Here is a 72,089-nt window from a genome sequence, read left to right on the forward strand (position 1 = left end):
AAAGCAACGTGATCTACATCCTCTATAGTGGTGATGTCACGTCCCAAAATACTAGCTAGACGTGATTGACACCCAGCAAACACCACCCGCTAGGCGAACCATATATCATACCCTTAATCATTTACGAAAGCACTAAAAGAAAATAAGTGCAGGTCCAACAATGTTATTAATAATAAAATACGAAATAGTCATAAACCAAATCAATTATTGACTAATAAAAGCCAACCAACGCTAAGATAAAAGAATCACCAGCCCAAATTCCACACTAAGACCATGGAGCATCTAACAGAGTTACATGAGTTTGAATATCGGGCATATAAATCCAAAATAAAGGAAGTAACTAGAAATAAACTAGGTAAAACTGAAATGGCTGCCTCCACAAACAATACGGTGGCTCACCTCAGCAACAGAATCCACTCACGAAATCTTGAACCACCAGCCTCGTTCTCAATGACAGTATCTGCATGAACATGAAGGTAAGGAGTGAGTTATACATAAATATAACCCAGTAAGATCCTTGACCCGCCACTTTAAATACCCCTGGAAGAAGTGTTAAAAAATACAAACAACATAACAAGCATAAAAATATTATGCACATGAATATATCATTATATAATAGCAACCAAGGTCCAAACCACAGTTTATCAAGTATTTTATATATCTCAACACAATTTACACTAAGGACCTCTCGTAACAACAGTTAAAGAATTAATCAAAACCATAAATCCACGACAACATACAAAATGTGCCAAATATGTCAGAAAGCATACACAATGCTAAGAGAAGCATACACAATGCTCCAATATCATCAAGAAGCATACATAATGCCCCAATATCATGGCTCACAGCTGTATCACATCACAAAACAATTTATAAAGAGAGTTGCAGATTATTTGAAAATAAATTATATGCGGCTGCCCTCAACGACCACCGATTCTGCCAAGCACACGCTCGCCCCAACACATGGACCAGTCACACAAAACATATTTTTAAAACGGGTTTTGAAAAGCAAGTACCCAAAGCTAAAATCTCACTTACCTTGCTAACGATAAGTTTCCCAACCTTGCAACGTCTAGAACACCAACCAAACGACCTCCAATGACCTCAATCTAAGCAAAATATTGATTAACGATGTCAATTATGCTGGTCGGATCAACTTGCAAGCTTAGAACTACACCTTAATATCTAACACTCGAGACCATGAATTAAAGATACAATATCTCAACATCATCATTCCAACCTAATTAGTGAGTACTCTGTACAATATATTAATACTTATATTCCAAAATAATAATCAAACGTGTATGAACAATTTAAGACCAAATCCAAAATAGAAATAAAATAATATGCCATTCAGTAGCTTCGAATAGCCACCAGTGGCTTAAACTTAAGCATTCTCTAAAAGTTAATCTCACAACTTCAATATAATTATTCCATCTCCAATCTTTATTGCCTTATCACTACTACCAATAATGGCATAATCATCGATTCCTACTATTCCATCTTGCCATCATTACTAATTGACCAAAATTAATGAAAAGAACATACAAATCTTTACAATACATACCTAAAGCTTATCACCCAAAATAGTGGCTAATGAATTCCTTATTATCGTTGCCAACCCCGTTCAACCTTATTATAATTGTTTGTTGTTTCTCTGTTTACGTTCCAAAACAAGAATATTCTAATGCCCTACTATTCTATTAAACATGAGCAGCAACTGAAAATAAGAGAATGGGCTTGACCCATCCCTTTTTAATTTCGTTTTTGATTTATTTATTAATCTTTTTAGGCTAAATTACCAAATAAATCCTTATTTTAAAATTGGGTTATTACGTTCTCCACCACTTAATATAACGTTCGTCCTCCAACGGATCTAGATTATACCGGTTGCATCAAATAAATGAGGATATTTATCTCGTATATCCGCCTCGGACTACCAAGTAGCCTCCTCGGTTGGGTGATTACGCCATAACACTTTGTCTGAAGCTACCTTTTTCGACCTCAATTGTCGCACTTGCCTATCAAGAATAGATATTAGACCCTCTTCATAAGTCAAATTCTCATCGAGCTCCACATTCTCTGGCTGAATGTTATGTCTATCATCACCAACATATCGTCTTAGCATAGACTAGTGAAATACAGGATGAACAACAGACAATCTCAGAGGTAAAGCAAGTCTATATGCCACCAACCCAATTCGGTCCAAAATCTCATAAGGACCGATATACCTAGGGCTTAGCTTACCCTTCCGACCAAATATCATAACTCCTTTCAGAGGTGAAGCTTTTAAGAAGAATTTTTCACCCTTCATGAACTCCACATCACGAACTTTCTTATTTGCATAAGACTTCTATCTGCTTTGAGCTGTCTTAAGTCGTTCTCGTATCATCGCAACTTTCCCCAAGGCTTGCTGAACCAAATATGGACCTAATAGTTGTGCTTCGCCCGGTTTGAACCATCCAACTGGTGAATGACACCTGCAGCCGTATAGAGCCTCAAACGGCGACATCTGTATACTCGATTGGTAGCTGTTATTATAAGCAAACTCTGCCAAAGGCAACTGATCGTCCCAATGACCACCAAAAGCGATCGCGCAAGCTCTAAGCATGTCCTCCAAAATCTAAATAACCCGCTCAGACTGTCCATCAATTTGTGGATGAAAAGTTGTACTCAACTCGACCTGTGAACCCAACGACTTCTAAAAATATTTCCAAAACTCAGCAGTAAATTGTGCACCTCGATCAGATATTATAGAAATGGGCACACTATTAAGTCGGACTATCTCACAGAGGCAAATATTCGCTAACTGCTCTGCAGTATGAGTAAACCGAACTCGTATAAAATGGGCTGATTTTGTGAGTCTATCCACAATCACCCAGACTAAGTCGTGTTTCTTGAAAGTATTCGGCAACCCAACTACGAAATCCATCGTAATTCTTTCCCACTTCCACTTTGGGATGTCAAGTTTTGCATTACTCCGTTGGGTTTTTGATGTTCATATTTAACCTGCTGGCAATTTAAGCAACTAGTCCCATGTTTCAAAATATCAGCCTTCATAACTTTCCACTAATACAATCCATGTAAGTCCTGGTACATCTTCATAGCACATGGGTTGATGGACTATCGCGAGCTATGAGCCTCTTCAAGAATTAGTTGCTTCACATCACCCACCATAGGAATACACAATCTACCATAACAACGTAACACGCCTTCGCTATCAATAGAGAATGACTTAACGCCCCCATTTTCCACTCGATCTAGTAGTTTAGCAAGATGGGGATCTTCATATTGGCAAGCCTTGACTTGTCCCACTAAGGACGATTATGCCACCATACCTGCAAGTAACTTGCCCTGCACTGTATGATCAATCCGAACTCTGCCGTTGACTTATACCTGAATATCCTTAGCCATAGGTCGTTCTTCAGCAGTAAATCGGGCCACGCTGCACATAGACTTTCTACTCAAGGCGTCTGCCACCACATTCGCCTTACCAGGATGAAACAAAATAGTAAGATCATAATCTTTAAGTAACTCTAACCACCGTCGCTGTCTCAAATTTAAATCACCTGAAAATAACTCTACACTCCACAAGGAGTGTAGCAAGAGTAGTATGAGCACAACACAAGGCTCGTAGGTATCATAGGACGACAATGGTTAGTTCACGCATATAAACAAGAAGCAACTAACAAGTAAGCAGATAAGTAATCAAACACAGTCACAACTCTAGCACATATGAAAGTCTTGCAGTAACCATAGTCACAAGGGATTTCAATATCTCAGGTTATAAGCCTAGGGGGAAATCTCTAAACCTTGAGTCTATCAAGCCTCTAAAATAAATACTTACAAACAACAACTCAGTAATTCACAAATCAAGAATCAATCAGAGAATGTGCCATGCAATGACATGAATAGCAATTCAAATGGAGCGCTATGCAATGCAATGCAGTAGTCATCTCTCACGCTCCATTCTCGTACACACATGCTATGGCAATGCCTCATAGTCATGACCCATGGGGGACCCGCGAAGTTCATGTACCACTCGTGCTCTCCGGCAGAAACCTCGGAGGCTATCAATTACTCTCAATCTCCGGCAAAGACCTCGGAGTCTCTCAATCACACTCAATCTCCGGCAAAGACCTCGGAGTCACTGAATCACTCTCCTCACCATCAGGACAACATAAGATTAATATGGAAGCATGTCATGCATGGTATCAGTCTCAACTATATCACCAATATGCAATAAATAAGTATAAGTCATATTATTGTCCATGGTTCAATCATCATTATTACCCTTCCCTTTCATAAGATGAGTGAGCTAGTATGTGACAGACATATAACTAGGTGATAATTACATAAAATAATACATAGAATATAGGATGCATGCCTCGCATGAAATCAACCTCAATAATCACCGCAATCATAGGTTCCACAGATTCATACTATGAAATGCAATTCAATATTCAATTTCTCAGTAATAGCCTTCCTCTTCTATATGACAAGTGAGATAATGAGAGAGAGAGAGAGATAGAGAATTATATCAAGTACATGAAATCACAACCATGGTGACAAGCCCACATAACAATATCGCAATAATGGCGACAAGCCCACATAACAGCTGACAATACCAACCTAGATGGAATTGACCTCCACACCATGCCTGAAGACCTATCATGCTTTCCCCGTCAATCACTACTATCTACATAGGTTTCGCTAACCGGAGTCTAGACATAAAGTTAGCCGTAACCTACCTCAATGCCGACCAGGCGCCACTAATCCACTTGAGCCTTTCCCCTCCGAATAGCTTCCAAACGATCAAAGTCTATTAATTAATTAATCTACATTTGATTAGGAAGCTAATGATACCCATATTTCCACAATACGATTTGAATCGGAAAAAAAACCTTTAAAAGAGAACCCGGGCCCACAAGGGCTAAATTGGAATTTTATTGAAAAATCATTTCACCCATAACCTAAGGGTAATATAACCAGAAAATTAGTTAATTGCATCCATAAATGGACTCTCAAGTCATTAATTCACATTTCGTAATACTAGGGCTCGAAACCTTCAATTATCCCAAAATCTTAACCTAGGATTAACATCTCACCTTCTGACACTCAAATACCTTGAGTTTAAAGGTGTTCATATAATCCAGTACACCTAACATCCAATTACATATGCCCATTATATATTAAAATTGAAATTTGCATCATGATTAACATAAGAAAATTCTCATAACCAAAAGCCAAATATGAACAGTGAAATTCTATCTAACACTCAAACAATGAACTTCTATCTAGCACTCAACCTACGATAGCCAAATATGAATAGTGGACTTCTATCTAGCATTCAACCTACAGTAGCCAAATATGAATAGTGGATTTCTATCTAGCACCCAACGTACAGTGGTCATTAACCTAGCATCCATGCCATCATTATTTCCCAATGATTAACCCACCATTACGTTGACATTAGCCTCAAATCATTTAGTTATTACCATGATTGATCCACTAAGTTTGTATCCTAGCTTCATATGCTAAACACCAACAGAAAGTGGAAAAGAAGTTAGGACTTAAATGCCTTTCCACCAAATAATACTACAATAAATAATGCCAAGGGATATGTTTCCTAGAAATTAATTAATCAAAAAAAAAACATAGCAAGCTCTTACCTGAGTCAAGTTAGTCGCCCCCTTCACTTTGCCGAAAATGCAAAGTAGGATTTTTCTATTGTTACGATTAAAAAGTGCAAACCCTATTAACGTTAATCCATCCTTGTACATGACCATATAACATCGGGTATTAAATTAATTATGGGCTTGGCCCATTAACCACAAATTAAAATAATTGTGCAAAATAATCTTTTTACTCAACCAATATGTACAAGGTAAAATTGACCCTCTTAGTAACTTACATTATTCACCAACTTATACCTTATATAATTGCAAATAAAATTCCTATGAATAAACTATTCACACGCATTAAATAGATAAATTCTAAAATTTACCCGTCAATTATATAACCATCCCACCTATCCCCGCAAGTCAAGAATATCATTTCCAAGTTACGAGAAGGATAATTTGGGGAAAAGACTCCAAAATGCCAAAACAACCAAACGAGTCGTTACATCAGATACCAATTAAACAATCGTTCATCCTCGAACGACGAAAGAGAGTACGGAAGATGACGGTTACCTCAAAATCTTCATTATAACCACAAGGAAGCCTTCACAGGCAAGAAATGCGCCAATAGCACTGTTCGTTCACCTTATCAGTCAAAACTTTCTTTAACTTAGCTCAAAGACCCAATTTTTTTCTATTCTTCATACTCGAAATTTCTTTCACGACTGATCCCCGAATATAAGAACTGTCTCTACTCTAATTCTCTGATTTGATATAACCCCACCTCTGTACACAATTAATTGATTCCCCAATTATCACTCTAATCGCCACAATCCTTTAGATATAACCACAACCATAGTCTACACTGAACTAGTAAAATATTCTGATCTCATTAACCTTTCTTTCACACCTTCTAAAGCCGTTTTCGCACCAATATAGACATAGACACACGCCACAAGTCCGATCATGATTTCCTTTTGCCTGAAAAGCCCTTGCTTTATCTGAGAAAACTCTAAGCAATTCCATCAAAACTGATCTTATCCGTAGCCGTTTGCACTAGTTCCAAGTCTGTTAGTTTCGTAACCCGGTGTTGAAACCACTTAGCTAAAACTCATTGACCAGCCTTTTCAAATCCTCAATTCACCATACAGAAGCATACCCACTGATTACCTCGCCGAGCCAAATCCGTAGGAACCTATCCAATCACTCTAAAGACTTCCTATAACCATTTGTACCTCCTCAAATCATTATTAAGTACCGACGTAGCCCATTATAACTGTCCCAAATAGCTGTCCTCGGTAAAATATCATCAAGTCCACTTGCAAACCCCGATAAAGATCAATAAACCTGTCATACCTCAATTCCGAACTGAAACCATTTGATCCTTGAAGGTGATTTACTAGAAAATCCTTAAGTCCTTCTGGAAATATAAACATAGTCCACCGGGCTCTAATCGAATAATTTTGACCCGGAATGAATGCACAAACCCCAGAATATCACCAATAGTCACCCGAACTGACTTCAACTTTTCGAAACTAATTACAGTCCTATCACACATCTGTGGAGACCAATTCTAATCCTTTTCTCATGCATAGTCAATCACGTCTGTTACCCTCGACTCCAAAAGCTAAATTATATCCAAGTCGTCAACTTAATAGCAAAAAACTATACCTTAAGATTGCAATCTTCATGTTTTTTAACCTTCACCCAATACGCAAATCTGACCGAATCCCATGAACTCTAAAAATACCAAATTCTCCTCGTGCTCCCTCTTGACTCGCTCACAACTTTGATCACTTCAACGCAAAACATGCGGTCTCATTTAATACACTTTTAACCATCGAATCTCCCATTATAACATCTTCACATGCCCTTAATAATTTTGAAACTGTCAAATCTTGCAATCACTGCACTAATCCTCGTACAACTTCTTCCCAGTCCTTAATACCCAAAATGCTCACCCAAGCTATTTAGTCTGTAATACCTACAACATAATCCACTACCACGAATACGGTCTAATCTCAAAAATATAACTCTATCCTTCAAATTATAGAGATTCCCAAAAGTTCCTTCCTGTTAGACCACTCTAGCTTACCCATTGAAGAGTGCTATGAAATTACCCATCTTGGTACAAAACAAGCCACTTCCCATAAATCTTAACACATCGGTCACCTAAAATTTGTTTCTCATAAGTCACTAATCGCGAAACCTTACGGAACTTTGTCACAACACTTAGTCCATTATTGTGGACTTCCTTCTTTAAGTGTACTTAACAATCACAGCTCCTCTGGAAGATGCAAGACAACAACAGCACATTCCATACCTGACCTATGTAATACCTTTACTTTGAATCCGAATCCTTTCTTTTTCCCAAACTGTACTTCGTTCCTTCCGATTCTCGATCAACTATACCTTTATCTTAATTCTTCAATTTCTCTAGTTCCATTCATATCACATTCACCGCCACCGACCGACCATCACTCGAACCCACTCAAAAATATATCGTAAAATCACAAGTCCTGCCAAATAGCCGATTCAACCTTGGAGATAGTATTCACTCAACAACCAAGAGTTTCCTTTGCCTCACTCGAACTTCAAACTGAGAACCACTCTAAATCCGACGTAGCACATAAGCCATTCTTCAAGAAGTCTTCCCACTAGGAATTACCGACCAACTGTGGTTATCCCAACAATAACAATCATTGTCAAAGCAATATGCCAAACCACCATTGAACCAATGCATAATCCGTAGGGTGATCCTTAATTTCCGAACTAGAACTCCTCTAATCAAATCATGCGATTATTCCTGTCCTTCAGTCAACTCAAAAAATTCATTATACCAATAATTGTAGAACTTCTCAAGTATTGACCTTTATATACCATGGACACAAATCTTATCCAAGAACTAGAGGCAACACCCAGTAATTCCTTAGAATTCCACACTTTTCCAGAGCTCGAGTCATTCCTATAAATTAATCACTAGCCCTATTAGACTATGACATAGTTGAATATACTGACTCATTCATGATTCCTTACATCCACTCTACATTAAACAACTGCAAAATACTCACAAGTCAACAAGCTTTTGGTCAGAAAACGATAATCTTACCAATCCTCTAAACACAATGACCCTGCGAACACACCCCTCACTGTAGGACTAGGAGCACAGCTGCCCAATACCTTAAGTTCCCCCTAGTTACATGCAACCTTTCCTTCTGATCTAGAACCGATAGCCATTTTCCTAAAGAAACCCACAAACCACCAGTTCTTAATCCACCACTACCATTTTGTCATGTCGAAGCCCAACTTAACTTTTCACAACCAAATATGAAATCCACTCTCGTGCATCTTGCAACCTTATCCTGACGAGCATGTCAGATACCAGTTGTTCCCTTCCTATAGCGGAGATTGATCTATCCAGGTCCTCTTCCTTACGCCTTTGTCCCATAAGACAAAAAGTACTCTTATCAATATATCCTAAGAAATCTTACATCATTACATTTTACCACAAAACTCGCCTTTCCTATCCTTATCCTCAACTCCTTTCTCAATACCTTAACACGGTCATTATCCTCTTGTCGAATCCGACGATCCTCCCTAAGCTACACTTGTTTCCTGCTGTTGACATCAATACTTTACCGTTACTGAATTGTTAACTTGCCACTGATACACTTGTGCCACAAATCATCACAATAAACTTACCGACACTAAAACTTACCAATACAAATCACATCTCGTGCAAAACATTCTTGTGAAACAATAATATTACTCCCTCGACTTTTGAACAACTCACCGCGGAAGACATGGAGGTCATGAACTCCTCTGAATCATCATACCACCTCCTCATACCGAACCTAAGAGTCTAACTCATAGCTGAAAGCTAAAGTTGGTCACGTGTACATATCAGAATAACACATCTCGCACAGTACTGCGCCACGTCATATCGACCGCTTACGTAAGAATTTAACGACGAGTTCCCACCATCTGTGTGAGAATAAGAAAGGGAAATTCAGGTACCAATTTGGATCGAATAGATACCAATTTGGATCGACTAGATACCAATTTGAATGAACTAGCACGAAAGGAATGAAAGAATAGAAGTTTCCTAAATGTCCTATAGCCTCTCGAGGACGGATACGAACGTCTACGTACCATTCCTCAAGACTCTACTAGACATTGTTCTTGTACTCGTGAGGCCGTTGAACCTAGAGCTCTGATACCAACTTGTCACGACCCAAATCATGTATCATGCGGGCACCCACACAAACCTTCCCTGGTGGGCGAACCCTTCAGATAACTACCTTAATTTGATACTACATGCGGAATAACAACATGTAAACACACTATAGCAGTTTAAATATTACACCAATGCGGAAGAAATACTTTTATTATAAGAAATTCCCAAAACCTGGTCTAGACTCGTACAAGAGCTTCTAAGAAATTTACAATTTGAAGTAGATAACAGACTCAAACTGGATACGACTTCTGTTTATGGATAGAGAACAACAGAAATCTAAGGAGAGACTCTGGGTTGCAAGATCTCAAATAGCTCACCCAAACGCCTTTGACGAATGCCTCGAAACGGTCGTGAGACTCCGAACATCACCTGAAAATAACTCTACACTCCACAACGAGTGTATCAAGAGTAGTATGAGCACAACACAAGGCTCGTAGGTATCATAGGACGACAATGGTTAGTTCACGCATATAAACAAGAATCAACTAACAAGTAAGCAGATAAGTAATCAAACACAGTCACAACTCTAGCACATATGAAAGTCTTGCAGTAACCATAGTCACAAGGGATTTCAATATCTCAGGTTATAAGCCTAGGGGGAAATCTCTAAACCTCGAGTCCATCAAGCCTCTAAAATAAATACTTACAAACAACAACTCAGTAATTCACAAATCAAGAGTCAATCAGAGAATGTGCCATGCAATGACATGAATAGCAATTCAAATGGAGCGCTATGCAATGCAATGTCGTGCTATGTAAATGTTATGCAATGCAGTAGTCACCTCTCACGCTCCATTCTCGTACACACATGCTATGGCAATGCCTCATAGTCATGACCCATGGGGGACCCGCGAAGTTCATGTACCACTCGTGCTCTCCGACAGAAACCTCGGAGGCTATCAATTACTCTCAATCTCCGACAAAGACCTCGGAGTCTCTCAATCACACTCAATATCCGGCAAAGACCTCGGAGTCTCTGAATCACTCTCCTCACCATCAGGACAACATAAGATTAATATGGAAGCATGTCATGCATGATATCAGTCTCAACTATATCACTAATATGCAATAAACAAGTACAAGTCATAGTATTGTCCGTGGTTCAATCATCATTATTACCCTTCCCTTTCATAAGATGAGTAAGCTAGTATGTGACAGACATACAACTAGGTGATAATTACATCAAATAATACATAGAATATAGGATGCATGCCTCGCATGAAATCAACCTCAATAATCACCGCAATCATAGGTTCCACAGATTTATACTATGAAATGCAATTCAATATTCAATTTCTCAGTAATAGCCTTCCTCTTCTATATGACAAGTGAGATAACGAGAGAGAGAGACAGAGACAGAGAATTATATCAAGTACATGAAATCACAACCATGGTGACAAGCCCACATAACAATATTGCAATAATGGCGACAAGCCCACATAACAGCTGACAATACAAACCTAGATGGATTTCACCTCCACACCATGCCTGAAGACCTATCATGCTGTCCCCGTCAATCACTACTATCTACATAGGTTTCGCTAACCGGAGTCTAGACATAAAGTTAGCCGTAACCTACCTCAATGCCGACCAGGCGCCACTGATCCACTTGAGCCTTTCCCCTCCGAATAGCTTCCAAACGATCAAAGTCTATTAATTAATTAATCTACATTTGATTAGGAAGCTAATGATACCCATATTTCCACAATACGATTCGAATCGGAAAAAAAAAAAACCTTTAAAAGAGAACCCGGGCCCACAAGGGCTAAATTGGAATTTTATTGAAAAATCATTTCACCCATAACCTAAGGGTAATATAACCAGAAAATTAGTTAATTGCATCCATAAATGGACTCTCAAGTCATTAATTCTCATTTTGTAAGACTAGGGCTCGAAACCTTCAATTATCCCAAAATCTTAACCTAGGATTAACATCTCACCTTCTGACACTCAAATACCATGAATTTAAAGGTGTTCATATAATCCAGTACACCTAACATCCAACAATTACATATGCCTATTATATATTAAAATTGAAATTTGCACCATGATTAACATAAGAAAATTCTCATAACCAAAAGCCAAATATGAACAGTGGACTTCTATCTAGCATTCAACCTAGAGTAGCCAAATATGAATAGTGGAATTCTATCTAGCACTCAACGTACAGTAGCCAAATATGAATAGTGGACTTCTATCTAGCACCCAACGTACAATGGTCATTAACCTAGCATCCATGCCATCATTATTTCCCAATGATTAACCTACCATTACGTTGGCAATAGCCTCAAATCATTTAGTTATTACCATGATTGATTCACTAAGTTTGTATCCTAGCTTCATATGCTAAACACCAACAGAAAGTGGAAAAGAAGTTAGGACTTAAATGCCTTTCCACCAAATAATACTACAATAAATAGTGCCAAGGGTTATGTTTCCTAGAAATTAATGAATCAAAAAAAAAAAACAAGCTCTTACCTGAGTCAAGTTAGTCGCCCCCTTCACTTTGCCGAAAATGCAAAGTAGGATTTTTCTATTGTTACGATTAAAAAGTGCAAACCCTATTAACGTTAATCCATCCTTGTACATGACCATATAACATCGGGTATTAAATTAATTATGGGCTTGGCCCATTAACCACCAATTAAAATAATTGTGCAAAATAATCTTTTTACTCAACCAATATGTACAAGGTAAAATTGACCCACTTAGTAACTTACATTATTCACCAACTTATACCTTATATAATTGCTAATAAAATTCCTATGAATAAACTATTCACACGCATTAAATAGATAAATTCTAAAATTTACCCGTCAATTATATAACCATCCCACCTATCCCCGCAAGTCAAGAATATCATTTCCAAGTTACGAGAAGGTAATTTGGGGAAAAGACTCCAAAACACCAAAACGACCGAACGGGCCATTACACATGCCTTTCCACACTAAAGGTTCTCTAGGAAAGTTAAAACGTATGAGCTTAGCATAGAAATCAACCGATGTATAACATGATGTCAACCAGTCCATGCCTATAATCACATCAAAAGGGGACATCGGTAACACACATAGATCAACTACGATGTCCCTGCCCTTAACAGATATCACACAATCTCTATATACTCTATCCACTAATATACTCTCCCCCATCGGGGTTTCTACCACATATGGCACATTAATAGACTCAACCCCCCGTTTTAAGAATATAGCAAAAGAAGGAGATACATACGAATACGTAGAACCGGGATCAATAAGAGCATATGCACCATGGGAACCGATAGTAATAATACTTGTGACAACTGCATTAGATTCCTCGACATACTGTCTGGTCATAGCAAAGAATCTCGGCGGTCCACCCGCTCCCTAAGCAACCTTTGCACCTTGTCAACCCTGTCCACGAGCACCCTGTTGAGCGGTCCTAGCTAGCTGAATCTAACCCTGTGTAGCTGTAGTAGTTCTCTGCGGCTGTGTAGTAGCTCGACTTGCACCAGAATTTCCTTTAGGACAATATTTAGCAATATGCCCCTTTTCACCACAACTAAAACAAGCCCCATCTGCCCCAAAGCAATGACCACTGTGATTTCTACCACAGTTAGAACACCTCGGATGATAACCTGACTGATATGAGCTACTACCCTTCCTCTCTATCTGCTACTAGCCCTGCCTAGCTGAATAACCACTAGAGGACTGCACCACTGATTCTGATTGAGTAGGTCTGTACTGCCCACAACAAAAACCACTCTTGCCCCCAGATGGAGCACCACTAAACCCACCTGTGTTACGTGGCTTTTTTCTTTCACACTCAACTTTGTCCATTTCTAGATAAGACTCGTAACGGAGAGCAGTGTCAATTACTGAATAGGTACCATATCGCACATCTCATACCACAGGACCGCGATAGTGATGCTCAAGTCCATCCATAAATTGTCGAACCTTCTCTCTCGGATCCTCAACCAAAGAGGGTACATACCTTGATAAATCTGTAAACTTGGCCTCAAACTCTATAACGGTCATAGTTCCTTTCCGCAGATTATTGAACTAACGTCTCATGTCATCTTTCTTGCTTAGTGGAATAAACCTGTCCTTAAACATTGCTAAAAACTTTGACCAAGTAATAGGTGGTAACCGTGCTTTGTCTCTCTCTGAATCGAAATCCAGCAAGACTCTGCAGACCCTGAGAATAAGAAAGTGGCAAATTTCACACTAGGGGTCTCTTTCAGCCCCAACATAGACAATATCTTTTCACAACGATCAATTAACTTCTGAGGCTCAATAGAAGTTGGTGAAGCATCAAACTCTAGTGGCTTAAGATCCCTGAAATTCTTAAACTCCTTGGATTGCCCTATAGAGGGGCCAACTGAGGTGTCTGATTAGCTGCAACATTCAACTGAACTTGAGCTTGTGCTTGTGAAGTATCCTGAGGACCTGGAAGTCCACCATGATTAGGCGCCAATGCCTCCAACACATTCAACAATATGGTCACCACATCTTCGGGCAAAGCAATAGTAGGTGCAGTAGCTGGTGCCGGTGGAGTGTTTGGATCCACTTGTTCCTGTACTTGTTCTGACGCAACTCGGGGCTGACCCCCATTCACAACTTCAGGTTGAGGAGTGGCTAGTCTGAGCTCTAGCCTGATGAGCACTAGCTTGTCTACCACCGCGGGTAGCACTCTGTCCAGCACCACGTTTAGCAGATGAAGATACGTTTCTTAGCCATCTGCGAAATAAATATTACTAGGTTAGACTTGATTCAACTCACGCATGAACAAGGAATTAAAGAAGGGAAAACTTCCTAGATGTCCAGTAGCCTCAAGGTCATAAGTATAGGCACCTACATACCCATGAACAAGACTTTACTAAACACTGATCCATGACCCGGGACTTGAAGCCTAAGCTCTGATACCTACTTTGTCACGTCCCAAAATACTCGCTAGACGTGATTGACAACCAGCAAACACCACCCGCCAGGCGAACCATATATCATACCCTTAATCATTTATGAAAGCACTAAAAGAAAATAAGTGCAGGTCTAACAACATTATTAATAATAAAATATGAAACAGTCATCAACCAAATCCATTATTGACTAATGAAAGCCAACCAACACTAAGATAAAGGAATCACTAGCCCAAATTCCACACTAAGAACATGGAGCATCTGACAGAGTTACATGAGTTTGAATATCGAGCAAGTAAACCCAAAATAAATGAAGTAACTAGAAATAAACTAGGTAAAACTGGAATGGCTGCCTCCACGAACAATACGGTGGCTCACCTCAGCAACATAATCCACTCACGAAATCTTCAACCACCAGCCTCGTTCTCAATGACAGCATCTGCATGAAGATGCAGGTAAGGAGTGAGTTATACATAAATATAACCCAGTAAGATCCTCGACCCGCCACTTTAAATACCCCTAAAACAAGTGTTAGAAAATACAAACAACATAACAAGCATAAAAATATTATGCACATGAATATATCAATATATAATAGCAACCAAGGTCCAAACCACTGTTTATCAAGTATTTTATATATCTCAACACAATTAACACTAAGGACCTCTCGTAATAGCAATTAAAGAATTAATCCACAGCAACATACACAATGTGCCAAATATGTCAGGAAGCATACACAATACTAAGGGAAGCATACACAATGCCCCAATATCATCAAAAAGCATACACAATGCTAAGGGAAGCATACACAATGCCCCAATATCATGGCTCACAGCTATATCACATCACAAAATAATTTATAAAGAGAGTTTCAGTATTTGAAAATAAAATATATGTGGCTGGTCTCAAGGACCACCGATTCTGCCAAGCACACGCTCGCCCCAACACACGGACCAGGCACACAAAACATATTTTTAAAACGGGTTTTGAAAAGCAAGTACCCAAAGCTTAAAGTCTCAGTTACCTTGCTAACGATAAGTTTCCCAACCTTGCAATGTCTAGAACACCAACCAAACGACCTCCAATGACCTCAATCTAAGTAAAATATTGATTAACGATGTCAATTATGCTGGTTGGATCAACTTCCAAGCTTAGAACTACACCTTAATATCTAACACTCGAGACCATGAATTAAAGATGCAATATCTCAACATCATCTTTCCAACCTAACTAGTGAGTACTCTGTACAATATATTAATACTTATATTCCAAAAAAATAATCAAACGTGTATGAACAATTTAAGACCAAATCCAAAATAGAAATAAAATAATATGCCATATCAGTAGCTTCGGATAGCCACTAGTGGCTTAAACTTAAACATTCTTTAAAACTTAATCTCACAACTTCAATATAATTATTCCATCTCCAATCTTTATTGTCTTATCACTACTACCAATAATGGCATAATCATTTATTCCTACTATTCCATCTTGCCATCATTACTAATTGACCAAAATTAATGAAAAGAACATACAAATCTTTACAATACATACCTGAAGATTATCACCCAAAATAGTGGCTAATGAATTCCTTATTATCGTTGCCAACCTCGTTCAACCCTTATTATAATTGTTTGTTGTTTCTCTGTTTACGTTCCAAAACAAGAATATTCTAATGCCCTACTATTCTATTAAACGTGAGCAGCAACTGAAAATAAGAGAATGGGCTTGGCCCATCCCTTTTTAATTTCATTTTTGATTTATTTATTAATCTCTTTAGGATAAATTATCAAATAACCCTTATTTTAAAATTGGATTATTACAGGTGATTCTAGAGAATTCAGGTTCAATGAACAACATGACTGACTTCCACAAAATCAGAAGTTTGAAGAAGAAACAAATGAAGATGGCTAAGAAGGAAAACACATGATCTTGAAGGTGGCGAATATCAGTTAAAGAATTCAGAATGATATCAGTACTCAGCTTGACAAGACTATGAGAACTCATTCAAGCCATTTGAGCAGACACAGAGAACCTAGTCCCTATCCTTTCCTATCCAAAAATCAAAACATAATCCTTATACATACCAATATTATTTTCATATACTATCCTTGGTAGTATTAGGAGGTTATGTAGCTATATATTTAGTTTGGGCATTATGACAAAGTATGATTCATACAATATCCTTTTAAGGTTTTAATTTGTTGAGTTCATTTGAGCACATGTGGTATGTTCATGACAGTGTAGCCCCAGTGGTCATGAAATTGATATTGATAAATATATATACTTAATATGGGACACACTTGCTTAATATGGTTAACACACTTGCTTTTCTAAGATGCCTAAAGGGTAGATCAATTCATAAGTTCACGTACCATTACAAGAAGTTAAATTTGAAAAGAAGAAGATTAGATAAGTAGACACATATATTGAATAAGATCAAGAACATTAAAAGGAAGAAGATGATCACACTGAAAAGAAGAAGGTGATCATATAACACATTGTGAGGAAGAATGTAATAATGGAGAGCTATGCAGAAGACAAAACAAAGTTGCACAAATTGTCTTGAAGATAGAACCTGGTCGTTGCACAGACATTGATGAAATGTTTTTTAAGGATCCATATGATTATGATCAGGTTCCTACACCTATCCATCTAGAGTATTGAAATGAATGGAAGGTAAGGCCCCACACAGGCTGAAGTAAGCTTAACATCTTGCTAATGTCTATATAGACTGAGGTGAGCTCAACATCCTAGTAAAGTCTAAAGAGATTGGAGTATGCTTAACATCTTACAATAGTCAGAAGCTAGATCAATATTTGCTGGTTCCTGGGGGGGAGATTGTCAACATAGGAATTGTTTGTAGAATGGAAGATGCACGTGAAGAGCATATGAAGATTGATGAAGCTAACGAGTGCACATAAAGAAGTATGAAGTTGTTATGTGTTTACCATCATCAAAAAGGAGAATTTGTTGAGCTACTTGGATCTCAATATAAATTTATGATCTCATGGAAGTTCGATAATTGAGAACCATTATACAAGTAAAAGTCTATGTACAACGAAGATGGATAAAGAGATAAAGAAGATGGACAAAAAAATAAAGAAATCAAGTTCTTAACAAATCTCCAAAAAAAACTGGTAAAGCAGGCAACACTGATGCAGAATTGCTCAGAGAATCATATCCTTTAGATAAGAACTAGAGACTGTTAAGTCTACGAAGAAAAGTTGTTCCACGCACATAAAAGAAGAGGATGAAGCTGATTGTGAAGATACATAAGAAGCGTTTGTGACAATTGTAGCTAATCTTGATAAGGAAATTGTTTCCTTAATTGCTAATGACTCAAGAGATTGATAAAAAAGAAGTGCTTAATCAAGAATGTGAGAGCATGAAATTGATATTATACTAGTATGATCCACATCTTGCAAGTGGTTGTCACGACCCAGCCCCGTGGGCCGCGACTGGTGTCCTTCTGGGACACCCCAAACGAACTCACACCCAGACCATCGTAATCAGACTCGTCCAAACTCAACGTACGTTATTCGAACTCAACATCGCAATCAAACAACTACCGAACACTTATCCTAAGCAGTCGCCCGTACAGATCAGACAAATCACAAATCAGAAGGAAGGCGGAATGTACATCGCCAAATTTCACACACACACATCAGAGGGGTGGCGGAATGTACATCGCCCCCAAATGCATACACATACATACAAACTCAGAGGCCGACTTGGCCATAGTAGCGTACGGGCCACTTAAGATCGTAAAACAGACTCACATGCAAACACACCGGACCCACGACCCACAAATCTGACTACAGGCCTCTAAACAAAATAGAACATAAGAACATAGGACGGGACAGGGCCCCGCCGTACCCACTCATCCAAATATACAGAATACAGACACAACAAAAGATATGTACCAAAGTAGGCTCCGGATCAAAGGGGAGCTTTCCAACACAGCAGAATGAGTAGCCTAAACTGGAGGACCACCCAAACGAGCTTCTGTACCTGCGGGCATGAAACACAGCCCCCAAAGAAACGGGGGTCAGTATGGGAGAAGTACTGAGTATGTAAAGCAGAAGGTACAGAAATCACAAACACAGCTGGAGTCAGAAAGAACCAACACACCAACATCGCAAACAAAGCAAACCTGTGCGGGAGGCGAACGTACAAATGCAAATCAAATCATGTATAGGGTTTAGGAACGTGGTCACCCCCCGACGCTGGTGCCACAACACATCATAACTCCAGAAGGTTTCAAATCTCCGTACAATCTCCAGACACATCATATCACACACACATCATATCATCAGAACGTATCAAATGCCATATCACATCATAACTCCATAAATGGTAACCGGCCCTATGGCGAGGCCTCGGAAACCGTAACACATCATAACTCCCGAATATATTATAGTGCGCACGATCACAAAGTCGGCCCGGGTACCGACGAACGAAATCATAGCAGACAGCACGAACAGAGTAGTGCAGAAATCATATGCATATCAAAAATAATTTGTCGGACTTAACATATAGTTTACGTAGAGGTATATACTGACGCCCGAAGGATCGGAGTAGGAATCAGACTGATCAAAGTATGCGTATAAAAGTTACGAAGTTCCAAACTGCCAAATTCGCAAGAAAACTGTTCATAAGTCATTTTCCGAAAATCTCACATCATTCAAAGTATAGAACGTACATTAATGGCATAGGAAGTTTCAAACACATCCTTGGGTCCTAAACAGACGGTTGCGGATCATAACGGACACAAACGAATCAAACAAACCGAATAAGGGGAGCCTCGGGGCTCGCGGGCCCACCTCGAGTCAAATTGAGGTGGCGGACACAAATCACAGACTTTCGGCTCCATAGAGCCATCTACAAAAGTTTCGAAGAGTTTCGGACACAACAGCACAAGTTATGGAGGTACGAACATTCTTTTAACCAAATGTGACAAAGAGGGTTCAATCGCGCTGAGTGAATAGTGCTCGAACTTGAACCTCGATTTCCAAGAGTAGGATTATTCCCGAGGGGCCGATCTTAACCTAGTATGTCTAGGACATGCCAAAAGAATGATAGGTAGGCTTTACATACCTGGTTGGCGCCTTACGCTCCTCAAATCGCAATTCCCGTTTCGTCCAGAAACTGCAAATGGTCACTTTTACCAGTTACTATTCATGAGAATTAACATTTTAGTCTTTGGGTTATATTTGGCTACCGAAATTTCGGCAGCACTTCCCCTATAAATCTAACACCCCCGAGACTTAGCTCGGCTCAAAACACAACAACAACAACGGCCCAAACATCATTAAACCATACAAACCACAATCATATTACATTAACTTCAAAATTTCACTTTAATACATAAGTTGGCAAATTCTTGATTCAACTTCAAAATTCCAAATCTATTTCCACATTAGTCCATTCATTCACTCATTCCCAATTATTCAAACACACTACATACAAGTTCCAAATCACATACAAACATCCCCAAAGTTCACTACTTTCCAATTTTCATTCAAAACACCAAAAGTTACGACGAACGTTCTAACTTGCGTCGTTTCATTCCAAATTCGTTATCATCAACCATAAATCTTATTTAAGGTCTTTAGTGTCATAAATATACTATGATATACACAAATATACCAAATGTATACGCTTTCCGATAACATCCGAAATTATTTTCTAACACCAACTCAATTCTTTAATCAATCCTTCACAACATAAAGATCACCACAACACATTATTCAAACTAAACAAGATAAAATTCTTATGGCTTGCACCCCATGGAACTCACGGCCAAACACTCCCCTTTTACACACACACACCATGCACAAACACAACCTCATCCCACAATCTTCACACTAATTCAATCACCAACACATATACATCCATTTCATATCATTAAAACATAAAAATCTTACCTTGTTCTTAAGATTCCGATTCGCCGCAAACGTCGCCCTTTCGTCAAACTAATTGTACCACCACGAAGAGCACCTCGAACTCATCAATCATTCCAAAAGAGACTAGGTGATTGGATTAGAAACAAGCCACGAATTTTTTTTTCTTTCTCTTTCTTTTTTCGGCCGAGAGCACCTTCAATGGTGTTCTTGAGATTTTTTTTCTTTTTGTTTGATCTTGATAAAGCTAACATATATCATATATATCCACTCCTAGGTCATGTGCATAGCACATGACCTTAATAAATGGACTTGGACTTGCTCCCTTGGGCCGGCCAATTCACTTCCTTTGGGCCTCAATTTTTGTATTCCATTTTCTTAGCCCAATTCACTAAACGTCCCGTTTTGTAATTCCCGAAACTAATTTCTAAAATTCCAAATTTACCCTCGGCCTTCCCCGAGGTCTTGACATTAATGATTCCATAACCAACATAGCCATATTCACCAAAATCAAAATATTTCCTCAACACACACAAGTCTTCTTTATTTCTCAGTTTCCCGTTATACGAAAATACGGGACATAACATTCTCCCCCCCTTAAGAACATTCGTCCTCGAATGTTGAATCGACCTCATGGATGTCATACTACTCCGGGAGGGTTCTCTTGATAGTTGTCCTTTATTGATTTTTCCGACATGGCTCCTTTACCAACATTAGGGGGCAAATTTTCACGTCACTGACTCAAATGCCTTCATAATACACTTTCTCATACCCCACGTGATTACCGGACCACACGCTATATTCTTGTAAGGGACGGACGCTTTCCAGACATCATCGTCAATATCATCTTCTTTTCACACTCCTGAGTTTCCTTACCACATCATCGTAATCTCACTTTACTTCATATCAGACACTTCATGCCAAACAGATTCAGAACTAAAACCGAACGGATTCATAATCGGAGGCAGACATACTCAACTATGGCGGATGGATTCGTAGTCGAAGTCAGAGGTACAAAAGTGGGTCAAACAAATCTGAGATCAGGGTCAGACATACAAAGGCGTATCAGACGAATTCGTAAGCAGAATCAAACACACGAAAGTATACCAAACAGATTCACCATCGAAATCAGACGTATGGGATCATATCGAACAGATCCGAAATCAGAAGCGAATATACAAAATTGTTTCATACCGAATCGTGATCAGACAAACCGAAGGGTATCAAACACACACGCGGTCAAAATCAAACGCACAGAAGCATATCAGACGGATTTATATCCAGAGTCAGACATACAGAGGTGTGCCAGACAGAAACAGATTCAGAATCAAACGCACAAAAGGTTCATCGGACGGGAACATAGTCGAACTCAGAAATATAGAGGCGTACTAGGCAGAGCCTTATCAGACTCGGAAATGCAAAAGCGCCACAGATAGGATGTCAATTTAGGATCAAATCATTCCTATTAAGGCTTCAATAATTCATGATAATTCCCTTTATTTGCAAACTCACTCACCAAGTCGTCACACAATTTACTTTGCGTCTTACGTACCAACTCCTTCAAGGATTCCAATTACTCACACTGCTGATCTTTTATTTATCACAACATTAGTCGCCGGGCTCAGCTCTTAGCCCTCCTAGGCACCAAATGAGAATCATACACACACATACACATACATATACACCTACACACGTTTACTCATACCTTACCGGCGAACATCTCTGGCTGTTATTCAAATTCGTTCAATTTCCCAAGAGGTGTTGTATCCTTTTCTTTTCGCCCATTTAGTCCGCCTCGTTTCGCGCGACTCTCGAAAGGGCACTAATTATTCTCCACACATTCTATTCACCTTTGGTTACCCCAAATTCCCATTTACGTTAATCATACTTACACTTGTGCAAAATTTTGCGTTACTTCCCAGGGGGTCACCCATCCCAGAATTGCTCTGGCTTGAGCACGCTTAACCCTGAAACTTTCACGCATTCTGATGCGTTAGGGCTGATATAATCCCATCAATTGCCCTGCACGACCTTTGTTACGCAATTTTAGGCCAAACGAGGTCTTAGCAAATCTTTCGGAAATTTTTCGTAGCGGGTCCCACTCTCGGCTAAGCCGTACCATTACCTTGTCGCCTTTCTGAATTTCCAACATTCACTTTCATACACATATACATATGATCACAACTAACCCACGAATTTAAGCCTCCAAATAGTCGATGTGATCCGATAGAAATGCCACCGTAAGGTGTTCTCTGGCCACCGACAGAAGAAAACTAAAGCCCGATAAGTATCGCGGGGCCTTTTGTACTTAGTCTACATATTTACTTCTATATTTCTGGAAAAAATTTGGGCAGAGTTTCCTCTGTATTTCTTACTATCCGAAACCTGTACACCAGAAATACCAACCACGCCTCACAGGGCCAACACATATGTACACACATACACATCATATCACGTCGTAACGCAGCCACACAGGGCTGATGACTTCAAATAGGAATTATAACATCGTCGACACTTACCACACGTGCCCAACTCAAACGGCATCGGGGGCGTTTTCCTGTTTACCTTCATCCAGGATTTCCAAAATCACTCGGACGGTGGGGATATTTAGTCGCCCTTGCCTTGGGTCACCCGGTCTCTAATTCCTTTAAATTTCCGTCGTCTTCATAGGACAACGTTTTGCGAATATCATACACATATAGAAAATTCTAAAAACTCATACACTTATAAATAATCAATATCGGGTCTGACCTGGGGAGCTGCCGTGAGAGGTATGTCCACTATCATCCACGTTTGTCTGCTCCCTGCCTATCCGGTCTCCATTATCACCCGCATCTGAATCGGAGGGATACGGACGATCAGACAAATCCCGGCTCACTGACGACCCAGGCCAAGAACCGGAGAAATCCATAGCACTCTCCGAGGTGGCTGGGCTATCAGGGTTCTCCCTAACGATAAGAGCTGGCACATATTTGAAAATATCCTCCTGAGTCATCCCAGAAGAATGCTCCGATGGGCCTGCCTCATCACTATCCTCCTCCGCGGAGCTAAGAAGCTCCGGAGGGGTCATCGCCAGATCCTCCGAGATATCTGTGTCGTAGCCATCCTCCACGGGATCCTCCGCCCAAGGAATCGGGGACTCTGGAGGAGTCGTAGAGGGGTCCTCCGACGGATCCGTATCGTAGCTATCCTCCGGGGAATCCTCCGAAGTATCCGTCTCGATCGAGTAACTGGGGCCCTGCCTACTCGGCCCCGGTGACAGCCTGGGGGCCTTCTTGGCACCCCCATCCTCATCGTCGGACGCCGTCCTCTTCATTTTTCATCAACCTACAATCACCTGCACGGAGAGGGTCAGAAATAATTTCCCAAAATACTGACGCTAACACTCTTTTCGGAGCCTTGCTGTGAACACAGCAATTCGTTGGGAGGAACCATCCTAACAGTATAGCTTTATCGCACGATCTAAGATCCCAAGAAAGGGTAACACAACATCCTAGATGTCCTGTAGCTCCTTGTTTATAGATGTGGTGCACAACACATCGATAAACAAGACTCTACTAGACACGGCCTGTAGACATTCCGAGGACAAACCGCTCTGATACCACTTTTGTCACGACCCAGCCCCGTGGGCCGCGACTGGTGTCCTTCTGGGACACCCCAAACGAACTCACACCCAGACCATCGTAATCAGACTCGTCCAAACTCAACGTACGTTATTCGAACTCAACATCGCAATCAAACAACTACCGAACACTTATCCTAAGCAGTCGCCCGTACAGATCAGACAAATCACAAATCAGAAGGAAGGCGGAATGTACATCGCCAAATTTCACACACACACATCAGAGGGGTGGCGGAATGTACATCGCCCCCAAATGCATACACATACATACAAACTCAGAGGCCGACTTGGCCATAGTAGCGTACGGGCCACTTAAGATCGTAAAACAGACTCACATGCAAACACACCGGACCCACGACCCACAAATCTGACTACAGGCCTCTAGACAAAACAGAACATAAGAACATAGGACGGGACAGGGCCCCGCCGTACCCACTCATCCAAATATACAGAATACAGACACAACAAAAGATATGTACCAAAGTAGGCTACGGATCAAAGGGGAGCTCTCCAACACAGCAGAATGAGTAGCCTAAACTGGAGGACCACCCAAACGAGCTTCTGTACCTGCGGGCATGAAACACAGCCCCCGAAGAAACGGGGGTCAGTACGGGAGAAGTACTGAGTATGTAAAGCAGAAGGTACAGAAATCACAAACACAGCTGGAGTCAGAAAGAACCAACACACCAACATCGCAAACAAAGCAAACCTGTGCGGGAGGCGAACGTACAAATGCAAATCAAATCATGTATAGGGTTTAGGAACGTGGTCACCCCCCGACGCTGGTGCCACAACACATCATAACTCCAGAAGGTTTCAAATCTCCGTACAATCTCCAGACACATCATATCACACACACATCATATCATCAGAACGTATCAAATGCCATATCACATCATAACTCCATAAATGGTAACCGGCCCTATGGCGAGGCCTCGGAAACCGTAACACATCATAACTCCCGAATATATTATAGTGCGCACGATCACAAAGTCGGCCCGGGTACCGACGAACGAAATCATAGCAGACAGCACGAACAGAGTAGTGCAGAAATCATATGCATATCAAAAATAATTTGTCGGACTTAACATATAGTTTACGTAGAGGTATATACTGACGCCCGAAGGATCGGAGTAGGAATCAGACTGATCAAAGTATGCGTATAAAAGTTACGAAGTTCCAAACTGCCAAATTCGCAAGAAAACTGTTCATAAGTCATTTTCCGAAAATCTCACATCATTCAAAGTATAGAACGTACATTAATGGCATAGGAAGTTTCAAACACATCCTTGGGTCCTAAACAGACGGTTGCGGATCATAACGGACACAAACGAATCAAACAAACCGAATAAGGGGAGCCTCGGGGCTCGCGGGCCCACCTCGAGTCAAATTGAGGTGGCGGACACAAATCACAGACTTTCGGCTCCATAGAGCCATCTACAAAAGTTTCGAAGAGTTTCGGACACAACAGCACAAGTTATGGAGGTACGAACATTCTTTTAACCAAATGTGACAAAGAGGGTTCAATCGCGCTGAGTGAATAGTGCTCGAACTTGAACCTCGATTTCCAAGAGTAGGATTATTCCCGAGGGGCCGATCTTAACCTAGTATGTCTAGGACATGCCAAAAGAATGATAGGTAGGCTTTACATACCTGGTTGGCGCCTTACGCTCCTCAAATCGCAATTCCCGTTTCGTCCAGAAACTGCAAATGGTCACTTTTACCAGTTACTATTCATGAGAATTAACATTTTAGTCTTTGGGTTATATTTGGCTACCGAAATTTCGGCAGCACTTCCCCTATAAATCTAACACCCCCGAGACTTAGCTCGGCTCAAAACACAACAACAACAACGGCCCAAACATCATTAAACCATACAAACCACAATCATATTACATTAACTTCAAAATTTCACTTTAATACATAAGTTGGCAAATTCTTGATTCAACTTCAAAATTCCAAATCTATTTCCACATTAGTCCATTCATTCACTCATTCCCAATTATTCAAACACACTACATACAAGTTCCAAATCACATACAAACATCCCCAAAGTTCACTACTTTCCAATTTTCATTCAAAACACCAAAAGTTACGACGAACGTTCTAACTTGCGTCGTTTCATTCCAAATTCGTTATCATCAACCATAAATCTTATTTAAGGTCTTTAGTGTCATAAATATACTATGATATACACAAATATACCAAATGTATACGCTTTCCGATAACGTCCGAAATTATTTTCTAACACCAACTCAATTCTTTAATCAATCCTTCACAACATAAAGATCACCACAACACATTATTCAAACTAAACAAGATAAAATTCTTATGGCTTGCACCCCATGGAACTCACGGCCAAACACTCCCCTTTTACACACACACACCATGCACAAACACAACCTCATCCCACAATCTTCACACTAATTCAATCACCAACACATATACATCCATTTCATATCATTAAAACATAAAAATCTTACCTTGTTCTTAAGATTCCGATTCGCCGCAAACGTCGCCCTTTCGTCAAACTAATTGTACCACCACGAAGAGCACCTCGAACTCATCAATCATTCCAAAAGAGACTAGGTGATTGGATTAGAAACAAGCCACGAATTTTTTTTTTTTCTTTCTCTTTCTTTTTTCGGCCGAGAGCACCTTCAATGGTGTTCTTGAGATTTTTTTTCTTTTTGTTTGATCTTGATAAAGCTAACATATATCATATATATCCACTCCTAGGTCATGTGCATAGCACATGACCTTAATAAATGGACTTGGACTTGCTCCCTTGGGCCGGCCAATTCACTTCCTTTAGGCCTCAATTTTTGTATTCCATTTTCTTAGCCCAATTCACTAAACGTCCCGTTTTGTAATTCCCGAAACCAATTTCTAAAATTCCAAATTTACCCTCGGCCTTCCCCGAGGTCTTGACATTAATGATTCCATAACCAACATAGCCATATTCACCAAAATCAAAATATTTCCTCAACACACACAAGTCTTCTTTATTTCTCAGTTTCCCGTTATACGAAAAAACGGGACATAACAGTGGTGATGTTAGAAAATTTAGGCCAGTGAAGAACAAGACTGACTTCAAAAAGAGTCATTAGGTTTGAAGAAAGAAATATACGAGGACGACTCAGAAGGAAAAGACATGATCTTGAAGGATGAGAATATGCAGATGAAGAATTCAGATTGATACCAATAATCACCTTCACACCACCATAGGGACTCATTTAAACCAACTGAGCAAAAATATAGAACCTAATCCTTATCCCTTCTTAGCCAAAACCAAAAACTTAATCCTTCTGCAAATCAATCTAATTTTTATATATTATCCCTAGCATTATTAGAATATTATGTAGCAATCTTTTGATTTGGGCCTTATGAATTAATATGGTGCATGCAAAATTCTCCTATGATTTTGACTTGACAAGTTTATTTGAGCATGTGTATTATGTCATGTGAATTATTAGATATCATGCACAAACATTGAAAAGGAGAAGATTATCACATTGAAAGAAAGTGATCAATGTACAGAAGAAAGAAGAAAGCTGCACAAGTATAGTAAGAAAGAAGACTGCACAAATATCTAGTTTGCCAAACTTAGCATGCATTATAAAGGAACTAGTTCATACTTCTAAAGAAACCAGTCCTGACCTAGACCACTGGAGAGAGGGGGTTGAAAATAAATTGTCCTGATAAGAAAAAAGAAAGAACCTGAACCTTATACTGATCACTGAAAAAATGTTTTTGAAAAATACATACAAGGGAACGTTTTTTTGAGAAGGCATATGGACATGATCAGGTTTAAAAAATCTAGCCATCTATAGGGTTGCAAAGAGGGGAAGGTAAGTCCCTAGCTTGATTGTTACGATTCGCTTTTACGCGGGTTGAGGCATAAAAGTTACTACGAGGTTATTGGTGCTCTAATTGGATTTAGTGTTTTTAGAGTCACCACCTAATTTGTTATGGAAAACTAGAAAAACCGAGTAAAAGATTTTTCAAGAAAAAGAGAAATCTTTTGGTACCAAAGTTTGAGGTAAGGGTTCTGGTGATCCCTTAGAAAAGGTTTTACGTACCCTAGTATTAAAGATTCATAGAATACGGTTGACCTATGAGCTTCAATGTGTGATTAATGTACTTATTTGTTCAAAAGTGTTTAATTTTCCACAAAATGTCATTTCACTTCATATCATAATTTCAAGAAAATAGTTGGCAAAAAACATCCCTTAGAAATGGAGATTTTGGGTTTGAAAATTCACGTTAGTGTTCAGCTCACTTTATTGCCGGACTAAGACACACCCGGGGTTTCTCCCGAGTAGAGTCGCTACTATTCTAGTCCTAAGAAGATGAGTTTAGTTCTTACGGGTTTTTATTTTTTTAAGAAAATATGGAGTATTCTCCTATATTTATACATATATAGTTAGGTATATGTAAAGAAAATCTCTTTTAAGTCCAAAATTTATTCTTTTGAAGCCCATAAAGTCTATCCGTTCCCACAATCTAAAATCCGTCATACCTCCGTTTGGGTCCAAGTATAGATCGCTTTTTTTTTTTTTTAATATATTCTCTTTTGGGCTTCCAGGACCTAATCATCTCTTTTCTTTTCTTATAAATTTCTTAAAAATAACTCAACAGCCCAATTTTCAATCTTTAAAACATATCCAATTTTCATACCTCAAACGTCCAAACAAAAATAAAACAACTCCTCGAGTTTTGTCAAGACTGTTCAAACACGGTTTAACTCCTGAAAAACGCCAGGTAGCTTCTTCTTTTTTCCTTTTAGAATCAAAAATGATTTACCATTTTTTTTTGAAGAAAAGCTTTAGTCATAGACTCTTTTCCCTTTAACTTGATAGAAAAATTCCCCTTTTACACTGCTTGGCCACAAACAGTATTACTTAAAGCCATTTGAAGAAATATCTAAGGTTTGATTTACCACATGAAAATGGTTTGTTATCCCAGCTTTAGGGAAAAAAATGTTTTGACGACTTTCCTAAGGCACTAAACGTTGATTTCCTAAGTTCTACACATGCACAGGGTTCCATTATTTTTAGAGTTTTTACAAATACACATACATGAACAGCTAAATAAAAAATGTAAAGGAAGGAAGTCAGGCTGGTGGGCCTACCAAGCCCACCAATAGACTATTTTCACTCATAGCTGGGCCTTCAAATAATTTAGCTTCCCTTCCTATTTTATTTTTGCAGACACAATCAAGAATGAGTCATTTGGCCCTCATCCCAATGGGTTTATGCAAATGGAAGTCGCCCAAGCCCAAGTATTTCCTACAAGCAAGAATAAAAAGGGATAAGGATTAGGACTTATGCAAGTTTAAGATGGAAAATAGAAAGCAGACTTATGTTAATACATATATGTACAAGGCAGGCCATTTATCATTTAATAGGACAAGAAATCGACTAAATATATATAGACTGGAGACAATAAACGGAGTAGGCCCAAAACTTGCGAGTAAACCCAAGGCCCATATAGATCAAAATAACATAGAAACAGACCCAAATATTTAAACAAATACAAGATCAATCCTTTTAAGATAAGCAGTGGGCAGTGCTATACAAATATATGCGACTTCAAACTAATATACCATGGGTATACACACCCATGGAGATACATAAATAACCCAAAAAGGAAAGCTTTTATCTTCCTGATGCCGCACAAGATCCAAGGGGTTTCTAGGAACCCCAGGCATGGCAGACACCAAGGAAGACTTAAGCTTAATCCTTGAGTCCTACTACACATCTCCCTTTGTGTGCTAACCTTGTGGTATACAAGAGAGAAAGCATCAATATTGGTATGCACAACTCACCATAAAAACAAGCTATAGCATACACATAATATACAACCAGCCAAGTGTATTGCAAAATTTAATAATGAACGCCCTTTAAAAACAATCAAGCCCATGCAGAAATAATAGTGAGAAAAGAACCTTAAGCCCAAATAATATCACTTATCAGAAGTACAACAAGCTGGGCTCACCCATGCATTACACTTAGTCATTTAAAGAAGGCCAAAAAAACTGGCCCTAACCCCCCCCCCCCCCCCCCTACCCCTCCAAAAAAAAAACTAATCCAACGTCAATTAATGCCAACACACTTAATGTCACGACCCGTCTAGGGGCCGTGACGAGTACCCGATACTTGTACCGAGCACCCCTTGTCTATCGTTTTACCTTTACCTCTTAGCAAGCCATGTAAACAGAGCCATTTTTTTTTTAACATTAACATTAGCGACGTCATTCTGAACATAGACTAATAAACGTCGTTATCACTTATACATCAACATTAACATGCCAAAACACCATATATCTAACTGTACTTAACTGACTGTACATAACTGTCTACGAGCCTCTAGACGTAGTACACTTATACATAGAAAGGGCTGAGTACTGCCGTGCCCGAATATATATACACAAAATAGTACCAAGGAAGTGAGGCTCCGGAATAACTGGAGCACTGTCAACACTGCTGGTAGAGCTTCTAAGTATCAAATCCGCCTGTCTGCTGACCTGCGCGGCATGAAACGCAGCGTCCACAAGAAGGGACGTCAGTACGAATAGTGTACCGAGTATGTAAGGCATGAATAGTAGCATACGGAAAGTATAAAACGGAAATAACGACATAAGAGAATAATAGCACATGTCCTGAGGTAGAAACATAAACTGTATATATATATATATACCCTTGGCAGGTGCTATGCGTACTTAGCTTTCCTTTAATAATCTTTCCTTGTTCATATACATATACATATAAATTAGGACATCTCATATTGCCGAGGCGTCGGCAGCCGATCCATTTAACCATAAATATACACATCCCGCGTCCGGGACGATATCATATCATGTAATGCCAACTGATCAGGTGGATATGCGTTCATAACGCTCTGCCCTTAACTCCATTTTCCCCGTATACACATGCATATATCATGTACATATATCAGCGTCTATAGCGCTCTAGCTCTTTTATCATATACATATACGTGTGTCATGTAGGTACATCAGCGTCTATAGCGCTCTAGCTCTTTCGTCATGTGCATGTTTTAAAAAAAATATATACACATATCTTACATACATTTACATGTCTTATATGCATTTACGTATCCTATATACATATGTCTCATAGGCACGCAGGAAAGCCCAAAGAAGAATCATGTACTCATCGGAGTGACATAAGGTCGGTGACCTCCAATTATATTATAGAATACTCGTGATCGCTTTGTCTCACCTTGAAGGAATGAGTATTTTAAGGTGAGACTACCAACGGGGAATAATGTTAAAGTAAACGTAGAATTAAATCGGGGCATCATAGATGACGGTCCATAGGCTTTGAAATCTTTTAGAAAATAAAGTCATAGCTAGGAAATATAAATAAGATTCAAAAATTAGTTTATCATTTTCATGTTTACATAAGATACTTAGCTTAGTCATCTTAGTCATAGAGTCGTTCCGGTAGTACGTATCATAGGCATATTCTCTTATCTAACATCATTGTTATCATTATCGTCATGGAAGTGCCCTCGTTAGAGGAGTCATAGTATTTATCATTTGGTATTGAAATCGGGATCAAAGGTTCCCTTTGGATTCACTTCAAGTAAGTCAAGCAAGACTGTAAGGAAAAATCCGAGAGTAGCGGGCCCACCTCGGGCCGGATGAGGTAGCGTATATGATTTACGTATGTTACGTGTCATAGCGTTACTTGTGAGGGTCTTAGGGTAATCGGGTCCCATTTATACAAGTTCTAAGGGTGTAGGAGGTTTTTCCAACAATTGGCACACTTTCTAGTTCAATTCTATTGAACAAAAAGTGGAAAACTTTAGGTGCGGATTCCGGGGAACCGAGTTGTCCCCGAGGCTCGTACCCAACTTATTTCAACTAAGACATGCCATAGAAAGAAGGGTGAAGCCTTACATACCTCTTTCCGCTTCTTTTGCTATTCCGAATTCACGTTGCAATCTCGTCAAAATCTGCAAATTGGTCACATTTACCCAAACTTTCATTAGGGTACTTAGAGTTAGAATCTTAAGGAACCACTTAGCTACCGAAATTTCGGCAGCACTTCCTCTGTAAATATACCATCCTCAACATTGAACATAGCCAAATTCTCATCAATCACAATCCGGGAATTCAAACCCGACCAAACTATTAACATAATTCAACAACAACAATACTAACAACTTCCATATTCAATCAACATACTACTTCTTCCAAAAACTTTCTAACTTTAATGAAAACAATAACAACCTCATAATCTATATTCCAACAACATCATACTAAATAAAATTAACTCATTCTCTTCCATTTTTTCACCATAACCACACGGCCAACACCAACATACACACTACAACTTCTCAAAATTCATTCAACTTGCAGTTTCCACATATCATTCACAACAATAACAACCAAACACTAATTAAAATAATTGAAGCATGACTCCTACACATATATACATACACACGGCCATGTACTATATTTCTCTCCTTCATGAATTTCATCCATTTTAGCATACTACAACACATATAAACCATATATAACACATAAAACAAGATCAAAACGCACCTTTCTTCTTCAACTTCTCACTTGACTACAACTTGACAATTTGTATGATTTTGAATTTTTCTTGCTCCAACAACAACTCCACCTTGTTAATCACCCTTTACTTGGTAGAAAATGATTTTTGGAGAATTTTTGCAAATTTTTCTTGTGAAAATTGCTCTTGGCCGAAATGGCCTTAAGTTTTTCTCCTCTCTCTCTTGTTCTTGCTTTTCTTGAAATTTCTAGAACATTATGTGGAATAAGATGACTTAGTCATCTTATTTATTGACCAAATTTTATTTAATATGGGCTTGGGCCATAACTATGGCCGGTTGGGCCTCACAAATTTGGGCCTTATTATTTGTTTTGATTTTTTTGGGCCAACTCGGTTTGGTCCCGAGTTGGGCCTAGCCCACTGACCTTTCGACCTTAAAACGTTCATATCTCCTTGTACCGACGTCACCTGGGCACCCACGACCTATGGTTGGAAAGCTAATTCAATGATCTACAACTTCTAGTTCTTGGTACTTTTCCAAATTCCAAACTTATAATACCGTTTTTGCCCCTTGAAGTCAGATCACCCGAAAACGTTTTCTTAAAATATTCGTTTGGAGGACTTCCACTTTGATTTGGCCCAAGGGTCCTTCTTGAGTTGTGTTTAACTTCTCATATGTGATTCATATGAGTTTTCAGATGTCCCAAAAAAAAATCTCGATGTGTGGGTCCCATCTCAGCAAATAATCTGACGTTCAAAAATACGGGATACAACACTTAAGCAGTGATATACACCATATATGCTAGATATACCAACCTTTATACACTTGTGAGGTATATAGAGTTTTGAGTATATCTTATATACTTAAGTATATCCTTCATTCATTTTTTTTTTTGGAGAAAAAGCCAAACAACTCTACAAAGCAAATGATAAAAAAGATGATAGACCCTCACATATAGAGGTTAAACAAAACCAAGCAGAATCAAGAAAAGGAAAAGATTTATAAGTCAAATGTCAAGAAAATAGGTGATTACAAATATTCCTACTCTCTTCTTACTTAGCATCAAATGATAGCCTCTTGCCAACTTAGCCTTTGAGTCCATGATCACACACTTATTATATACTAACTCTAAATCCCAATTTTGCCAATAAATCTTTTAACCAGACACAGATGAAGGGAAGCAAGTGTACAGATTTGCAAGACAAAGGTAGAAACAAATAAGGCAAACAAGCTTTGAAATCATTTTTCTTTTCAGACTAAGCAACAATGATTAATACTATGGCCATTGTAAATTGAGACATGTCCTACACAAGACTGTTTCATAAGACAATTTGTAAACAGGTTCAACATCTCATTCTTTCATCACATCTCACCAAACACAAGATCCCTCACTACTATCATGAATCCCACACACCATGATTGCAAATTTTTAAGAAAAACTCTTGAACATGGATCCTAACACTTAGAAAGTAATTCTGGGACTTATAAATTGGAACCATTTAATCAAATTGATCGCATAAGCCTCATAGTTATCCAAAGAGCATATGAAGACCTTAGTTATCATAGACAAATCACTTTAGTATTTAAAGGTACAATCCCAGTTTAAGCAAAACCACAAAAGATTCATGTGCCATTTTTTTTTTTTTTTGAAATTTCACTAAAAGTGGTGTACAGGTGGTTTCAATGCAAAGCAAAGTAATAAACAAACATCACTTATCAACTAAGCAAAATACTCCAAATATCAGACAAAGTGCCAAAGTTAAACAAGTTATTCTTCACAGTGATTTAGCCCAAATCAAATCTACATGACATCTCAAGGTACCAGATTCAGCAGAGGTTGACATAAGATAGGAGTAATGGGTTTAGACATGGTCTAATTCAATAGGATCAAACAGACATATTTCCCACACTTAGCATTATTGCAGTACTGCCCATCAAATATGAGACAATTAGCCCATACAGACCAAAAATTAACTTAGGCAAGTTATAGCAAACACAGCCAAGCTGAAACTTAACCTTACTAACCATATTCAAACTAACAATATCTAATAATCATCTATCTCCCAAATAGGTAACAATACACACATTACTTAAGCAACACAGTACATGTTTGGACATGAATAAATTTAGACGTTGAAATAACTAGAAAAAAAGGCATATTTGACCGCACAGATCAGACATGAAGAGTCTATACTTAACTAAGCCAAGACAAATAACTCATGATATGGCTAGTTTTAACAGTGCATAAGCACCTTTTTCTTCATCATATTAAGACTTAAACTATAGAATCCTGCTTCCATTATGAATAGATTAGATTAACAAGCAAATGAAACCCGTTTGATTAGGAAAGATCAAGTTATTAAGGCCAAAGTTAATATGGTGCATATTTTAGTTAAACCAGATTATCTAAGTGTGTTAAGTAAACTCAGCTATTGAAGGCAGCAGTAATGTTCATCTAATCAACATACTTTTAACTCACTTAATCTTACCTACTTCAACTAAAATCAGATTAAGTAGATATACAAATCTAATTAACTGGACTAATCCCACACATATATGTATTAAACTACATTATATTAAACAAAACAACACAACTTAATTAAACAACTAAATAGACTAGCACAGAGAAAAAACTAAGGAAAACAGAAATAGAAAGAAAATTCAAAGAGAAATTACCTCCTTTTTGTGCAGCCCTATAGTCGAGATTCGAACTTGGAGACCTCAAATATTCCCCAAATGCTCAGAATCATACAGAAAGCACAAAACCACAACAAATAGACTTTTAAAATTTTTAAACTAGGTTGAAAATTAAAGTTCTCAAGCAAATAAAGCTAAAACCCTATGTATTCAACCTTTATCTCTGCAAATGAAAGTGTTCAAATGCCCAGATCTGCCAAAGTCCCTTTAAAACATAGTTTGGAGGTTACTTACAAACAAAACCGCAACTCCCCGATGTGGGACAAACTTGCGTTCTTTGAGCAAGCCTTGTTCCTCCACAAAATCAAGGGTCACGATTCGCTTAAAAACACATCAAATGCCAATGTTGACCCAAAATAAATCAAATCGGCTCAAATCCTTTAGGACCAATGAAAAATGCTAGATTCTAATCAAATACGAACAAAATCCATTAAGGATTTCAGTCATGCCCGTTGAAAGAATGTAGAAAAAGTAAAAAGGATGCGTGATAATACCGCGTTTGGACAAGGATCGATGAAAATGGCTGAGAGATGGCAGAGCAATAAATGCTCTTGCCATTCTCAGCCTTGCAAAGGCAGTACCACCAACAAGGACCCATAAAATTACCAGATCTGTCAACGTGACGAGGACAGAGAAGGAAAGGGAGTAGAGGCGACTAGGGTTGCCCCTCTTTCATTTTCATTTTATCAAATAAGACCCCTAGGGTCTGTATGTGTATGTATTGCACGTGTGAGGGACTGGTGGGCCAGGTCTGGCCCTTTGTTGGGCTGGACTCGGCTGATTTTAAAAGAAATTAAAAGGGCCCAACTTCAATATGCATATATACATGATATATATGCATATACATGTATATTATGTATATATCATATATATATGGGTGGGTGGGTGCGCAAAATAGCCCATTTTTGAAAATGCCCATTAATGGATATAAAATATATAAAAAATAATAAGACCCTAGTTAAAGCTAATTGGTCAGATTTAAAAAGATAATAAAAAGTAACTCAGGTTTTTAAAGAGGTAATAAAAGTTGTTAAGATTTTTAAAAAGAGACAATAATGATAAAATAAATAATAATAATAAAAAGTGACTCAGATTTTAAGGGACATAATGATAATAAAGGTAACTAGATTTAAAAAGCGACAAAAAAAAAAAAAGAGGCGACTAAGTTTTTTTTTCTTTTTTATCAAAATACCTTAATTAAATTTGGCTTGTTGCATAATTGGCTAATAATTACAACAACAACAACAACAACAACCCAGTGAAATCCCACATCGTAGGGTCTGGGGAGGGTAGAGTGTACGCAGACCTGACTCCTACCAAGGTAGGACAGCTGTTTCCGAAAGACCCCCGGCTCAATAAAAGCATAAAAAGAAGTCAGATACGGTTAGATAAGGTTAAGAGATTCGGATAAGAGATTTAAAGCGATATGGAAATGAAATGAAATAATGCAAGCGACACAGATAATACAGGATAATCAGAGCACAGAAAATTACCGATAATAGCAGAAATCAGAGCAGATGACACAGGATAACCAAAGCACAGGAAATAACACATAATAACAGATAATAACAGAAATCGGAGCACAATAAATTATATTGCAATAATGCGACTACTAATAAGAACGGATAATGAGACTATCTACTAGCCTTCTACCCTAATTTGGGTCCTCCAAACCCTCCTATCTAAGGTCATGTCCTCGGTAAGCTGTAATTGTGCCATGTCGTGTCTAATTACCTCTCCCCAATACTTCTTCGGCCTACCCCTACCTCGTCTGAAACCATCCATGGCCAACCTCTCACACCTCCGCACTGGGGCATCTGTATCTCTCCTCTTCACATGCCCAAACCATCTCAATCTCGCTTCTCGCATCTTGTCTTCCACCGAGGCCACCCCCACCTTATCCCGAATATCCTCATTCCTAATCCTGTCACTCCTGGTGTGGCCACACATCCATCTCAACATTCTCATCTAGGCAACTTTCATCTTTTGAACGTGAGAGATCTTAACTGGCCAACACTCCGCCCCATACAGCATAGTCGGTCTAACCACCACTTTGTAGAACTTGCCCTTAAGTTTTGGTGGCACCTTTTTGTCACATAGCACTCCGGAAGCAAGCCTCCATTTCATCCACCCTGCCCCAATACGATGTGGGACATCATCGTCAATCTCCCCGCTGCCTTGCACAATAGACCCAAGGTACTTGAAACTACGTTTCTTCTGGATGGCCTGGGTACCAAGCCTTACTTCCAAGTCAGCCTCCTGAGTTGCTTCACTGAACTTACACTCCAAGTACTCTGTCTTGGTCCTACTCAGCGTAAACCCTTTAGACTCCAGAGTATGTCTCCAACACTCCAGCTTAGTGTTAACTTCGCTACGAGTCTCGTCAATCAGGACTATGTCGTCCGCGAAAAGCATACACCATGGCACCTCACCTTGAATTTGCCGTGTCAATCCATCCATCACCAAGGCAAATAAAAACGGACTAAGAGCTGATCCTTGATGCAACCCCATCATAATTGGCTAATAATTAATTACTTTAATTATAGCCGCTTAATGGAAATTTCAAAATTAATTACACTTAAAACTCAATTAATTTTGATAAAAGGCCAAATTTGATTAAATGAGAAATAAGGGGTAAAATGGTCAATTTATTTGATTAATCAATTTTTCTTGAATTTAAACAGAGTAAAATACTTTGCAAATTTCCGTCTTGGCAATTTAGACAAGTAAAATACTTTGAAAATTGCTATCTTGGCACTTTAGTCAATTAAGTGAAATAATCATGGAAAATTATCACTTTCTTCTTGGTTAATTTAAACAAAAGTGTAATAATTGTAAAAATACTTAAATATTATAGAAATTATTTTATCAAACAAAATTGGCAAATTATACCCTTAACAAATTTTAGAAACTTATTTTGACTTTCTAAAAACATATTCCCCCCTGTTTAATATCTCAAGGACTCCGGATCATGAAATTAAATTATGAGAGATAAAAAATTAGGTGTCAATATTGATTAAGTGAGCTTACAAACCAGTCTTAGTCAAGCAACCTAGCTATCAACAGATTGAAAAGAATGGAGGCAAGTGCCTAGCCTGATAACCTGGCTATCTATATAGTTGCAAATGCAAAGAGTGGAAGGTATGTCCATAGCCTGATTAAGTTAGCTTATAAACCTTACATAGTCAATCAACCTAGCTATCTACCAGGCTTCAATGAATGGAAGGTAAGTCATAGAAAGGTTGAAGTAAGCTTAACATCTTGATGAATTTGTGGGTAAACTGAAGTAAGCTTAACATATTACTGATGTTTATCTAGATTGGAGTTGGATCAATATGAAGTTATAGTGCTGAGAAACATAAAGCTGGTTCTTAGTGGGATGATTGTCAACCTAAGAGTTATGCCTATGGAAGAAGATGCAGATTAGGAGCTTACGAATATTGATGAAGCTGATCAAGTGCACGTGACGATATCTGGAGCTTCTATAGGTTTGTCATCATAAAAAGAGGGAATTATTGATATTTTGTGGTCTCAATAATAGTTCAACAGCTTCAATAAAGTTTTGATGATTGACAAACCATGTACAAGTGACAATAAATGTACAAGAAAGAATGAATGAAGATGTACAAGAACGAGATCCTTAACATATCTGCAAAAGAACTGATAGTGCAGGAATTACTGAAGTGGAGGAACTGCGAAGAGGAACTGCTAAGAGGAACTGGTCGTTCGATGAATAGTTGAACACTATTTGAAGAAGTTGTTCGTGCAAACTTGGAGAATTAGAATTTTGGCTCATTCCAATTCTACAAGGAACTAGAGTTCAAGATATGAAATGATTGCTATAAATTGAACACATGGAACTAGCTTTGAAATAGGAGAGGTTTGGCGAATACGCATGAAGAAGGAAATCCGAGTCAAATGATGCTTGGTTTCGTACAACTAATGGAACCAAGTCTTGGTTGAATTTTGAGAATTGAAGGTAGTTATGTACTCTTATAAATACAACACGTCATAAAGTTTTGGATCTTAACCACAACCAAAGAGATACAGATGTCAGAGTGAGAGCGTAGTCAACATAATGAGTCTCGAGGAAGCCAACTACAACAGGGTCAAAGAACTTATTCCTATCAAGATCTATTTATATTGTTCTTGAGTTGTAATAGTTAGGCACTTGTGGCTTTAAGATAATATCTTATTTAAATTCCTAATGATTGTAGTAGGTGATTTTTGGATTGTATGGGACTTTATTGACTAGGTAGAGTCGTTGAAGAGAGAGTAGAGAGTAGAGATAGAGAGTAGAGAGAGAGAGAGAGAGAGACCCAACTTATGGGAATTGTTGAGGAAGAGAGAGTTGGGTAGGGGTTTTTCGGAATAGTTCCCTAGGTATATAAGTCGTTATATCCTTAAAGGTTGCTCATGTTTAGTGAAGAGTTTGAAATATCCTACAATAGGCAGGTCGTGATTTTTCCTCCCTTGAGCAAGGAGCTTTTCACGTGAAATTGTTTGTGTTGATTTACTTATTCCACTAGTTACCTTCTTGCATTGTGCTCAAAGAACCTAGTTCTTTGAGTGCATAGCTAGTAGCTGAAGTAACAAATGTTGTCTATGTGGCATGACCAAGTAAACAAGTAGCCTGCTTATTTGAAAGCTATTATACTAATTGGAAATAAAATTATGCAGAAGAAGAAAGCAAAGGAAGTAATTGAATGGATGTACATACTTACCTGGCATCAAATAAAGTAAGCGAATGGAGCAGCAAAGAGCTTGGATGTCGTATAAGGCGCGAGACGCTTATTGTGGCGCGCGGACTAACCGCGATATCGAGTGTGCTCACACTCAGCAAATATTCTAAGCAAAACTTTTCCAAACTTATTTTGGACTTGGTTATTTTTGTCTAGGACTTTTTCTACACCTATAAATAATCTTTAAACATTTTTCTAAAGATAACTTTTGATATGTAGAGAGCTAGAAGCCGTTGTGAAGGTCGAAGTTTATTGAGTTTTACTTTCTTCTCCATACTATGAGTTTTAATGTTTCTTTGGATGATTTGTTACATTTTTTTTCATGTCTATGCAAGATTTCAATTAATCACCTTACCCTAGTGATTTCATTGTGTAATCCTAAGCTTAATTATTTGATTGTTTGACCAACTATTAAATATTCTCTACGAATCTTGAATTAAACTCAAAAGAAAGAATTCAATATTGCAATAGGATTAAATAGAGAAAGTTTTCAACCCTGAGCATCGGAGAGCAGATTCGCACTTAGGATATACATATCCTAATTTCCTTGATTATTATACAGAAATTTTGAATGTGTTCTTGTTAATCCAGATTCTATAGACATATAATCTTAGGTAAAAGGCGAGCAAATATTCGATGAAATGTTGTGAGCAATATTGACCCTGTTAACTAATAATTCAGAATTGCAGAATACAACATTATTGTTAGATATTCTATAGCCCTTGATTGATTTCATCTCATTGATAACATAAACTATGTGCTTTCTTGGTTAAAGTTCATTATTTTTTTCTTTTATTTTTAGTTAGTTTACAATTATAACTTTGGATTTTATTTGTTGTCTAGATAATTAGCTTTAGTTCAATTAGTTGATGGCTAATTATAAGTCTCTGTGGGTTCGACACTCGATTCTTAATCACTTTACGACCGCGTATACTTGCGTGTGTGTTTGGGAGAAACAATCACACTATAGAGTTACTGCAGTTGTGTCTCCTCTGACTTTCAAAATTGACAATCATGGCAGTGGTTTTATTTATGTTAGGAAAAGGGATAGTCATTAAGACCCGACTCTTAAGATTATCATAGGACTCATTTAACCCCATTAAAATCTGCCAGAGTTTCTACAAATTGAAGTGATCCTTGTAGTATTTAGACTCGGACAAGGGCAAGAAAGAGGTGAAATCAATGCCTAAAATTCATCCCACAATTTCCTTAGCCTCGAAAAGTACACAAAAACATATGATGTTCCCTGAGTTAGGATCGCAATCTCCTTGTGCAAATAAAGTGTCATGGAAGCATTTGCTTTATCAAGCCTTTTCTTAAAATCTTCTCAGTGTTTGTGAGCATCAGATGCATAGATTACAGTACTGATTAAGTCTTTGGATAATGTATTCATTATCCAGAATAAGAGTATAGGATTGCCTCTATCCCACATTTCATGAATATTAGGTTCATACATCTCTCTTTTATAGGTGCCTAACACAAAACGTAGCTTATTTTTATCATGCAACACAATCATCAAGGATTTACTCCAGAGAGGTAGTTTTCATCCCTTGAAGCTGAACAAAAATGAGTGTCGAATCTTGAGAGTCTGAAAGATGGATGCAAAGATGATGACTATGATGATCAACCCCTTCAATTTGTGTGAACTTTCATTTTCATGTCAGTAGCTACAATAATCTCACCATTGAGAGACAATTACATCCGGCATTATTGCGATGAATCTAAGCTTCTTGAAGTACCATTTGAGTGAGATCGGTTGATTTGTCCCACTTGTAAAAATTATCTCTCTGAAATTATGCTCCTCCAAGATTCTCAACCTTGACACTGACTGAACCACCGTTGGGCACCTTATCCAACTACTTTCAATGACGGCTCTGGCCAGTTCCACAGGGCAACCGCCCGGTGTAAAACCACCCATTACCACCATTCCAACAACAACTAACACCAACTCTGTAATTGCGACATCGGAAAACGCTCAAATCAAAGTAACATATGCCGAAGCCATGCAGATTGCAAAACACACAGATATAATTCACAAACATATTAAACTTGACTACCACCCTTATGAAATCGACCACGAAATTTTGATTGTCTCCTTTACCACTGAAGAAGAAACCCTTCTTGCTCGTTGATTCCCTAGTTGAAAAATTCTTAAGCAATAAGCCCCAAATTGATACGATTCTTAAATAAACCAAAAGACGCTTCCCTATAAAGGGTGAATTGAAAATTGGATTGTTTGATTCAAAATACTTATTTCTTGATATCACTGATGAGGAAGATTGCAAAAATATTTACTACAGAAGATTTATCCCCTTCAGTATGGATCCAGTTAAGCGACTTCAAAGATGGACAAAAGATTTCAAACCCACTAAAGAAACAATGTTTGCACCAATATGGTTGATATTCCCGCGACTCAAATGGAGTTATTTCCATGGGGAAGATATTTACCAGCTGGTTGCTCCGATTGGGTATCCATTAGCATCGGATAAGGTGACTAGCTCAAAAACCGGACCCAGCGTAGTGAAGGTGCAAGTTGAAATTGACCTGGAAAAACCAATATTGACACAAATCAAAATTATTACCATCAATCAGTCAAGTGACAAAACGGAGGAAATTGAAATTGAAGGAGTACCGAAATGTTGTTCCAAATGTATGATGCAAGGCATGGTAACTGGAATAATAGAGGAAATCAAACAGATTGTGGGAAATCTAGCACTTCTGTACCCCAAAAATCTAACACACAAGGTGTTCGAAAAAAGGCAAGAAGATAGGGGACACAACACAGAAAATTGGCTCATTAATCATCCCACAGAGAGTACAAATCCCAAAGGATAAAGACTTACTTGATTCTGATAAGATGGACATCATAGAAGACAATGAAGAGGAGAGTGAAAAGTATGAATGCAGAGGAAGTGTTTGCCTTTGATCAACAGGAAAGGATCCAAAAGAATTTGACAATTGTAAACCCTGGTCAAGTAGGATTCACAGAAGAGGGTATTGAAAGTCTTAGAAACAATAGTTAAGAAATGGAAAAGGGGAAAGAAGGATCAAGGTAAACCAAATCTAGAATATACAAGTATACATCACCAGCTCCTACTAGAATGAGAGCCCCTTACCTAAAAAAAAAGCATAAAAATGTTCGTTTCAATCTGAATAATAAACTTGAAGCTTGGCTTCAAACACAAGAAGAGATTCATCAATTGAATAAGATCAACTTAGCGGCTAGTTCACCAACTATACAAGGCAAAAAGGCTAAAGAGAAACCTATAGTTACTAACAACAATTTTTCTATTCTTGCTAACTCTTTTCCTTTAGATACAGGTAAAAGGGACAGTGATCAGATAATAGAGAATGACCCTCCTGTGGAAGACATTAATAAGGAATTGGTTGAGGATAACTCAGCTATGGAAAGCCAGGATTACAACACCAATCATCATAATAGTCCCATAGTGACAATGAGATTGCCCCTGATAAAAATGGAAATCCATTTGTGAGAAGTGATAGGTTGCACGACCTACTTCCTATCCTATACTGTATTCGATTTTCGCTTACAGGACAGAACACGTTACTCTACCTGTTTTATGCTAACGTCTTGAGGAATTTAATCAACAGGTAAGTAAAGGACATACGATACGTGGAAACCACCTAGCTCACAAGGGAGATAAAAACCACAACCTACAAACCTGCAAGATTTATATCAAACTCCACTATGACTGTGAGCCAACTATAAATTAATTTACAAACTATGCAACCTAATTCCTACCTCAGCCTTATTGCCTAAATTATAACTAGCAAGCTATCTTCAAGTAGTAAACTCCTACTTGAAGTTATAATGTTTGTATTTACTTTTATGTTTCTATGAAAACGAATAAAGATACAACTCAATAGAACAACCTAATACACAAATTTAGACTTCAGAACTGGGAAATATTATTCAGTAAAATAGCTCTATTGATCCTTCTTTGTGTGCTAGGGACGCAACCCTGGATTCTTGAATTGTCACACCTCGAATATTTTTGCATTGTTTGCATCGTAAGTAAAGTAACGTAAGCTGGGGAGGGAATGGAAATCTTATAAGGTTAAGCAAGACCTTTAACAAATGTTAAGAAAGTATTTAAAGTTTTCGGGATCAAGCGAATCGAAGGAATTAAGTTTGTTGAAATTTTGGGAAAACTTGGCAGAATTTCGGATATAATTTTTGGTCCAACTTTAGAGAAGCATATCTCCTAAAATATAAGGAGTTATGGAACACACAACCTATGTAAATTGAAGTTCAGAGAGCCTTCTTTCCAATGAAACTGCCAGATTGCAAATCCGAGACGTACAGTGGAAGATATGGCCTGAACAAAATTGTACGATTTCTCTGTGTAATTCTACGATTGCAGATCGATAGCCCGTCAATTAACAATGGTACCGTCGAACCTGTAGATGAACTGAGGCGGTGGAACCGACTTTGGGGGTTATCAAAACCCCACTCCACCCCTTATCCACCATTCTACAACCTTTCACCACCCTTGCATATCTCGATATATTCCCTGTAAGACATTTTACTCACATGGTTATTAGTCCCTCCAAATTTATATGCCAACAATTAGCTTGGGAAGCTTATGGCAACATCATAGTGTTGTAGTTGTTGTTGGAACTGAACGAGGGAAGGAGGGATCACAAGTTCGAGGCTAACAAGGATAAACCCAAGCTTAGTAAGGTTATGACTAAGGGCATATCTTTCAATATAGGCTTGGGGAAGGAGCGAGCATCAGAATAAGGGTTTGTTCAAGGTGACGGCTCAACAAGTAAGGTATGTAAGGTGTTCGTTTCCCTTTTTCCTTTGGTATGAATCCAACTAGAACTTGACTATGAACATTCCATAACAAATTTACTCTATTCTAATGTCTTATACTTCATTTATAATGTCCTAGCTATGTTAGTAGACTCTTGTCTTGATTGTTTGGCCTCATTAAAAGGATTTTTATGTTGATTTGATTTCGATAATGTTATTCAGAGGTTATCGACCTTACGTCACTCTGAAAGGCCCGATGTCAGTTCATTGACTCCTCATGCATTAATTATATATATATATAATGCACTTTTTTACTACACCGAGTTGCGCTATAGTCGACCCGGTACGATACCTGTTGTATAACCACTGATCAGTTGGATATTTCACACCGAGTCCCGAAAGGGCTGGGTACGTTACACATCGAGTCCTGAAAGGGCTGGATAAGTTACACACCGAGTCCCAAAAGGAGCGGGTACGTTACACACCGAGTCCCAAAATGATCGAGTACGTTACACACCGAGTCCTGAAAAGTCCGGGTGCGTATATATATATATATATATATATATATATATACATACTTGAATATGATTTTTAAACTCATGCATTGCATATTGTACGTTCTCAGATGGCTAAGTTTACTTCAATCCTCTTTATATTTTGGTCTTACTTATGTTATTGATTCCTGCCTTACATACTCAGTACTTTATCCGTACTGACGTCCCATTGCACGGGATACTGTATTTTGTACTGCAGGTCCTGACAGACAGAGCAGAGCACCTCTTCAGTAGGATTGACAACTCAGCAGCGTAAGCAAGTACCACTCCTCCGGACTTGCTTATTCTGGTATATGCTATGATAGAATATGTCTCTTTTGGATACGACGGGTGCATGTCCTGTCTAGTATGCCATGTATATATATACTCTTAGAAGCTCATAGACACAGTGGGGGATATAGATGTTAGATGTAGCCTTGTCGGCCTTGTTTTGGGTTTTGATATTCTCTTTATAGCTTTGCCGGCTATATGACACTCATGATGATGTAGCGGCCTTGTCAGTTTACTTATGTATATATATGTTGGATTATTGCTTATTTCTTTATTTGAGTCATATTATATGATAATCATGGTAACTGTTATGCCAGGTGGGGCCTACAAGTTGGTGCCTGTCATGCCTCTCGTCGGGGTCTGAAAAATTTGCTGTCAGAGCAGGTCAGTCCTAGGGATGTCTATGAGCCGTGTCTAATAGAGTCTTGTTTATGGGTATGAAATGTGCCATACTTATAAATAGGAGGCTACATGGCATTTAGGAATGTATCCTTTATTCATAATCTAGATCATACGATAGAGCTGAAACATAGGAAAGTTCATTCCTAATCCTATTTACGCGTTTGGATTGCAGTAATGTCGATGAAGAGAAAAGCCTCAGTTAGTAGATGTGTGGGGACAGCTCTGAGGGTGGATATTAGACTAGTTCCACCCGCCGATGCAGGTCAGAGGGTAACAAAAGAGAGGAGGAGAAGTATACGTTATACAATTGAGACCGACCCCTCAGAGATCATTATTGAGTTAGACCCTTCAGAGATTATGACTTCTATTGAGGAGGACTCATCTGAGACACCTAATTGAGCGACTTCGACCATGACCTCACCACAAATTTTTATCTCGCATTCTGGGCCTATTGAGCAGGATGTGAAGGGAGCAGAGCAGGGGTTGACACGTCCAGTTTCCCATTTAGTCCAGCATTATGTTAGGGCCGCTACAGATATTAGTGTTATGGAGGTACCGGATAGTCCTCAGTCTTGGGAGTCTGTTAATCAGGGAGCATTAGTATATGTTATGAGATATGTATAAGAGGTAGAGGATAGTCGGGCCAAGAAGAGGAGAGTGGTTGAAGAATATAGGAGGATTCCGCTTCGCAGTATATCTAATCGAAGCTCTCATGTACAGGACTAGGATAGAATGCTTACAGGTTTACTAAACCCATCAATTGAAGTTGCTTGTGTTAATATGTAGATATTTTGGAACCTAGAGTACTATTATTTATTCAATAGATAAAGGTTCTAGGAATTTGATGTTAAAAGGGGATCAAAACAGAAGTGACAAAATCCAAACAAATAAGATGCGAGACTTCACTATCCAAGACAATATAACTTAGTATTCCACCCCTCCCATTAGTGATATCGAAGTTAGGCACCCCAGATTTACTTTATTCGTAATACTCGAGCGAGAGGAAGCTAGAAGTAGAGCCTACTACTTGCTGTATGATACGTGGTACACATAAGGGAGTAAGGTCTTATCGAAGTGGGTAACATTGATGATGGAAGGAAAAGAGATTCAGATTACGTATTGGGAATCGCAATTGATTAAATACAAATCAAGTAACGAGTCCAGGAAACCATTAGCGAGTAAGAAGGAATCAAAATAAGAGGAATTAGGGATACTGAGAACACATTGGGCAAGTTTCACGAACAATTATGAGATAAGGTGCTAATGGATGAATTAGATGCCAATCAAGATGAACAAGTATAAGGAAATAAGAGGATCTGGATGAAAAAGAACATAAGTGCGACAATGACGGAGAATCGTAGATAGAAATGAATTAAGTTAAAAAGTAGACTACGTGAACCGAGGAATCCAATCTACTTTACACGGACATGACCATATAAGCGAAACTTGGTCTGGAACGAGCTGCATGATAGCCAGTGGAGCGAGCCTTTAAATGTGATCAGCGTCGCGAGGAAATGACCATTTTTGGCAAAAGGAAGAAAGACAATATGCCACGACCTAACCCACGGGTCGTGCGGGCACCTACCATATTACTACCCTAGTAGGCGAACCCTTACCAACTAACCCAACATTTAAACAGTTGCGACAAAAATCTTTCAAAAATCACAAAATTAAAGTAAAACCTTCGTACAGACTCTATTTTGAAATACAATAAAACTGAAAAGAAATTCTCGGGATCTAGTCTAGACAGGTACAAAAGCTCCTATTGTACAGGAAGATAAAATAAATGACTCAGCCTCTGCCTGGAGTGAGATGAGTGAGGCTGTAGGAGAATGCCTAATAAATCCACACGTCGAAACTTCAACTAAAACCTGCAACATATCTACACCCAAAAAGGGCGTAGCAAGAGTAGTATCAGTACACCACACGTATTGGCAAGCATCATAGGTCGACTAAGATTAGTTCACACAATACAATATAAAGTCAATAAGATAAAAAGATAGGTCAATGAACCTCCAGATTCTCGCTAAAGATTATTAACCCCCTCACCACTTACCTTTCCTCTCTCAACTGCTCGATTTTTTTATCTCCAAGAATTACAGGTGTTTTACTTAATCACAACCGATCTCTTCCTTTCATTTAAACTATCGACTCTCATCTCCACGGTTATTATACTCTATAATTCCTACCCTTTACTATTCGTAAAGTTCACCTACTCAATTTTACTTACTACCATACGATGCACCTAGGGAATGGTTCACTATTCAAAGTCTGCTACTACCTTTATCTTATATTAACTACCCTTCCGCACACAATTTCACGTAAATCATAAAGCTGAGTAAATAATACCAATGACAATAGTCCACAAGTGCATAACATAGAAATATGAGATGTAGTACAATGCAGAATGCGATGCAAGGGCCCAACCACACTATACATACATGCTAAGTGATGTCATAGCTGAGTAGTCATGACCTGCAGGGGACCCATGGTGTCCATGTACCACTCGTTCCGGATTCACCCCTCGGACCTGAGCCATAAATCCTCCGCTCCGGAAAGAACCTCGAACGCGGATCCATATCACATATAATACTCATATTCCACTCAGCGGCCAAAAGACCAGATAACACAATTCCCCATATTCAACCTTTCCTGCTTCCTGTATTTCCTCAAAACCCGTGCAATGCAATGCTATGTAATAAATCAACAAGTCATAGATCACTCACTTGATGGGCGCAGCGCTAGTCCGACTTACTCGGGTCCCTCAATGCAATTTCTTAATTTCAAGAAGGACAACCATATGAATAATTCAATACAACCGAAAATAAAAACAAAAATCACCCACTCCTAGGGATAAATTAAACATGAAATCCCCCTCAGTGATAATAGTACTCACATCAATAACCACTCATTGTTACCCTAGCCACTATCTACATAAGATTTTAGTTACATTATAGAATATGTCCAACCTAACTCCATGTCCGAAGACCTAATCATGCAGTCTCCCGTAAACTCTAAAAGTATATACAATTTAGTAATAAAACTCTAACTCAAGTAAACCATAACCAACCTCGTTGACGAAAAGCTAATTGAATCTCCATGAATTGCTCGTCTTCCTAGCTTTCATCCGAATCCTTGAGAGGTAATAGTCGTAGGGAATGGTGGGAAGGAAATTAAAAGGTATCTTTTTCTTCATACAAGGGTGTTCTTTCATATGGAACTCTAGGAGTAGCCTTTGGGAGTCTTTTATTGAAATATGAGAGAAAAATAAACTAAGTGACCAAAAACGCGGTCACTGTTTCACATGGAACGCTGTGGCGGTCGAACAGCCGCTATAGCGGTTCCGCTTTTGCTGTCCCTTGACCGCTATAGCAGTCCACGTGCTTCCCTGGCCCACAGTTTTCTAATTCTTCGTGAAATTGATTTTTTGCACTCTTAACCCTTAAATTGCACCATAGAGCTTATTATTTACGACCCTAGACCTAGATTGAGCACGGGTTCGCAAAAACATTAACTAATGACCGGGCTGATCGTTACATTAGATGCCAATTAAACTACTATTTGTCCCCGAACGGGATGGGATGAGGTCAGGGTCGTCTTTCTAGGCCCATACCATAAGAGATAGTATTTTAAGGTATCGACATAGGGATAAGGAAAATTCTTCGACACAGAATAAAAAAAAAAGAAATTTTTTCCAAGCCCACCGCTACAATGGCTGAATTGCCGCCCGCAGCGGTCATCGGCCAGAAGCAAAAATAAATGGGGTAAACTCTCCCACTTCCCCCTTATCCCCATAAACGAAAACTTCCCCTCTTCCCACAAAAATTCTTCCCCCTTATACTCTACTCAACCCCCTTATCTCCCTCTCTAATCCCTTATAACCACCCTAACCCCTTCCACTTCCCAAAACGGATAAGAAAATAAGGGTTCTCTCTACACCCCAAAGTTCACTTTTCTTGCCAAGTCTGCAGATCTCCTGTCATTTCAAGGTATATGCTCTCTTTCACTGTCCTATAACTTGTCTATGGCTTCGTATTTTGAAATTTTCATGCTTAACTTGCTAGATTAGGAAGAAATTCGATTTTCTAGACAAAAGAGGTTTTTTGGTTCTTGGGGAAGGCAGTTCCTTGGGTCATAGAGAGTTATTTCACGTTCATAATGTTTTAGCAACACTTTGTACTGAAGATCTGCTAAATATGGAGTAGTTTCAGGTTGGGGTGGAATGTTTTGTAGTGGTGCAATTTTTGACGTACTTGCTCAAAATTCGGTAGCCATGGTAGTTGAAATAGGGTAGAATACATTGTAAAAGTCATGTATGCCATCATATTACTTGATCCTAGACAAAAATGGGAAAATTCAGTGTGAAAATTTTGGGTATTAAAAATATTGAGGTAGGAATTTTTTAGACTGGAGAAAGTGGGACCGCTGCGGCTGTTCTTCCACAGCTACAGTGGTACCGCTGTAGTGATGGAACCATCGCTGGACGCGGCTCTTCAATTTTGGGAGGTGGCCACTATAGCGGTGACCTGATCGCTATAGCGAGCTCGCTATAGCGACGCCTTGCCTACTGTAACGGCCCTTTTACCGCTATAGCAGCTTCACTGCATCGGCCATACCACCGCCGCAGCAGAGCTGCATGAGGAAGAAATGAATTTTAAGATTATTCAACTATTTCATGCGTGGTCTATCACCGCTAACTCTTAGTACCACATTATTCTCACTCTATTTTTTTTTGGGTCAATAACAACAACAGCAGCAAAAACAACAAGGACAACATGGACAACAACTCCCAACTCCCCCCGCGTATGTCAAATTCCCCAACAATGCCTATAAGAGGCGTTTTATGGAACAGTAGATGAAGGGTCCACTTTATGAGCGGGCTTTTATGGATCGGGTTGAGGAGCTGGTTCCAGAATACTATCAGACTCTACAGTACATTCGTTGGGGTCCGTTAATTAAGGAGCCCGGGGATGTCAACTGTAACTGGGTCAGGGAGTTTTATGCTATGCTCCCTACTGTGAATTGGACTGTCCTGGAGCCTCGGATTACTAACTGAGGGGTTGCCATAAAAGTGGGGGCTGATGTCGTCAATGCCGTCCATGGGCTAGCCAACCCTCCATAGGATGCGTTTCGGGCCAAGGACGTTGAAGGAAACGGGCCGTGATTGGTAAGGATGTTAGTGAGGGAGTCAAAAAGGAAGAAGGCTACCTGGGTTGTCTCCCGTTTCGCTATTAAGAGTAGACACTTTACTCATGAGGCCCGGAGGTGGTTAAACCTCTTTGCCTGACGGGTTCGCCCTTCGAGCAATACTAATGATGTTACTTACCCGTGGGCCCTCATGGTGGCTTGTATCCCTGATGGCGTACCCATGGATGTGGGTATGTAGGTGATCTAGGAGTGGCAGGGTTTGGTAGCCGAGGCTGGCCCGAGCTTGATGTTTCCCTCCCCGATTACCTATCTTTGTCGTAATGCTGGGGAGTCTTTGGAGCCTGGGGACTGCTATGTGGAGTGAGATGTCACTTTTGACCCATTAAAGGTCAAGGGATCACAGGGCAAGGGCAAAAAAAAGAGGACTGGCTCGGATGACAGCGAGGACAGCGGTGGACGTCAGGGCGGGAGTGGTCAGTCACAGACCCTGGGTACCCTGGAGCACATGGAGGCTGATATGGATGCAGTGAAGACGGCCATGATGGGTTTTGCGCGGCCTTCCATAGAAGCCGGGTCATCTAGTAGTGTTGCGAGTGCTGACTATTTTACCACAGAGCAGATGAAGCATTTCATGGAGACCCAGACCAAGATGGGAGAGGTTGTGGATACCTGGCAGGGTGCTTATGGATCCTTGGCTCAGGCACATGTAGATCTCCGGGATGACTTAAACGAGGAGAAGAAGAAGAGACGGACTAAGGACAAGCTATTTGTAAAGATGTGGAAAGGCATCAAGAGTCTTTTAAAGGCCCTAGTCCTGAAGGTGAAGCCTCCCAAGGTGACTGTGCTCGTAAGATAATTTCCCTAGTTGGGCGGATGCTTCTATGAATGTATTACTTTGGAAATCGATTTCTTCTTGGTTTGTTGATGAACTTATCAAATTGGCAAAACAGGGGAGGAAGAAAGACGCTGCTGGTCAAATGGTACCGCTGCGGCGATCACTTGACTGCTGCAGCGGTATCGCTATGGCGGGAAGTATGTCACTATAGCAGACCTTTGCAGAAATTTTGGGTCCGCTATAGACCGCTACAGCGGGCGCTACAGTGCCAGTAGGCGTAACTTTTGCCCTCCAGCTCGAATCGCGTAGGGGCATACTTAAATGATTAGCGCATAAAAACATGATTTTCACCTATGAGTACGAATGCACTATTAACTTGCTAATATTCTCATAATCAGTACCCAGTCTATAAAACTAATATTATCATTGAAGTTTCTTTCGTTTACACAAATACTACACACCTGCTACGGAAAATCTTCCTTCCATCAAAATAGAGAGACACCAATTGGAATCGACAGATACTAATTAGCCCGTCAAGATACTAATTGGGATCATCCAGAAACCAATTGGATCCAACTAGGAGACGGCGGATTTGAGGCGGCACGATGGAATGAATGAAGGGGAACTTCTAGATGCCCTATAGCCTCTTGTGGATAGGTACGGACGTCATCGTACCATTCCAGAAGACTATACTAGACATTTGCTCTTATACTTGTGAGACCTGTAACGTAGGCTCTGATATCAACTGTCACGACCCAACCCAAGGGTCGTGCAGGCACCTACTATATTACTACCCTAGTAGGCGAACCCTTACCAACTAACCCAACATTTAAACAGTTGCGACAACAATCTTTCAAAAATCACAAAATTAAAGTAAAAGCTTCGTACAGACTCTATTTTGAAATACAATAAAACTGAAAAGAAATTTTTGGGATTTAGTCTAGACAGGTACAAGAGCTCCTACTATACAAGAAGAAAAAATAAATGACACAGCCTCTGCCTGGAGTGAGATGAGCGAGGTTGTAGGAGAATGCCTGATAAATATACACGTCGAAACTTCAACTAAAACCTGCAACATATCTACACCCAAAGAGGGGGTAGCAAGAGTAGTATCAGTACACCACACATACTGGCAAGCATCATAGGTCGACTAAGATTAGTTCACGCACCACAATATAAAGTAAATAAGATGAACATATAGGTCAATGAACCTCAAGATTCTCGCTAATGATTATTACCCCCTCACCACTTACCTTTCCTCTCTCAACTGCTCGCTTATTTTATCTCCAAGAATTACAGGTGTTCTACTTAATCACAACCTCTCTCTTCCTTTCATTCAACCTATTAAGTCTCGTCTCCACGCTTATCATACTCTCTAACTCCTACCCTTAACTGTTCGTAAAGTTCACCTACTCAATTTTACTCACTACCATACAATACACCTAGGGAATAGTTCACTATTCAAAGTCTACTACTACCTTTATCTTATATTCACCACCCCTCCGCACACAATTTCACGTAAATCATAAATCTATTTAAACAATACCAATTAGGCGAAACCCTCAACCTAGCCGAAACCCTAATATTTTCCAACCTTTTCACGGCGGCTATGGCCTCTCCAGCCACTGGACAGCCGCCCATTGTGGCTGTCCAGGCTAATAAAACAGCACCAACACAACCTAGTCACCTTTTACCGAACCAAACTTATGCAACAACCCTTAATCCAACAACTTCTACTACTACGTACAGTCCTACACTACCCATGAAAAAGGTCACATATTTGCATGGAGAGCCCATGGTAGTATGGGATGAAGAGGAGATTGAGCATATGATTATTATGGAAAAACTACAATATGCTGACATAGGGAAGTTCTCATATGGATGGCCTGACATGAAATATTTGAGAACGTTAATCCCAAAACAGTGTAGATTGAAAGGAGAGTGTATTATCAGGTTGTTGCGCAATAGATATGTACTAATACGTGCTCCTTCTTTAGAAAACTACATGACCTTTTGTCCAAACCTGCATATTATATTACGCATAAGAACTAGTCCTATCCCATGCGTACGTTCAAATGGGATCCATGGTTTGATTCAGAGGAGGAAACGAAGATTCCAATTGCATGGATATCATTCCCATCATTACCTCCAAATTATTTTGTGAAAGAAGCAGTTTTTCACTAGCATCTGCTGTTTGAAAGCCCCTACAAATTGATATGGCCACAGCTAATAAAACCAAGCCAAGTTGCACGAGAGTGAAGGTAGAAGTTGACTTGCTTGGAGAATTCTCAAAGAGAATCAATATAGGGATGAAGAAGAAGAGTACTGGGGAGATTGTGGACAAATGGATAAAGATCAATTATGATTATGTCCCTAAGTACTGCAAAAACTTCAAACTTCAAGGGCATAATGAGCAAAACTGTTATGTCATTCATCCAGAATTGTATCCCAAAGAGGAAGAAAAAAGTTCAGACAAAGAACAGGAGGAAAATAGTAAGGAAGATCAAAGGAAGAATAAGGATCAAAACAATGCAAAAAACAACAGGTTTGAGGTTAATGAATACAAATGGCCTAATGTTGACACAATGAAAGGGAAGGAAGTAGTAGACAAGGTGCACCCTACAGAGGTTAATAATAATGATGGATTCACGGAGAAGGAATGAAAACAAAGGAATAAGAGGCACTTTCATAGAGGTAGATATGATGAAAACTCTTGGAAACCGAAGGAGAATCAAACTTTGCAAACTAATCAATATGCAGAAGTCTTCAGATGGAAAGATGGCAGAAGCAAAGGTTACTGATGCTTCTAATCAGGTTGTTACAGTGCAGCAAATTGTAAACAATAATGATAAGGTCAAGCAAAAGCAAATGGAAGAATCAAATCAAGTGGAGAAGATATCAGCAAAGGCATGGATTGAGAAGAACTTTGGTAAACAACTCAATGATAAAGGGGAAATTTTGTCTCAACAGGTGTCTAAGGCTAACTCAGGTACTACAGTTAGAGAAGAGAAGGAACATGACTCAGAAGAAATTGGTGACACCTTAATCAACAAAAACTTGGAGAAAGGCTTGGAAGAAGATAAATCAGGTGAAATGTTGCAGGAGGATGCAGATCAAGATGAGACTCCTATATCAGATCAGGGATTGGAGGATAAAAAAGGAAAAAAAGGAAAAGAAATCACAAGGCCACCAGAGAGTGACAATTCTGGCAATTTTCCTGTGGAACAAGTAGAGAGTGCACATCATGGAAAATAAGATGAGGTAGAAGCACAAGTTGATCATAATAGCTAAGAGGAGGAAGATTTAACTCAGAACATTGATGATATAGCACATGAGGTAGATTTATCTCCTAGAAGTGTGCAGAAATTAAAGCAGGCAACAAATAAACAAAAACCTGTCAGAAGCACCAGTATTCCAGCTGCAGGAGTTTCAACAAGGAGGAGTAAGAACAAATCCAATAATTCTGAATGACAGACAAAGCTTTATTTTGGAATATTAGGTCAGTTAACACTCAGAAATCTTGTGAGAGGTTAATTGAACTAAAGAGGAGACATCATTATTCTATCATAGGCCTAATGGAAACTTTTTAAGATCCTATTGCTATTGAAGAGTATAGAAGGAAGTTAGGCTTTCAGAATTGCAAGGTGAACTGTTCAGGAAATATTTGGATCTTTTGGATAGATGAATGGCTTGGTGTAGTTATCTCTAAATCAGAACAACAAGTTATTCTGCAACTAACTCACTCATCCTTGAATTAATCAGTGCTGGTGTCAGTGGTTTATGCTAAATGTGATAGAGAGGAGAGGGAAGAGTTGTGGGAAGCTATGGTGGATTTAGCAAATCAGCAAGACCTTCCTTGGATAATAGGAGGGGATTTTAATGTCATAGTTTCTGATGAGGAGAAGCAAGGTGGTCTTGCAGTCTCATCCAATGAGACATTAGATTTTTGTACTAGTTTACAAAGTTGTGGTTTGATTGATGCGGGATTCTTTGGAAGCAAATTCACCTAGTGGAATGGGAGGACTGAAGAAGACTGCATATTCAAAAAGTTAGATAGAATTCTGGTGAATCAGTAAGTGCTAGACATCATGCCATCCACAACAGTGACTCATATGAATAGACATGGTTCTGATCATTCAACATTACATCTTGAGTGTACCAAAAATGTACATCATATTGTCAAATCTTTTAAGTTTCTTAACTTCTGGACAAATCAACATACATTTATGGAGGTGGTAAAGGAGACTAGACAGCTGATTTCTGTGGAAATCCATTTTATGTATTTCATCACAAGTTGAAGAAACTTAAAAGAGCTCTAGTTCAATGGAGCAGGAACACTTATCGGAATATATTTCAGCAGATTGTCACTATTGAAGATACTATAAAAGTGAAGGAGTTGCAGTTTGAAAGTAATGCTTCAAGGGAGAATAGAATGCTGCTACATCAAGCACAGGCTGAATTAACCAAATTTTTGCACTTGGAGGAGGAGTATTGGAAGCAGAAAGCTGGTATGAAATGGTTTAATGATGGGGACAGAAATACTAAATTCTTCCATTCATATGTAAGGGGCAGGAGGAATAAATTAACCTTGAAAAGAATACAAGATCCAAATGGTACATGGCTGGAAAATGAAGCAGATATTGGTTATGAGGCAATCAGGTTCTTTAAGTCATAGTTTAGTGAAGAAAACTCATGAGGGGATTATGCATTGTTGAAAAACATTCCTAAGCTAATAATTGAAGAACAACAAAAGAGTATGGAGAAGTTGCCATCTGAAAGTGATGTAAAGGAAGTTGTGTTGTCACTCAATGGGGATAGTGCTAGTGGGCCTGATGGATTCATAGGACTTTTTTATCAGAAGTGTTGGGAGATTATCAAGATGGATGTGCTTCAAATGGTTAGAGCATTCTTTTGTGGTTCTGAGATACAACAATTCGTCACACATACTAACCTGGTTTTATTGGCAAAGAAAGAGGTGATTAATAATTTCAGTGATATGAGGCTTATCAGTCTCAGCTCCTTCTCCAATAAAATATTGTGAAAAGTGCTGCAAAATAGATTGACTAAGGTTCTTCCTAGTATTATCTCTTACAATCAGACAGGATTTGTGAAAGGAAGGAGCATTGTAGAAAATGTATTACTGACATAGGAGATCATCAGAGATATCCATTTGAGAGCTAAACATACTAATGTGGTGATCAAATTAGACATAGCAAAGGCATATGATAGGCTCTCTTGGATATTTTTGACTAAAGTACTAAGACAGTTTAGATTTGGAGAGGTTATCAATGATTTGGTATGGAGATTGCTGTCAAACAACTGGTATTCAATATTGATCAATGGTCAAAGTCATGGCTTTTTCAGATCAAGTAGGGGGGTAAAGAAAAATGATCAACTTTCTCCTACACAGTTCATTATAGCAGCTGAAGTCTTAACAAGGAGTCTGAATAAGCTGCATGAGAAGCCAAGTTTCATAGGCTATGGAATGCCAAAATGGAGTCCTCAAATCAATCATTTTTCATATGCTGATGATACAATCCTATTCTGTTCTGGGGATGGATATTCATTAAAGAAAATGATGAAGAGTTTGAAGAAGTATGAGAAGGCTTTAGGACAACTGGTCAATACTAATAAAAGTTGTTACTATATTCATCACAAGGTATCTGCCAGAGTTAATAGCAAGATCAAAAGACATACTAACATGAGAAATGGATCCTTTCCTTTCACATATTTAGGATGTCCAGTGTTTTATGGAAGAAGGAAGCTGATATATTATGAGGATTTGATCAAAAAAGTGATGAAAAGGATTTTGTCCTGGCAAAACAGACTGTTATCTTTTGGAGGTAGATATGTCCTGGTTAATCATGTGTTACAAACCATGCCTGTATATTTACTGTCAACCATGAACCCTCCTTCTGGGGTGATATAGCAACTTCACAAGATATTTGAAAAATTCTTTTGGAGCAATACTGTGGGGGTGAAAAGCAAGCACTGGGTGGCATGGGACAAATTATGTCTACCAAAGGATGAAGGAGGGATTGGTCTTAGATTATTAACTGATATATATAAAATGCACTATTTTCTAAGTTGTGGTGGAATTTCAAATGTGGAAGAAGCTTATGGAGTAGCTACATGCTGAACAAATACTGCAAGAAATGGCATCCTACTATGGCAGTAGATAGAGAAGGATCTCACACTTAGAAGAAGATGGTGATCATAAGAGATGCAGTTGAGCCACGGATATTTTGGTATTTGAGAAATGGAACTTCAAGCTTCTGGTATGAGAATTGAACAAGGCTTGGGGCACTATATTATATCACTCCTGATGCTGCTAGAGAAGAAGAGATAGAGGTTAGACAGTTTGTGAAGAATGGTGAATGGAACATGGAACTGTTAACAGATACTCTAGATCAGGAATTGGCTCAGCATATCAAGGATAATATGAAAGTTCCAGATGTAGAAGAAGATGATGAACCATGTTGGATGTTGGAAATAAGTGGTAAATTCTCAGTTAAATCTGCATGGGAATTTCTAAGGCATAGAGAGAGCAAACAAACCAGCTATAGGTTCATGTGGGAGAAAGGGTTGCCAATAAAGATAAGTTTTTTCATGTGGAGGGTGTGGAAAGGGAGAATCTCTACAGATGATATATTGAAAAGGATGATGATCAATATACCATCAAGATGCTGGTGCTATGATGAGCATAAGAAGGAAACTATAGTTCACTTATTCCTAACTTCTTCCATAGCTGTCTTTTGCTTCTTGTGCAGGTATCCCCACAGATGGAGTTGGTCTACATCAAATGATCATGGCATGGTGGACTGCTGAGACAAAACAAAAATTGCAACCTATTTATAGAGCGATACTAGCAGTGATCATGTGGTCATTATGGAAGAGAAGAAATTCCATTAAGAATGGAGGATCAGTTACTTTCTACAGACTGAAACAACAAGTACAACACATTATACACCAACTGGCAAGGAAGAGATTCCCTTGGATGCATAATTTATCTATTGATTGGGAAAATATGCATCAACACCTTAGTAGATATAAACCAAAATTTTATTATGCTAAAGTGTTATGGAGGATGCCACCTTCAAGAAGATTAAAATGTAATACAGATGGGGCAAGCAGAGGCAATCCTGGGATTAGTTCATATGGATTTTGCGTCAGAGATAGCAGTGGAGATTTGGTTTATACAGAAGCACAACAAATGGGCATAGCAACAAACATGGAAGCTGAAGCTGAGGCCATAAAACAGGAACTGAAGTTCTGCAAAGAACACAACATTCAACATGTTCAACTGGAGACTGATTCACTTGTCCTTCAAAATATCTTACAAGATTCATGGATCACTCCATGGGAACTGAGAAATCAGATTGAAGAGATCAAACAGGACATAAGAATAGTACAGGTGCAGATCAATCATATTTTAAGGGAAGGCAACAAGTTAGCGGACTTTCTAGCAAATCAAGCTTTGGATCATGCAGAGATCAAAGTACATGACTTTATACTCATGCCATCAGAAGGAAGAAGAATTCTCAACATGGACAAATCACAACTTCCTCAACTGAGGATTAGAACAAGGAGGATTCAGCAGCTTGACAATCAACAATGATACTACATGTGTGGATAATCATATGGTGCTTGCACAAATTTGGACAATCATCAAAGTTGATCCATCAGGATCACAAAGGGCATACTAGCTTAGGCACACAAGATAGAACTGGAGGACAGTTGCATATTTTTTTAATACTAGCTAGCCTATATTATAGACATACTGTAGTAGATTGTTTTTTACGTTATGCATTTGTTAATAAAAAGTTTTAACAACCCTGCCTACTAGAGTACAATTTGATTAAAAAAAAAAGTAAACAATACCAATGACAATAGTCCACACGTGCATAGCATAGACATATGAGATGTAGTGCAATGCAGAATGCAATGCAAGGGCCCAACCACACTGTACATACATGCTAACTGATGTCATAGCGTAGTAGTCATGACCTGCAGGGGACCTATGGTGTCCATGTACCACTTGTTCCGGATTCACTCCTCAGGCCCGAGCCATAAATCCTCTGCTCCGAAAAGAACCTTGGACGCAGATCAATATCATATGGAACACTCGTATTCCACTCAACGGCCAAAAGACCAGATAACTCAATTTCCCATATTCATCCTTTCCTGCTACCTGTATTTCCTCAGAAGTCGTGCAATGCAATGCTAGGATGCAATAAATCAACAAGTCATAGATCATACCCTTGATGGGCGTCACGCTAGTCCGACTTACTCGGGTCTCACAACGCAATTTCTTAATTTCAAGAAGGACAACCATATGAATAATTCAATACAACCGAAAATAAAGACGGAAATCACCCACTCCTAAGGATAAATTAAACATGAAATCCCCCTCAGTGATAATAGTACTCACATCAATAACCATTCATTGTTACCTTGGCCACTATCTACACAAGATTTTAGTTACATTGTAGAATATGTCAAACCCAACTCCATGTCCGAAGACCTAATCATGTAGTCTCCCATCAACTCTAAAAGTAAATATGATTCACTAATCAAAGTCTAACTCAAGTAAACCATAACCTACCTCGTTGATGAACAGCTAATTGAATCTCCATAAATTGCTCATCTTCCTAGCTTTCATCCAAATCCTTGAGAGGTAATAGTCGTAGGGAATAGTGGGGAGGAAATTAGAAAGTCTCTTTTTCTTAGTGCCAGGGTTTTCTTTCACATGAAACCCTAGGAGCAGCCTTTGGGAGTCTTTTATTGAAAAGGGAGAGAAAAATAAACTAAGTGACCAAAAACGGGGTTAATGTTTCGCGTAGAGTGCTACGGCGGGTAAACAGCGGCTATAGCGGTACCGCTATGGCAGTCTCTTGACCGCTATAGTGGTTCGCGTCCTTCCCTGGCCCACAGTTTTCTAATTCTTCTCGAAATTGATTTTTCCCACTCTTAACTCTTAAATTGCACCATAGAGCTTATTATTTACGACCCTAGACCTAGATTGAGCACGGGTTTGCGAAAACATTAAATAACGACAGGTGGGTCGTTACACAATAGTCCTAGAAAATAAGTTGAGTCTGAGCCGACATCAAGATAATGGTACAAGGGAACCATCGTAATGGATGACTTCAAGACTGCTAACACAAAAAATACCATGTGGTCAAATAATGACGAGAGGAGGTTAAGTGTGTTGCTCCAGAAACAGCAAGACGAGCCCTAAGAAGGCGAAATTTTAGTTTTATTACTGTAAGAGGTATGAGCCAGAATGTAGGTAGCTGAATCAACATGGAGATTCCACGACATAGATCCTCAGTACATTGTATTAAACTCAATTGGTAGGAATGGTAGTGAGATGATATGTTAGCCCTCCCATAGAAGAAATGACGCGAGAAAGGAACCTAGTGAAGTGAACCACCATAAACAAAGGGGGAACATCGACACAAACACGTGTAAACGAGGTGCGATTTAGAACAAGTCAGGGGAACATGGTCTTTAATAAAGGTAAACAGGCAGACCCGAATCATTGAGGCAAGCTGCGTACTAGATCTAGAGGACATTGCAATGATAATTAATACCTGTAGTTCTGTGTCAAACAAGAGATATCACACGGATGATGCATAATGTGTGGAAACACGAAATGAGAATGTACAATAAGGGAGATGTTATCTGTAATTGAGTAAGGTAGAATAATGTTTTGAGATTAGTGCAGCGTAACAAAGGGATACAGTGACAGGAGACCCGTAGGTCCAGACTCGAAGGGACGAACACTGAAGATGATTATAAGGGAAAAACATGTGAAGAAAACCTATAAGAAAGAGATTTCCTATAAGACCCTAAGTCGATGACAGCATATTGTAGCCATGAACCTAGATCCAGATGAAGAGATGAGAAGATTAATTAATAGTGATGGGCAAGGAGAAGCAGCTACAAAAAGTAGTACACAACTCAGTTGCCTCTAAGGCTCATGACATGTTCGTAGCATTGGTGGCCAGGATAGTTTCTCAACTGGTAACCGAGTAAAGGTATTAGCCTTTAACGTCATACTTCGACCCTGATTCCTATGAATACTATTTTCTTTTCCACAACACCAAGAATATAATGAGAAGAAAAAAAGAAATTTTCGGGTACAGAATACTCACAGAGCCTGGTGGGAACAACTAGCTATGATTAAAGGCGAGCTAATGGCAAAAGATAACGATGAAATTCGAAGTATGAGGGTTCGAAGGTCCGTTCTTGCTAGTCCGGGAAAGTGGAACAATAGTTGATGTATGGACAAAACCGTGTTGAGCTATTAAGGGATAAACTATGAGGATGAGGTAGATAACCACGAATACAGGGACTGATGTATACAGATAGCCAATATATATAAAACCAGTTGTACGCATGCATTGCTGAATTATATGATGATATGTTTGTTTCTATTAATGATACCCCCCATACACCAACTTATATTTGAGGACGAATGTCCTTAAGGAGGGAAGGATATTATACCTAGCACCAGATATTACATTTCGCACCATTCGCGCGATTAAATTGTTTCAAGATAGTTAGAGTAAGTTTGAGGAAAAGAAATTTCCTTGAGGTTACAAGTAAAGTTGATCCAGGAGCGACTGAAGACAGCTCAAAGTCATTAGAAATCCTATTCAGACGTACGACAGCGAGACCTAAAATTTTCATTTGGCGATGGGGTATTCTTGAAAATAAAAATATCGTCTATGAATTATGTTATTAGATTCGGTAAGAAGGAAGAACTGAATCCGAGATTCATTGGTCCTTATAAGATCCTTTGAAAATCTGGTCAAGTAGCCTATGAACTGGGACATCTGTTAGAATTAAAAACAGTTCATCTCGCTATTTATGTGTCTATGTTAAGGAAAAAGTATTGGAGATCCTCCAAGGATTGTACCATTCAATGATATGCAAGTCACGGATACCCTAACTTATGAAGAATAGACAATTTTCATCGTTGACCAACAAGTCCGCAGACTTAGAACTAAAGATGTGGCTTCAATAAAGGTGCTATGAAAAAGCAGTAGCTGGGAAAAGATGACATGGTGTAACGACCCTTCCAGTTATTATGGAAAATCTAGGATCATCCAACCAAATAGAAGCCTTGCAAGGGTAGAACAAGCTAATAAAAACTCAAATGTAGAAGTCTAAGAACTGAAAACTTGGATTGTTTGTGATTATTGTTGGTTGGCTTATGTCTATTGGGGGGTAACACAGAAAATTAGACCTCTGTTAGGGATTCTGAGGCCATGGATGAGTCTGTAGGTATTTTTACATTAATGTGCATGTTTGGTTTGTGTGTGTGAGGCCTCAGATGAAGTGTTGTGTGGTAGAGTGAAAACTGTGGAAATTAGCGAGCACACTGGTTCAGTGGCACTTCTGTGGCGGATGGAGTATCGCTGCGGCGGATCTGTCACCACCGGGACATATGGAAGTGGGGTGTCCGCTATGGCGGACACTATACCATTATAGCGCTCAAGCTATGGTGGGTCCATGCTCGCCACAGCGGAAGTGGACGATATCAGAGGTCCGCTACCGTGGGCCCTTGCCCTCTATAGCAAGACCGCTGCATTGACAGAACGATCGCCGCAGTGGTCGACGGGGATAGTAAACCGTGTTTTTAAACACTTAGTCTAAATTCTTTATTCATAAAACTCCAACACAGTTTCCAAAGAGCATCTAGGGAGAAATTCTAAGGTTAGGGCAAAAATATTTTTGAAAGGTAAGTCTCAACCCTTCCTTCCTTCATTACACATTCATCTCTAAGATTATTATCATTCTAATTGGGTCTACAATGGTAAATTGAGACTAGTAACCCTAGAACTTAATAGACCTTTAATAGCTTATAGGTTATGAATATTATCATGTGATTATCATCTAAAGGCTTGGTTTATCACTTTCTAATCAAGAATTGAACCGCTAAAGACATGAACTAAGTGAATTGAGACATAGGGTTTCATAAAGATGGTAGCTTAACCATAGAAATTGCTTGTAAGAGATAACGTGAATGAATAACCTTATAATTGATAGTTTATGGTTGCTTAGGCCAATGTTAAAGGTGTTCATTGAATTGATATTGTTGACTAGAGTAATTGTGACTTATTTGGCATTTTAATTGCTAGACTTTGAGCGTTTCGAGGCATTATGGAAGGGAAATGCTATGGCGAGTGATTTGAATTGTTCAAGCTCTGCAGTTGAGGTCGGTTACGGCTTACATGGGTTAGACTGTGATTAATTGATTATATGTGTTATGAGATTCATAGGAGAAAGCATATCTAGTCTTCGGGCATAATGTGTCGTTGGAATTCCTATATGCTATTGATTGAGTGATAATGCGAGCTAAATGTCGTTACTAGATGTGTGGTGATCTATAACTTGATGATAATTGTGGTGAGAAGTTAGTATGATCTTCTTAATGAAAATGACATACTACTTGAAATCGCTCATTAAAAGTGATATGACTATATATATATATATATATATATATATATATATATATATATATATATATATATATGAAAAAGCTCATTTGAAATGGGTTGAGGATGTGATCTAGATTTCAGGCACATTTGACATGGGGTGAGGATGTGGACTAAGATAAAGGCTCGTGATCTCAGGTAAGAATCCGGAGTACATGGACACCACGGGTCCCCTGCAGGTCATAGCTGTTATGTCCCGTGTTTTCGCATAATTGGAAATCTTGAAAATAATTAAGACTTGTATGTTATAAGGCAATATTTTGATTTTTGTTAATATGCCTATGTTGTTTGTGGAAGTATTGGTGCGAAGACATCGGGGAAGGCCAAGGGCAAATTTGGAATTTCGGAAATTAGTTTCGGAAATTACAAAACAAGAGTTTTAATGAATTGGGCTCAATAAAACTTAAGAAAATTGAGGCCCAAGTTTAAGGGGTGGCCGGCCAAGAGGCTTGGCCCAAGCCCCATTTAAATGGTCATGTGATTTCCATGTGACCATTTCATCAAGCATGATATATTCATGTATATCCATAGAGAGTTCAAGAAGCAAAAAAAATTAAACTTATCTTTGAGCTTAAGAAGCTCTCGGCCGAACCCTTAGAGAAAAAAAAAATTCTAGCCTCCAATCTTAATCCAAAAATCTTGTTCTTCTTGTATTTGTAGTAAGTTCAAGACGCTCTTCGACGGGATACAATTAGTTTAGCGAGAGAGCGACGTTTGCAGCAAGTCGGAATTTCAAGAAAAAGGTAAGATTTCTATGTTTTTATGTTATGGAATGGGTGTATATGTGTTAGTGATTAGAGTTGCATGAAGATTATGGAATTGTGTTGTGTTCGTGAGTAGCCGTGCATGTGTGTGAAGTGGTATGTGGCCGTGAGCCACTTTGTGGTGTAAGAGTAATGGATTAAATTCTATTTAGTTCATTAGTTTCGTCGTTGTGGCATTTGTGACGCAAATTAAGGTTTAATGACTTAAGTCGACGTTGAAGTTGCATGTATGTCGTTATGGGAAATTACGTGTTTTAATAAAGTTATTATGTAATCTTGCAAGTAAAGGTCTAAAGTGAGAATTGATGTTGTTGCTAATGAATTTGGATGAAAACAATGCGAGTTGGTAGGTTTGTCGCATTTGTTGAAGTGTCGGATGGAATATGGAAATTGGCGGCATACTTGAATCCATGTATATTGCTTGGAACGCTATTGAAATACGTTTGAATAACCTTGAATGAGAAAATGAATACGATAATGTTGATGTTAGTTTGATGTTGTGAGGTTCGAATGATAGTCGTCGCTTTATGTAGAAAAGAAGAGTATTGATGCTAGAACTTATTTTGTTGTGATTCTTGATTCATTTGGTATTGTTGGGTTGTTGTTGTTGAGATATTGAGCCGAGCTAAGCCTCGGGGATGTTATATGTATAGGGGAAGAGCTGCCGAAATTTCGGTAGACAAATATAAAGTTAAATGAATTCTTGAAGTCTTGAAATTCCTAATTGGTAACTTTGACCATTTGTAGATTCTGAGCGAAACGGGATTTGAATGTTGACGGGCGTAAGACGCTTATAAGGTATGTAAGGCTACCCATTCCTTCTTTTGGCATGTCTTAGGTATACTAGGTCGATATTGGAGCCCCGAGGGCAATTCTGTTCATGGAAATCCGAATTTGAAATTGAGTACTATTCATTCAATTGAATTGAACTATAAAATCCATATTTTGTCGAAAAGTAATCAAAGGTCCGAAATTTATGCAAATGTAATCGAATCGCTTCGAAACTTCCATGTATGATTCCATAGACCCCGAATGCCCGTAATTCATGTCCGCCACCTCGACTTGACCCGAGGTGGGCCCGCTAAACCCGAGATTCCATTGTTTACTCTATTAGGCTCATTTTTGTATAACGTCGGCAAAGAATCTTTGTTTATGAATTTGGCTATCATAATGTTTTGATTGCCATGATATTCTAAATCATATTTTGTGCTATAAATATCATTTTGGAAATACTATTGTGAAATGAGCCCCGTATTGACCGTTGAATTAACATATGATTTTATTAAGATTCAAAAGGTGTTTTAATATATACATTGCATTGTTTGCCCACGACTCTGCTCGTGCCCTTATTATGACTTCGTTCACCGGTTCCCGGGCCGGTTATGGTTCGTGCGCGCTATGATAAATTTGGCCGTATGCTGTGTTACGGTTCCCGAGACCTCGCTATAGGGCCGGGTTCCGTTTGGAGTTATGCTGTGATATGGCTGGTGATATTTTGTGATGATATATGTATTCGGGGATGTACGGAGATTTGAACCTTCTGGTGTTATGCTGTGTGTGGCACCAGCATTGGAGTGGTGACCACGTTCCTAAGCTTTTGCATGATTTTATTTGCATTATGTATATATGTTTCCAGTACAGATTTTGATATTCTGTTCAGTATTTCCCTTTTGTATCCTGTTTGTTTCAGTTATGGTTTACGTTTCTGTACTCTATGCTTTACATACTCGGTACATCTTTCGTACTGACCGCCTTTCTTCGGGCGCTGCGTTTCATGCCCGCAGGTACAGACACCGGTGATCCACCACTGTAGGCTCCACTTTCTGTTATTTCAGAGTACTCCCCTTTGACCCGGAGTCCACTTTTGGTACATATATCTTTTGTTATGTATACGTTACTGTACAGTTGACTATTTGGGGTACGGCGGGGCCCTGTCCCGTCATATGTCTTTGTTTTGATGTATAGAGGCATGTAGTCATATATGTGGGTCGAGGATCCTATATGTGTCTGTTTTGTTTACGATTTGCGTCTTAATGCGGTCCGTCTGTTTTGGTGGCCAAACTGGCCCATATGTTTGCATCAATATATATATGATCGGCGATGTGTATTCCGCCGCTCCTTTTGGCTTTGGATATGATATCTTTGCAAGCGTGACCGCTTAAGACAATATTTGATTTTAAATATGTTTCGGTGATTAATATGAGATCTGAGATAATCTATAATATGACGATTTGGTATGGTTGTCGGTCCGAGTGCCCAAGTAGGGCGCCAGTCGCGGCCCACAGGGTTCGTTCGTGACAAAAGTGGTATCAGAGCGGTTTGTCCTCGGAATATCTGCAGGCCGTGTCTCGTAGAGTCTTGTTTATCGGTGTGTTGTGCACCACATCTATAAACAGGAGGCTACAGGGCATTTAGGGTGTTACCTTTCTTTGAAATCTTAGATCGTGCGATAGAGCTGTGCTATTAGGACGATTCTGATCTGATTTGTTATTATGTTTGCAGTGATGCCTCCGAAGAAGGCAACGGCGGCCAAGAAGGGCAAGGCAGGGATAGCAGGGACCAGTCAGGCACAGCGAGTTACCCGGGCTCGTGTTTATGATTTGCCCGAGGTTGTGCCCCATTCAAAGGGATCCGCTACACCACCACCGGTAGAGCCCGGAGCAGGTCCATCAGTAGCTCCAGGGGCGCGAGTACCTGCACCCAAGCCTCCAGCTCCTCAGCCAGGGGCGGAGGACAGGACGCTGAGAGAGGCAGTGCAGTTATTGACTACGTTGGTAGCGCGGCAGGCCCGCAGACGCGGGCGGAGAGATGACGATGATGATGACAGGCGTGATAGCCTGAGGGTTCGAGAGTTTCTATTATGTGGCCCCCCAGAGGTTTTCGGGTATAAGCCCGACGAGGACCCCCACGACTTTATTCGGGGGATGCGACGCTCATTAGATTTGGTCAGGGCTTCAGAGACCGAGTCTGTTGAGTTGGCCGCGCACAAATTGCGGGATGTTGCTGCTAATTGGTACGGGTCCTGGGAGCTATCCAGGGGTGAGGGTGCTTCCCCAGCTACTTGGGACGAGTTCGTGGCTGCATTTACCCGCCACTTTTTTCCCCCAGAGTTACGGCGGGCGCGGGTTGACCGATTTTTGCATCTGCAGCAGAGGGGTCAGAGCATTCGTGAGTATAATATGGAGTTCGATTCTCTGGCCCGGTACGCACCTGCCATAGTAGCAGATATGGCCGATCGGATGCACAGATATGTGATGGGGTTAGACCGCTACTTGATTGATGGTTGCATGGCAGTGGCATTGCAGACAGACATGGATATCGCCCGACTGCAGGCTTATGCTCTGGGTATGGAGGACCGACATAGGGCCGATTATTCCAGTAGAGATCGGGACAGGAGGCCCGCCCAAGAGGGCCAGATCCGCAGGCTATTCTGGAGATTCTCGAGCCGGGCAGCCTCAGCAGCAGCAGTCAGGCAGACATCTTCCTCCGTCAGGCCGGGGTACATAGTCAGCCGGCAGGAGATTTGACAGTGCAGGACAGTCTGGGGCCGGTCAGAGCTCCAGAGCGTCAGGGTCACAGATATCCAGAGGTCCCAGTCAGCCCAGACCACCCAGGCCCCGTTGTTCTCATTGCGGGAAATCACATCCAGGGGAGTGTTACCGAGTTACTGGGGTCTGTTTTTCATGCGGCGGTCAGGGCCTTATTATGCGAGATTGTCCGTTGGCAAGCGGTTTGGGTAGTGTAGCTCAGCCGACGGGATCAACCGCTGGTTCATCATCTGCTCCATCAGTTGTACGCCCTGCGGGGCGAGGTATGTCGGCACCGGCAGGACGCGGTCGAGGCCGTGGCAGTGCTTCGGGTTCTAGCAGTCCCTCGAACCGCATATACGCATTGGCCAGCCGCCAGGATCAGGAGGCTTCGCCGAATGTCGTCACAGGTACATTACTGGTTTCCTCCCGATCTGTATATGCACTGATTGATCCTGGCTCTACTTTATCATATATTTCCCCGCTCGTTGTTAGTAAAATTGGGATAGTGTCTGAGCCTATAGAGCCATTTGAAGTGGCTACACCGGTTGGGGACTGTATTATAGCGAGGCAGGTATATAGGGATTGTTCTGTGACTATATATGATCGCTGCACTAAAGCTGATTTGGTAGAGTTAGATATGCTGGAACTTATCGGAATGTGTATACCTTTGGTGTAATTGTGTATATCATTGTATATTTAGGGTGCTAAATACTTTAAATATGAGTTATAGTTGATATTAATGAATTCGGAATGAAACGACGCAAGTTAGAATGTTCGTCGTGAATTTTCGATGTTTTGAAGAATTATGGAAAGTAATGGATTTTAGGGCAATTTCGTGTATGGCTTGGATTGTATTTGGGATGTGATTGTATAAGTTTGAATGAGGAAATGAATACAATTATGTAGATATAGAGTTGGAGTTTTGGAAGTTTGAATGAAAGTTGCCAACTTAGGTAACAAAGTAGAACTTTGAAACTAGGGTGGTTTGATTATTACTTGTGTTGTTTGATGATGTGTGGGCTGTTGTATTGATGTATTTTGAGCCGAGCTAAGTCTCGGGGATGTTAGATTTATAGGGGAAATGCTGCCGAAATTCCGGTAGGCAAAAATGAAGTTAAAGGCATTTTTAAGCCTAAGAATCTCAATTGGTAACTTTGACCATTTGCAGATTTCAGACGAAACGGGACTTGACTTTTGGGAGAGCATACGACGTCTGTAAGGTATGTAAAGCTTCCCACTCCTTCGTTTGGCATATCTTAGTATGATAGGCGAATATGAGAACTTCCGGAGCATTTCTGCTCCTCGAAACCCGATCCACAGAAAAGTTACTATTCATTCAATTCAATTGAAGCCTAAGGGCTCTATTTTGGCTAGAATGCCACCACTCGTCCGAAACCTATCGAAATGTGGTCGGGTAACTTAGAAATGATTATGTATGACCTTTGGCCTATAAACGTTCAATAAATATGTTTGCCACCACAATTTGACTCGAGGTGGGCCCGCTACCCCGGAACGCCCTATTTGTCTTATTGGGCTATCTTTGTAAATAAAGTTTGACATGCTACTTTCGATTTTGGAACTTCCTCCTACGGGATATGTTTTGAATATTACGATGCGCTAGGTTACGTTTTGAGCTATGCGTACTATTTTGGAAACGTCTTGTGAAATGAAACCTTATATCGACTAAGTATTCGATTATTTTGTATTATGAAATGACTTATGGGATTACTCTGCTTTGAAAGACTATTTTGAAGTATGATTTGCATTTGTTTGCTCACGACTCCGCTCGTGCCTTATTATGACTTCGTTCACCGGTTCCCGGGCCGGTTTTGATTCATGCGCTTTATGATAATTCGGTCGTATGCTGTGTTACGGTTCCCGAGGCTTCGCCATAGGGCCGGGTTCCGTTTGGAGTTATGCTGTGATATGGCTCGTGATGCGATACGCTCACCTATGATTATGGTTGTGTTCGGGGATGTACGGAGATTTGAAACCTTCTGGTGTTATGCTGTGTGTGGCGCCAGCGTCGGAGTGGCGACCACGTTCCTAAGCGTTTGCATGATTTCGTTTGCATTATGTATACATATATTATTTTGATCCAAATTTTGACATACCGATTTGTACCCCACTTTGTCATTCGGTTTGCTTTCGGTTTTGATCCATATTTCTGTACTCCGTGCTTTACATACTCAGTACATATCTCGTACTGACCCCCTTTCTCCGGGGGCTGTGTTTTATGCCCGCAGGTGCAGACATTGGTGATCCTCCGCAGTAGGCTTCACTCTTTGCTATTCCGGAGTACTCCTCTTTGATCCGGAGTCCACTTCTGGTACAGACTCCTTTTGCTTTGTATATATATTCTGTACATTTGACTATTTGGGTACGGCGGGGCCCTGTCTCGCCATATGTCTTTGTTTTGAATTCGTAGAGGCCTGTAGTCATATATGTGGGGTGAGGGTCCTGTATATGTTGGTTTGATTTCGTTTTCTGGTCTTAAAGCGGTCTGCTTGTTATGATGGCCCCAAATGGCCCTTATGCTTATGTTTGCACTTTTGACCTGCGATGTCTATTCCGCCGCTCAGTTTGTATTTGATTTGTGTGACCGCTTAAGACATATTTCGATAAGTTATGTTTGATATGATTTTTATGAAATTCTGAAATAAGTTTGGATTTGGCAATGAATACGTAATTTGGTCTGGGTACCCAAGTAGGGTGCCAGTCGCGGCCCACGGGGCTGGGTCGTGACAAAAGGTGTAACTGTTGTGTCTGAGATTTATATATCCTATGAAGTAACATGATAACTTAAAGGTCTCTTGGCAGTTGTTTCTACAAATGATCCTAGCTTGATTTTCATTATTGCTTGTGTCTTGAATTGGGTTATGTAAAAGTAACATAGTATCATACCAATAAAGGGTTGTTCCATTTTAAAAGGAATTGGATTTACACCTGCCTAGTTTTTGTTATGCTATATCGGTTGAGATTATAGTTTGGATCCTCCTGTCTATTCTTTGTCTTCTCTAGAAGAATCACC

General features: G+C 39.4%; 1 long non-coding RNA gene across 2 annotated transcripts; it reads right to left on the reverse strand.

The window, feature by feature from the left end:
- Nucleotides 1–29,155: 29,155 nt before the first annotated feature.
- On the reverse strand, nucleotides 29,156–36,185 carry LOC132645938 (uncharacterized). 2 transcript variants are annotated; one of them, XR_009584214.1, is made up of 4 exons: nucleotides 35,504–36,185; nucleotides 32,212–32,263; nucleotides 30,725–30,809; nucleotides 29,156–29,571 (listed from the first exon to the last, which is right to left on the reverse strand). It is a non-coding gene; the product is annotated as an uncharacterized LOC132645938 (long non-coding RNA). The 2 variants fall into 2 exon arrangements; XR_009584204.1 differs by lacking the exon at nucleotides 35,504–36,185 and having other exon boundaries at nucleotides 32,212–35,031.
- Between the last annotated feature and the right edge of the window lie 35,904 nt (nucleotides 36,186–72,089).

This window comes from Lycium barbarum, chromosome 1 (assembly GCF_019175385.1).
Source record: "Lycium barbarum isolate Lr01 chromosome 1, ASM1917538v2, whole genome shotgun sequence".
In the NCBI taxonomy this organism is placed as follows: domain Eukaryota; kingdom Viridiplantae; phylum Streptophyta; class Magnoliopsida; order Solanales; family Solanaceae; genus Lycium; species Lycium barbarum.